The sequence below is a fragment of the Anarhichas minor genome, unplaced genomic scaffold (assembly GCF_050575085.1).
Source record: "Anarhichas minor isolate MPS153535 unplaced genomic scaffold, ASM5057508v1 ptg000011l, whole genome shotgun sequence".
NCBI classification, from domain to species: domain Eukaryota; kingdom Metazoa; phylum Chordata; class Actinopteri; order Perciformes; family Anarhichadidae; genus Anarhichas; species Anarhichas minor.
Genome location: NW_027466457.1, coordinates 7,766,798 through 7,834,717, shown reverse-complemented (window position 1 = coordinate 7,834,717; position 67,920 = coordinate 7,766,798). Strand labels below are relative to the sequence as shown.

Below are 67,920 nucleotides of genomic sequence, written 5' to 3'. Positions count from 1 at the left end.
AATCAACCAACATGCATTATGCGATTATTGCTAACATGGTACATCTAATGCATGTAGGATCTTTATTGCAATATTTTGAAACGTGTCTGGAAGCAGGTATGGTTAGTCCAGCATAATTCACGACAGTGTTTTTTGTTTTTCTTCTAATCGAACTTGTGTGCAAACATTGTCAGCATGATGCTTTTATATGATCTACTAATGACAAGATGATTGATGAAAACATTTTCCCAATGGTATCAGCCAGGCAACATAATATAGGGCATCTTGTCCAGTTCTCAGACAGCTCAGCCATCCTGTCACCATCATGAAACTTCGGCCTGTGGCGTCCTGTTCCCTACATTGGAGTCTGATTGAAGCTTGAGTGTGAAGGGCCTCTGTAACATCTAGCCAGAGGCAGGGAACAGGCCCAGGCCTAATACTACACATAGCACCGCAACGACAAAATGATTCATTACCATAGAAACCACTAATGTGAGTCATCTTTTGAGTAATCATCAATTATTCATGCAGCAAGACTCTTAAACAGTTTTGTCCACTTTGTAAACACTAACTAACTAAAAAACCCCCGCTTGGTTTCCAAAATTGAATCAAGTGGTTGGTTCTCATCCTCTCATATGTTTACTGACAGAGTTTGACTAAGGGCTTAATAAAAATATATGATCATGTGCTTTTTGTACATATTTACTTTACAGACCCTACGCCTTTTTTGGTATTTGTAAATAAATACACAACCCGCAAAACTAGTGGACAGAATGTCTCCTTGCTCCAGCATAGCCACAAGGATGACCCACGGTGTTTAATTAATAGCAATGCTGGAGCTGTGAGATCTGCGACACCTCCTGCAGTGACGAGGCTGACTGACATGGAAACACCAACCACTCCTCCAGGAATCCAAAACACGTGTTTCATCAAGTGGTGTTGATAAGTCAGCATATTCGGGCCACTGAGGATCCTGGGGGGTATCAGTGTCGAAGAACTCCCGCTGTGTTGGGTCTCGCAGCGGGCTATTGCGAGGAATCTTGCTGATCTTTCCTGTGGTGCGCGCTTGGGACAGGTCAGCGAAAATGGAGGGTGAGAACCACGTCAGAGTCTGGGCAATGTTAAGTCAACACCACAGTTTGCCCTGTTGAAAGGTCAGCCATCCTCACTTCCCTATGACCTCTGACTCCTGACTTCTTTCCTCCAGCAATGTGCTGTCTGCTCTGCTTACCTGTCAGTCTACCCGTCTCAGTCTTGAACAGCACCACGACTTAAACACTGTGACTGAAATGCCTTTCCCTGCTATGAACAATAATTTTAAAAGGCTAACACAGCTCATCTCGTGAAAAGTCAAAATGAAATGCAAACTGCTTGTATCATGCTTCATAGATAAATGACCTGCGACAGAGACCAAGACAGCATAAGCCACAATAAAGACATTGTCCTAAACATGCTCAGAGAAATTAGAAGGACTTTGTTAAAATACTTAAAGCCAAAAGTGTTTTGTTTTTGTATTTTCAACAAGGGCTTGTGTTTGACTGGTCTCAAGCTTAAATAGCCTTTCAAAATATGTTTTTCTCGTTTTTCCTAGCTCAGGGCCAGGATGTCTGAAACAGATTTCATTTCTTCATGAGGAGTGGGTGATTTCCTTGTGTATATAGAGACACGGCCCAGTTAGATAGCACTGTCTGCACAGGCTGGAGTCAGGGCTCCTCGGCCCGCAGATAAGAGTGGGACGGTTTTGTGTGTTTGTGTGTGAGAGAAGACTGTCAGAGAGTGCTTACAGATGCAGCATATCTGAGCAGCCCACTGGGCAGGCCCTAGACTCAGTGTACTGTGAGCCTAATGGTTACTGAAAAATCAGGATTAGAACTTCAGCATGTCTGCAGAGTACACCAGTTCACCTGATGTTACACTGGGTGCTGGGCCAGCTACAGGCCAGCACCTCTGCTACTGGTAGAGACACATTTCTACCATCACAGAATGGCAAATAATGTTTATGCCAGAGGTACTTGTTAGGGCAGAGCATCTGCAAAATAAATAGTTTAACTGAATTATGAATTTCCTTAAATCTAGGTTGTTTATGCTTTAACAAAGTCTGAAATTAATTGGTAGCCAGCGCAGCACATTAGCAATCAGAAATGATGCATTTAATATGGTTTTGATTACCAAGTGAGGTCTGAAAAAAATCATCTCAGGCCATGTTACACTATTTTCAAAGAAAGTGGACTATGGTACACCATTCAAATGACAGGTTGACTTCAATTCATTTTGATTAAAGGTTGAAACATTACCTGCTCAGCGTCGGATCAATGTGCCATGAAATTTGACATTTTGCTGAATCAGTAGCAATGAATAACCACGTTAATTGGAATTCTTAAGCAATGCACCACCAGATAGAAGTGGCGCAACATGTCTGCTTCAGAGAGACACATACATATGGCATACTGAATGTGGATAAGAGATGGTTTGGGGGAGGTCTGGGGGGGAGAGGTGGGGCTGTTGGTTCTGCAGCGTCGGACAGAGCTGGGATGTGTCGCCTATTGATCTGCACCCCTGGCACCTCGATGCAGACTGTTGTTGAAAGTAGGTCTGCCAGCCTTTTCTTTGCAGAGCCGGGCAGATTTGAGTGGTGCCGCAGCCCAGCAGCTGGGATGTGCAGTGAACACAGTCTGCACGGATAAACAGTGCCTTGTTTAGCTGTTTCTTTGCCGCTGCTGAGCCAGCTGATAACAGCGGCGGGAGGGCAGGCGGCCCTTGGCGGCAGTGGACAAGGCCTGGGGAGGCAGACACTCTGGCAGCAGCCAGCTCCCTTCCCTTCCCACATCCCTCACTCCCCCCAGCCTGGCTAATCTCACCTCTTTTCTTTTCTGCCTCTTTTCACAGAGGAGGACTGTGTCAGTTAATTGCCAAGCGAGAGTGAAAACTATCAGTTGGCATTGTGAGCAGAAAGAACAGAGAGGGAGAGAGATGATATCTAGCAGACAATCAGTGCTGTAGAAGTAAATACATACTGACACATTCGTGTGCACATGCCCACTTCACACGAAGCAAAGACATGCACGACATATTTCTCTCTGTCGCTCAACAAAAAACGTAGCAATGTAAGGCAATGTTTTATTGGGTTATGTTTTGAAACCAACTGATCTGAATACCAGATGGAATTTTGGACACAGCAGGCTGCCATGTAGAGGTCTGAGAAACAAAGTTACTGTGTGGATTGGTCTCCTGCAAGCCCACAGCACACAGAGGAGTGATGGGAGTTCAACTGCTCTCCCACTCAACACCACAAGCTGTCATCTCATTGTCTTGGCCCGGCACCAGGCGCTGGAGTAATTGCAGCAGTGTGGCATTGTGGGGAATACTTTGCATTCCTACTTTCACAAGGAAGTTTTTCTTCTTTCTCTGCCTCACACTGCAACCTGCCACAGATAAAACACGTCTCAAACAGTGTTGTTTCCACTGTTGCTCAGAGACAATGAGAGTATATGTGTCGGGGGCAGAAGAGTAACAAAGTATCCTCCTACAATAATGTATTCAATTATACAGTGTAATGAAAGGTGAAGGCCTCCATGAGAGTGTGTGTGTGCGTGTGGCTTTGGAGTGGCAAAGGCGGGATTAATAGTCACTAGCAATTCATTCAAAAAATACATGACATTATGGGGTGTGGGATATGAAATCTGTTGATGTTTGGATAGCCTGTTGTTAGCATTGGCTTGCCATTTAAATAGAGCTAGTTTGAAGTGGCAATCCACACGATTTCAGTTCTGGGTGATTTAGAATTTTTAAAACATAATTGTGCTTCGACTTAAGAAGTCTCGAGTCTTTTTGTTAATACATGAGCTTCAAGTTTTCAGAATTGTGTGCAGTTTAATTTTTTGTGTGTATTCAATGGAAAAAACTGTAATACAGATTGTTTTTTTCGGAAATGTCCCACAAACACTATATTGCAAATATATAACTGTTTCATCTGTGGGCCAGAGGCTCAATCACTATTGTGTTACCTCTTTTGGCGAGAGCGACTTAACAGACATCTATTTGAATGAAAATCTTGCCATAAGCCACGTTAATATCCAAAGCTATGAAAAAGTAGGAAGTTAAAAACAAGAAGGATGAACTCTTAACTTTCTATATCTTGTTAAGTATGACTTGAACACAATGGCGGTTTTCACCATTTCAATTTATCATCTTAGCCCTTGGAACCCTGCTGATAGCCCAAGCATACCAGAGGATCGGCAATCAATAATGTGGGAATGTTTTGCCCAGAACGCATGCCCCCTCCCCTCCCCATATAAGACCACTCCCTCTCCATATTCTCGACTTAGGAGGCCACATCTGTTTTTCATATCCTTGCCTCCATGCTGCAGAGTTACACAATCACGATCAAGTGTGCTTTCTGAGAGGCAGAAACACTCACAAATACAGACATGGACTCATGCCAATACCAACACAAACATACACCCTTTTATGGCCCACCAAAGGAATGAAGAACAAGATGTCACTGTGATTACTCGGCTTCGTGGATATGTTTAATAACGTGTAGCTGGGATGCATGCATATGCCCGGAGGATATTGTGAATCAATGATAAAGTTGAGAGAAAATGTGATTTTATGTGCAGACATGTTTCAAATGTTATAGCACTAGTGAATCACATCAACCACTGTTTTTACCCTGGACTTCAGATTTGGACTTTTCTGTATCATATGGTTGTAACGAGAACCAGACAAAATATTACAATATGGTCTGCCATATGCTTGTATTATAAACTATATAATTCAAAAGCCTATGTGCCTTAGAATAACATCTAAGTGGGCAACAGTGAGCTGAATGTTTAAGATCTCACAGATCACTTCTCAATGAAACTTATTATTCCCAAAAAATGCTTATGATGCTGTTCTATCATTGTCAAACTGGCCTAACATTTGTTTAATTGTTTAATAATCTGTACTTCTTGGATATCTAGTACTAATGCGACCAGAATGACTCAGTGATGTGATTTTTGCAAAGAAAAATAAGGGAACGATGACTTGTTTGGGAAGGAAAGAGTTCAGCTGCAGCCATTGAAACAGAGGCATCCTGTCGACCTTTGCTCCATGTATTATTGTCGCCACTTTATCTTTGTTGTTTGCAACAGTGACCACATTTTGAGCTAAATTGGAATGAATCTCCCACTGAGAATTGCCCAATGTTACAAAACTGGAAGGATGCCATTGGCTGGTTGGTCACAGCTCTAAGCTGCTCATGCAGAGTATGACAGCCGCTATGACACCAGATCACCTTACACTGCACTTCCCAAGTGGCTCTGGGATTCCTGCAGTTACGCTTACATGTCAAGTTATGAGCTCTGTGGAGTGACATTGGAATTTTTCAAGAACTTGCATAACTCACTAGGGGTTGATGGTATGCTTTAGATCACAACTGTAAAACTGTGAATGAAGATAGTTACAGTGTTTTATGGAAGCTCTGGATGTCTTTCTGAGCATATCAATTGCCTCCACACAGCTTTAAACATGGTTACGGCTGAGCCAGCGGCTCGCAGCTAACGATGCTAACAGCACTAACAGAGTGGAACCAATGGCAACAATGCTGACAGAGCTAACAGTGTTTACCTGAAAGGGGAACCGGATGGTGAAGCTTGGCTTCCGAGACGACGCCGTCGGTCGGGATGGCGTTACCAGCCGTAACTGTCGAGCGCTCACATGAACTAACATGCACTAAAAGGCAGGCGTGGTCACGTAAACAAAGCACAAATATAATTCCATTATAATTATCAGTGCAATTAGCTGATTCACACCATTTTAACACTGTGCCTGAACATACTCAGACATCTCATCAGTCACAGTTAAACGTCTGTCTCAGTGGGGAAGCTATTCCGCATACTTTGAAAGTGTCTCTTCTGTCCTATAGGCCGGTGTGGCTAAGACAATGTCACAATGTAGAAACTGACTGATGGAATGCATCACACCTTTCCATATTTCACCTGTCTAATTTCAGTGTGTATGTTCCACCCGCAGTAGCTTCCTTTGGTGAGAGACTAATGGAGGAAGAGATTAGCAAAATGTTAAAAGATTGAAAGGCAAAGTTCTTTTTGTCATTGGGCTACTTCAGTCTAAGAGAAAATTAGATATTACTGACAATTAAATATGACTGACTAATATAATAAGCATTGACAGAGGCTCATGTGGACTACTTCTGAAGAAAAAAAATAATTAGAGCACCTCATAAACAACTTCCTCATAAATATACCTTTGCCCGCAGGCTAAAGCTGATAGAAGCCATAAGCTTCATGCTCCACCCAAACCTGCTTGTCCACTACCAACAAGTAGGGCACTGGCCATGATTCAGCCCACACAACGCAAAACAATAACCTAACCTTGATGATGGAGACAGAGTTATAGCATGTCACCGGGGGCCGGGTGACAACATCGGTGACCTATGCCTGTGGCCAGCTTTGTGCCTGGCTGGCTCTTTGCTGGTGCCATACTGTCTTCTGCACATCAGCTGATAGAATATTTCTTGTCTGTTTCTCACAGCAGATTGCAAACTGTCTTGCCATACTTGAATACCCCCACCCCCTCCTCCCCCTCCCCTCAACTCCACCCATATTGCCACGCTCGACTGCACATAGCTCAGTGAGAGCTATCTGCTTCATCAAACCCTGATGATAACGTGGAGACTGGCGTCTGAGCTGCCCGATAGCCGTCAGGCGATCTCTGTTCAGAAATACAGATGTGCAAGAATGGATAAATATGAAGAAAGCAGCCTTCTTTCCTTTCCATCTTTAATGCTGGTGATGTTGCATCATCAGAGCTGTGTTAAACCATCTCCATCCCGGTTTGACTCACTTTTTTTATAAGGGAAAAGTGGTACAAAATTTTCAGCCGGCTTGCCTTTATATTATTGAGTTCAATAAAAAACATAGTGTGCACAGGGGAATGTGCCTCACTACATTTCTCGCTCTTTTTTGTCTCTTTAGGTAAAAGGTGGGGTGACTGCAGTTCAGAGGTTGAGTACTGGTCTGCTGTGCATGTGCGCTGCTGCTTCCTGTAGACTGCAAGTCTACTGGTAGTCTGGCGATGGGGTCACCACACAGGACTTTGTATTCAAAGAGGAGAACAAACAACGGAGACCTTGAACCTCCAGACCCTCCCCCCACTCCCCAATCTCCTTCCAAATATCAGCGTCTAAAGAGCCGGCGGCAAAGCTCGTGTTCACATCAACGATGTGTGTGGACAGTGAATGGGGAGAGATTTTCACTTAAGTTAAGGTTAAAGATCAAAGATTCAGAGAATTATCCCTCATTTCAATTGTTTCATCAGCTCATGAAAAAGAGAACAGGAGTTTGTTTTGAAATAAATCCACAGCAGCACTGCAGTGCAGTGAATACTTAGCTTTTCCAGCTGAGTGGCTGCTCTGATTGTAGCCATACTAAGCGGGGTCAGTGGAGACTCACAGTAAATGGCGATGTCGCCAGTGCTCTCTGCTGCCGAATTTGACTGACGAAATAATGAACCGCACAGGCCTGTTTGATTTCCTCTGGAGACAGCTGAGCGGGAGTCTGATCCACACACAGCCCTGGCTCCCACTAACCCAATCTGCTTCACCCCGCTCTTTCTCCCTGTCTCTAACCGAGAGACGGCATCTACGCAGGCCTTTTTAGGGTACATCTATTCACTGTGATTTATAGTAAATTAAAAAGCTGGGAGCTCAGTTGCACAGCTAAAATGCCCTCTCTGACTGCCTGGCCATTCTCCACACCGTCTGAGCTGGATCCCATTACCTCTCATGTCCACTTCGTTGCTATTGTAGCAGACCAATAACTCACATGAAATTGTGCGTTTCCAAGGAAAGTCTCATTCAGCTAAAATTAGACAGCTGGCATATATGAATATTTGATGTAACACAATATTATGTCGCTGTATATATAGACTCTGCTGTCAGGTATAAAACAGTGAAAATAGGGGGTTTGCATGGCCTGCACGCCACTATTGCAGTAACATAATTATGGTTCCATGATATTGCAGTGCAAAAGTCAGAAAGAGTGTAAAGGCACATTCATAGAGGAGCACACCAAATTCAGTATTTTTCTGGGAAACAAGGAGGTTGGCTGCATGCAGGCAGCCAGTGGTGATGTGTCTTGGCAGGCACACATAGGGGCACTGTAGTCATGGACCCAGTCATCATCATCTGGCCGCACATTCCTATCCCTATCTGTGCAGTAAACTGGATCTCCTTCTCCCTCTTATCAGCTGTCAGGAATTTTCTATCAGAGGCCCTCTTTCTCCCTCACTCCCTCACTATCTCTTTTGCTCTCTTATTCGGACTCCCTTGCTCTTTTTTTCTCTCTCTTCCTGTCCCTTCCTTTAAGCTGCAGAGCTGACACAGAGCAGAAACGGTTAATGGTCATTAAGATAAGGAAGCACGGAGACATCAGGCGGCTCCTAGGACGGGCTGGAACCCAAACAGCTCTGGTGCCCAATGCGTCACCACAGCTGGAGGCCCTCTGCCCCCCTGGAAGCCCCACTCACTTACAGACACATGAAACAAACACATTTAAGAATGACACATTTAATAGATCATAAATACCCAAGCAAACTGTTTTGGCCCATTTCTTTAAATTTGATGTTTTATGAACAAAAAAAACACCTTGTTTTTTGTTAATACTTCCACATAGCATTTAGCCAACAATCAGTCAGTTGTTACATTGCTGTGCATTTTCAGGTCAAGGTACTTATGCCATCAATATCCTTTCCTGAGACAAAGAAAACGGTCTCTGGAAATCAGAAACTGCTCCATACAACGGCATTCTCCATCGATGTTGTTTCACTTGTTGCATCACAACTATGTAACTATTTAGACCAGTGGGATCAGCTCTTCTTCACTTTCTTCTGCGATAAAATAATTTTAAATGACATGATTTAAGCCTGCATCGATGTTGATCTTCATTTCCAAACACTCTTTTGGTCCACCTCAAAAGATGTAAGACTCTATTGAACAGAATGAAACCGGTAAATGATAAAAAACTGTTGAACAAATGTGGATGAAACTCTAAAAAGATTAAATAAATAAATGTTGTGAAATGATCATATGAATTAATGCAGACTAATATATTACTAAATCAATTATTTATTGCAAAATTCAATTTTATAATTTGTATGAAATGATGAATTCTTTTAGTTTTACAGAATAGTTTCATTGAAGTTCATGTTTATTTTATAATAGCTATTTTATTTGTGTTTGAGGGGCATTTTCTCCAGTGACACTTTTATTTCATGTCATTATTTATGACAGTGGGTCGAGGTAAAAAACATTTAAATCACTTTGATTTATTTAAAGGCTTTCTTTAATTCATATAGTTAAGTCTTATTGAAGATATATTATTTTTCATATTGACATCAGTGATAATAGAGTCTCACTAATTTGTTACAAAAAACAAGAATAAAATGTATAAGGTTATGTCATAAATATTAACATTTCAAAAATGTCTAAAGGTTCCAAGATGTTTATTTCTACAAAACTAATTCCATCACATTTATTAGTTATAATATGGGAATTTTAGAGTAGGAGTCAAATAAGCACAGTCTGTTCCGTCCTTCCAAGAATAAATATACGACAGGTTTCTCAGTGCATTGGCATGTTGCTGTCTGTGCTACTATTACACACAGTTATTAGCTTTAGCAGTAGATAAACAGGTTTCTGAGCTCAAGTAAGTTTAAGTTTGACATTTAATTGATTTAAGTGGTTTCCAGTAACCACTGTAACAACCAGAGTCCTTTCTGAATAGAAACACAGTATAGGAGGTTTATGGCTTAGTTTGGACTCACTGCTGAGATAAGGATTATGCAGAGTGCCACTTCACTGCTTTCCTGTCCTTAACATCTGGTCTCCGCATTCTGCAAGAAATAATATGGCTACAATCCATGCCACTGTGCCCATATTCCTGCAGTATCAAAACCCAGGCAGAGGGGTCTCTCGTTCCTCTCTCTCTCCCTCCCATTCACCCCCGTGTGATGACAGACCCCTGAGAGGAGCCCTTTGTTGGTAATTGAGCTTACCTCATTTTCAAAATACCAGGAGCCCTGCTGGATAATAAAAATGTGACTATACTGAGGTACATATTTCTGGCAGAAGCCAAACAGTGCTATGCATAGAAAACAGAGCTGTACTTGTTGAATTAGACCAGAAAGAAGGAAAAGGTTGTTTTTTCAATTCCCCGATTCTTCTTTGGTTAAGATTTTTTCCCCTTGCTGCCTTAACTACAGTGGGAGAGTGGCCTTGCGTGGAGTCTGGATCGCTGGGACCTTAGTAATATCCACCAGGGAGCCTGTAATTACTCAGACAGCACTGCTGCCGTCAGGCCGCGCCTCCAGCACTCTGCAGGTTTGGCGGCCTGTAAACGTGTCAGTGGCAGGATGTCTCTACTCTCTCTTATACACTTACTTATACACAAGAGGAAGGTCAAATGCGCTCTCTCTATGAATACAAATAACAGGAGCAACCTTCAATGTCTACTTATTTGCATTGGATGATGGTAAATGACATGATGACTCTCTTGGCCCCTGAAACTGCAAAAACGTTTTGTATCTTAGTATGAATTCTCTCTGTGTAATAATGCTGGGTTTGTAGCTACAGGGTTAGATGAAAATGGGCGTGTAAACACATCTTTTGATAAATCAGGACATCATTTTAATCGAGAGGTTCATATGGTCCCCTCCAACAATGCAAATCAGAAGAGATGAAGCAGGAATGTTCAAGATTAACTTAGATAACAAGTACAATGTGTACAATATCGTCCATATTATTGGTAAAGCAAGTGACAAAGAGTTGCACAGGACCATAGACAGGCCAACAGGAATGCTTTTCTCCTCCTAACTTGTGCTCTAACTATTGGCTATCTTACCATTAGTGTAGAGGCTGGCAGACACGAGTCTTTGAAATGTGATCCCTGTCCCGGCCAAGTCCTGCCTCCCTCACCCTAATTGGATGATTATATCCAGAACAACATTATTTTAACTTGGAGCGAGACGGGGGAGTCCTTTAATGCTAAGTAAATTCCTCCTGACTTGCTATTTGTACCCGTGGCAAAGAGTTACCAACTTGAATCTGTCAGGACTGGGAACAAAGCAGGACTCGGCCTCGTCAGCTCTTTAGCTATTTCAGTGGTCATCCGTGTATCAAAAAAATCCTAAAAACAGACAAAGCCTTTTGAATATTTGCTTAAACTTTCAATGCCCCATAATCATGCCAGTAATGATAGTGCGTTTGCTTTGTCCAAACACCAGGGGCTCTGTTTTAAACACAGAAACACACACATACTCATAGGCATATACATGCACAGAGCACTGGGATGATGATGGATGTGAAGAAATTACAGGCCAAAGGTACTGAATGTACTTCTAGTCATTTAAATACATAAAGTACATAAACAGAGCAGAACTACACTAAAATCATACAATGAAACAAACTATTACTAAAATCATAATGTTCACAACATGGGCACCCAGTTGTTGGCAGCGGTGATACTCAAAGTCAACCAGACTCACAATATTTTCATCTTTATTAGTGCTGGATATTACTTAGCTTGTGTTTTCCTAAAAGTCATCAAATTACTTTATGCAAGTGTTTCGCATGCTTAGTAATGAGAAACACCCATATTTTAAATGGTCCAGAGATGCAAATGTATTCCTGAGTGATTTTGTTGGGAGACATTAAAAGCTTGAATAAAAATAAGTCAGAATATCAAAGGCTTTGGTTAAAAAAAACATCTACCCGGAGGGGAAAATTGTACAATTACAATGTGCCAGGCCACTTGCCAGTTGAAAACCAGGTAATGGAAAATGCATATCCAGCTACAGAGAAAAGGCTAAACCACACAGTTACATAAGGAGTGGGTCCAATAGCATTGTCATTCGTTTTTTTTCTTCAGTGCGTGATTTTTTACGTTTGTAAAGTCAGTTTCAATTCATGCACGGTCATTTCCTCTCTGTTGACTGAAGTGAGTCAGAATAAATTACATTAACACAAACCAATACTAAATCAAATCCTGATGTATGCATCACCCCCATCACCTCTGGCCTCTACACAGTATTAAAAGTCTAAAGTGTGCCGTGGCATAACAGCAGTCTAAGGCCATGTCCACACTACTCCGTTTTTACTCCGTATTTGCTACGTTTACACTGAGCAGCCACACTACGCCGGAGTTTTGGAGCACCCTAAACCGAGGGATCTGAAAACTCCGGCGAGGTTGGAGGTGTTTGAGAACTCCGGGGTTGTGTTTGCGTGTGGACGGTCGGATACGGATGTGCTTAGAAAAAATTACGCCCACACCCGTGTTCGCTACTGGATTGGTTCTTGGCAACCATGACGTCTCCGTCCCTGATTCGTCACACTCACTATCACATGACCCGTACCCGGAAGAAAACAAACTGGGCTACCAGCGATTCATTTCAACATGGATAACTAATTGCAAGCGTTGCTGCTAGCACAACAGCTAGCAGCAGCTATGCAGTAAAAGTCTGCATTTCTGTGGAGGAAGCAGCTGTTATTGGAGTGATTAGCGAGCGGCGTGACCGGCATCAGCCCTATGGAGCAGCTCGTTGTTTTTAGATTCTAATGAGAAGACATGCTGCTCTAACGTTTTACTTCTTCCGTTTGGTAGCCTTGAGAGACCTTAGTCTGTAAGTATGTATTTATGGAGCATGAAAATATGTACGTAGATATATTCTATTCGCGTGTTTAGTATAACATTTGTGTTGTATTAAATGCTAATCGCGGTTAGCATTTCTCCATTGGCGGTAATGTTAAAATTAGCTTCGAAGCTAGCAAGGCGGACATGTTACATGCTGGCTATATCATGGATTGTTGTTTTATATTCGTGTAATGTGTATAGGGACAGTTCGTAAAGCCATATTTCATATTGTGCTTCCACAGTTTTACAAATAAAGATTCACACTGAAGTCTTGAAACTCTTCTATGGATTCCATGGTCTTTATTTCACGGATCTACTGTTAGCAATCTGCTAAGCTTTCCTGCACGAAGGAAGAGCAGAATAGAGTGAGAGACGTGTGTTGACCACATGTATGGACCTATATTCTAGTAAACGTTTACGTGTAAGTGTTGATTTTAAAGTAAATTTGATGTGAGAGAGATAGACCCGCACCGCTGTAATGCTAATCGCGGTTAGCATTTCTCCATTGGCGGTAATGTTAAAATTAGCTTAGAAGCTAGCTAGGCGGACATGACGTTCAGAGCTACTAGTGAGAACAGACATCAACAACACGGAGGAAACGAGTGAGAGACCACATTGATGGACCCATAATCTAGTAAACGTTTATGTGTAAGTGTTGATGTTAAAGTAAATTTGAAGAGAGAGACAGAGCGAGTATTTTTTTTTTTTTTAAACTAAGCAAGCAATTCACTTCCTGTTTACACCGTCACGCGCATGCCCAGTGTAGTTAATGGTCACGTGCTGTCCGCCTTCGACGGCTGCCGTGTGGACGCAGATCAACTCGAGAATGATGCTGAAACTCCCGTGTGGACGGAGATCGTTTCTATTTGACAAATCTGCATCCAAGGAGAAACGGAGTAGTGTGGACAGGGCATAAATCCATGCTATTACATGGGTTTCTAAATAGAGAGCATCCTGTCGCGACACAGAGCGCATGTAAGTGAGAAAATGGGAACTGGTTTCCTGAACGCTCCGCTGAGGGAATTAGCATTAGCCTTGTCACAAGGTCAGGGTTCACATCAAGGGTATGGTGGCAGGAGAGAAATCACATGACCACCTCACTGGAAACTGATGGTGGAGGTTATTAGCTGCCAGGACTTCAGCAGGTGAACAAATACACTCTATATTCTGAACAACATGCAGCAGCGAATTCTGGGAAGCAGATGCTGTCATCACCTGGCACAAAGCTGGAAGTAATGCTGCTTTGAGTTTGATGTTCTCTCACATCCAAAACTGTCTTAGACGGTCTGTGTCCAATTAAGATTTCTATCCATGAGCCCCCGAAAGCATCTTAAAAAGCAAACTCTACAATATGTTAGCAAGATCCCGTTTAAGTGCGAATATTAGCTCCTGTTTTTGCCTCTCATATGTTATCATGACATTTGGGTTTGAGTTGAGCATCCATTTTTCTGAAAAAGAAATACCAGCCAATCTTTTAAAAACCCATAAGTTTGTTTAACAATAATTTAAAACAAAGAAGGCCGCCAGGAACGACATATGTCCGTGCTCAGTTTGCACAATATGATCCCAAATTCAAAAACTTATATTATATTACAATTGGTCTTACTTTCCATTATTTTAAATCTTCAAAATATTTAAATTGTTCTTGTACTGTACAAAACGAGCACTGAGACATGTTAATTGATGCTACCTGGATCGGAAACATAGTACCATCTTGGGGAAAAGGATTAAAAATGTTTTTTTAATGTTGGAGAAAACAGAATATTTTGTTTTCAGATTGCTGAACGAGTCTGTGAGGATTCTGGAAATGCCTTAAAAAACGACAATACGGTTTTTTTCAAAGACCATTTCTTTTTTGGATAAACAGATGCTTAACTATGACTTGAATGTAATGATAATATATGAGAAGCACAAGCTCGGTTTACTCTACTATAAGAGCTGGGATTCAAAGATATAAGTTATTCTATTAAGAATGCATAATGATGATGCTCCTTTCTCTGCAGCATAAAACAAACACACTTTCTACTTGTTGGTTTAGTAAGAATTGTATGAATGATGCAAAATGAGCCATGTTTGCCAGAGCTGGGTGGCATTTCCTCTGAATGCAGGAGACAAAAGCTAACCCAAGAAACACATGATGCAGGACAAAAAATAAATCATGAGTTAGGGCGTAGACTGAAGAAAGTGTCCGTCATCCAGGGCCTGGTCTGCTTGTATTCTTTCCCAGGCTCCCTGGATTCATTAACACGTAGCCCTTGGCAGCACCCATTGGCACAGGGTTGAGCTGGAGGACGACCACGGCTGTGCAGCCTCCGCACACCAGGAAATGAGGACATGTATTCTCCACTCATCCAAATGCAACCTTACCCCACCCTGCACAGCACCCTCCTCTGACACATATTTCTTCCCTCCACCCTCGCTCTAGTGTCATCTAAGGTTTGAGAGAAGTATGCAGATTTTAGATTGCAGAAACAATGAGCACAGTGGGTGCTGAGGGAGTGAATGGGTGGGAGTAGACAGCCATTTAAGACCAAGGAGGCCCCTCAGCTGGCCAGGTACACCCCCTCCCCTCCTCCTGACCCTCACTCTCACCCACATTGCACCTGGAGCAAGGCCAGGGCTGCTGTTAATTTGGCCTCATTATTAAGTTAAATGCAGCGCGGGCGGCGGTGCTAGAGCTAATGAGCAGTGCAGAGCTGGCTGTGCTGCTCCCAGCCTCATGTCCCAGCCATTAGAAAAATTAGAGAGTGGAAAATGAGTCAAGGGTTGTGGAGGCCTTAATTGAAGTCTTAAATGATACTGTCTCTGATCTGAGTAAACCCCACGCTGACTGGGAAGGTCTCAACCCTCACTTAGGAATCAGAATAGCTCCCGTTGGGGCCAGAATTTGTGTCAACAAAATCAACATGGTGCAGGACAAGGTGTTTCAGGTATAACCGATACGTGATCATCAAAATGCCTGGAAAATGTCAACCAAGACATTATCTTACAATATCTCTCAGCCACTGTATGTGCGTATGTATTTCTATGTATGTATATGTGTGTGAGAGAGACCCCTTTGGTTGTGTTTATGCACAAGATGGTATCGGAGCTGTGTGGGTGGCAGGGTCTCTGCTCAGGAGGAGCTGTGGCTTTAGAGGAGAAGCTCAGAGCACGGACACTACAAAAATACACATGTAAGAGAAAACAGGGCACTCAGCGTATCAAGAGACAACGTTACACTTAAGGCTTTTAAAGAGTGGAGAAAAAAAAGACTGATTTGTATGGCATAAACTGTTCACAGTTGTCCACTAGTCTGGAATAGTATCCGTCTTAAGTAGTCTCAGGGACGGTCTATCATAGCCACTCAGTCAAGACCGTGAGAGACTGGGAGGTTTAGGAGTCTCGATGTTTAGATGACTTTGAGGGTTTTTCGTCTGAAGCCTTGCTAAATTGTCCAAACACGACCACACTGGCATTCATTGCACTTCATCCCAACACAGCTTATCCTGACCACACATTGACAATGTTTTTCTGGGAGATACTGCAGAGACAGCCGGCCAAATCTTTGAAACCAAATCAGCAGCTTACAGAGATCAGCAAGAGGCTCCATTTCGATATTAAAAGAGAGAGAAAGACCAGTTCTATGTTTAGGTTCGGCTGAACTCTGCTCGGAGGAGATAATAGCCTGAGGTTGAAGGAACATGGGAGGCAGATGAAGATGTGTGTGTGTGTGTGTGTGTGTGTGTGTGTGTGTGCATTGTTTGTAGGTGTTTCCTAAAATCTGACAGATATCTCTGCTTAGATTTGTCTCAAGGGTCAGAGGTTGTAGTAACTGAGCTGTGTACAAGTGCCTCATCGAGGCTCTCGTCTCCCTCTCCTTTTTGCACCAGTGTGTGTGGCTGGAGACAGTGAACAGCGAATTCCTATCACAGTATTGTCCTCCTGCAAGCCCGCTTCTGATGGAGAGCACTTAGCCATGTTTATAGCTGTACAGGTTCAAAGAGAGGCCAGCAGCACAATGGAGCAGGACAAGTTGGCTGCAGCACCACTGTGTGGGAAACACCATCACACACCACGGAATCAAAACAAAGACACAGAAGGGGAAAAACTCCGCAAGGATTAAGGAAATTGACTTTGATTTTTTTCCCCCGTTCTATTCTGCCACGTTGAATTTGACTGAAAACATTTCCTCAACAGCGAAATTAGCCAAAAGGGCTCCAAGCACAATAATGAACTTTTAAGAAAACTGACAACAGACATTAAGGTCATTAGTGCATCAGTCAAAAACATTTTGGATTCAGTCAAAAATATTTTGCACGCATTGAAAAGCCTCACTTTTACAAACGCTGTTCTCAGATTGGAGAATGCCTCTTTCTGAGTGAGCCATTGGCTGTGTGAATGGGTGGGGGCTTTAAGGCCATCTGTAGGGCAGTGTTGTCAAAATGATTACATCAACGTGCATGACAGTGCTGACTGGTTGTAACAGCTCTCACTTTACGATGACTTCCCGTCATGAGAACAGAAATCTATGCATACTTGGCGTCAGCGTGGGTGAAGGGCAGACACAAACGCCACATTAAAGGGATAAAACTGGAGTTTGGGTTTTGAGTAAATGTTTGGCTAACTCAGCTACATCACATGTCCTGCATTTAACTAAATAGTGTGCTGACATTGACTATCACATACAATGAAGGCAGCCAGTCTTCTCGTGGTGGCCTTCTCACCCCAACCAGCCCCTGTGACCTGTCCTTCAGCCCCCCCCCCTTCCCAATGCTTTAATCCAGCTAACCTTGTCAAAACCACCAGACCTCATTCAGAACAAGCAGATGACTTTCTGCACGCCAGTGGCCTCTATAAATAGAAATTTCATTGAGGAGCAGCAGGCTGAATGGGAGGTATTGTAAACAGCGGGCCAGCCTAAAGCCTTACACAGGGCTAACCTGGGAAAGTGATGGAAAGTGACATGCTGCAGCCATGAGGCCTGCAGTACAATAACAAACTGACACCGATGTACCAATGTCCTTCACTTCACATGTAGAGGTTTTACCTCATGCTGGCAACTGGGCAAACTCTGCTTGCAAACAGCACACTAAGAACATTCTTTGGGTGAAGCGACAAAAGAATGATTTTTTTGTTTATTTTCTAAAGTCAGAACACTGCCTCTAAGAGGTTTTAACTTTCCAGACTTTCCTGTGAACCATTAAACAATTAGAGAAAATAATTTGATGTTTGTGGAAAGACGAGCAGGACTGCTCACGATGCATTTTAAAGAGCAGTATGCGACCGTCTGGACTGACCATGAAGCAGACAACTTTCTTAGTAACATAGTAAATCTGGTTATTCCCAAAAGATAATAAGTATACAGTAGTTTTAGTTACATCAGCCTGTGTGTTGGGCGCAGATTCAGCTGCTTGATTCATTGATCATTAATTCAGTTTACTTTCATACACAAGGCAGTGTAGCAAGCCCAGTCCAGCACGGGTTAAAAGGTTTGGCATGATAATTGTATCTTCCTCAGGGGACAGAAATATCTTGGAGTGATCAAAGGATTCTTTTTTTTTACGTAAATGTGCCATTCAGTGACATCAGAAACTGTCTCATTCAGTCAGTTTGGCTATTTGCAGTGTGATGGATGTATTTGGCAAGACAACTTGATTGGCAAGGCTAAACACACACATCTACTATGTAAGTATGGGCCTTGTTGCCTGTTGGTGCAGCAGAACATAAGGGGTCCGACTTAGACACACATCTGAGGAAGGAACAGAGATTTAGAAAAGTGAGGAAGCCTTTCTAGATTACAGGTGCTTCTATCCACATCTCGCTCTCTTCATTCTGAAATTCACACGGGACCAACTATAAAAGGGGTCGAAACGGTCACCTACCAAACCACACAAAGAGAGAGAGAAAGAGTGAGAGCGAGAGAGGCTGAACCATTTTTAAGCCACTCATTTGATTCGCAATTCACACGCAGATCCCAGCCAGGGGGTAGGGATTGTGAGGAGGAGAGATCAGTAGCCAGGCTTAACTTAAAATGTCAAATGCTTTACTTTGACTTCATGGAAAAAAAAGACAGTTCAGAGAACCCGACAGACCACATGCTACCAAGCATTTTTCTCTACCTACTTGAAAAAGAAGAAAAAAATCCCAGAAGCAACAGGTACAGACTGGCTCTTTCACTGAGCTGTAGTAAAACAACGAGGTGCTTCAGCCCTGAATGCCGGTGATACCTGATCATCAAACTGCCCCCAATTAGAGCATTAGGAGAAGTCATTTATTTTGCCTATGTTTAAGGAGGTGCTAAACTCCATGAACCATTCCCTCATACCCCTGCTGAAATTTCATCCAGAGCAGCCCTGGCCCCACAGAGAGAAAGAGGGATATTGAGGGGCTAAGTGAGACGAGGGCCCTGGAGATCAGACTCACCAACGTAGACCCTGCTGGTCCAGGGCCAGCCAGAGAAACGACAGACCCCCTCTACCATTCCTCCCCTCTTCACAGCCCGGCTGGGGAACTTGTTGCAACAAATTCGCTGTTCACGACAGAAAAAAATCGGCTTGCTCAGAACGATCAGTCATGGAAGGGCTACCAAGAGTGCAGGGGGTTTGAGGTGGTGACTGACGCCCTCCCTCCTTTTTCAGCCTATGACCTAATGCAGGTAAGGCTTGCCTCTCTTCAGCCCCACACTCAAATCTCCCCATTTAGGTATTTGTTGAACCTCCTGCACTGAAACCGCTGCCTATACAGGAACAGATTTGGTGTTGGTCAGCACACAAGTTTCCATGTGTGGTAAGCAATGAAAGAATAGCTCAATCCACTTTCAGCCCACCCAATTACACAACTTACTGGAAGCAACAAGTTTCTTGAATAACTAAAACAGCAAGAATAAGCAGCCTTTCATGTTATCTAATTCAGTAGATACGACTGAATCAACATTTTAAAATGGAAATTGCTATCAGTGAATAAAAGGAGGAAAAAAAGAAACGGTGGAAAGATGAACTCTGGAGTGTAGGCTGTCTTGTTGCGTGAACAGGAACTAGTGTGTTTGCATGGTGTCTTATCTGAGAAGCGTTTCCATGCGCTGCTCAAGTGGTTTATCTGATATTAACCCCTGAAGATTGTCAGCCAACACCTGAGCTGTCGTGGGTTTACCCGGCTCAAACTGATACATCCTCCATCCCAGTGAACGCCTTTAACCGAATGTCTGACACAGCAGCATGGTGATGGACGTATCTTGATTCTTCAATTATAAATACAGTGAAAAGCAATATTGAGGAAGAAATACTGGATGTGGTTGTTATGAAATACCATACAACAAAAGCCATTTTTTTGGAGGTGAAAACCAAAACATTTAAAAGAAATAAAATATTTCGAACATTAAAATATCAACAGATGTGCACTATTTGTATCTATTGCACTCAGTCTTCACAAACATGCTACGAAGGGTTCACCCCTTCTGATGAACAGCACCCTCTGCTGCTGAACCTCTGAACTATCCATCCATCTACTTCCTCTACAGCTGAAACTGTTGTAGGATCAAGGGGGTTGAAGTCAATCCCAGCATGCACTGTCTGGATGTGAACAGATCGCAGTGTCACGCACCATTGAATCAACTAACAAAGCAATAGTGAAAATATATTTTAGCAAGCTAACAAATATCATGTAGCAACATATCTATCGAGAAGATTGTCTGTAAGGTCTGACTAAATGAGCACAACAAATGCTTTAACTCTTTTCATTACAAACAATAAAGAACACATTATGTCCTCCACAATGAACGCCATTAATTACGTTTCTGGGAAAAGAACAGAAAACAACATCCAGAAAATACAGTCGGCCTATTCTTTTAATGGCAATCAAAAGTCTTTTGAAGTACCCAGATGATTCATACAGAGTGCAATACTGCATCATTATGAACAGATTGCAACATCCAGTTCCAAAAGCAGACATTTTTGGAAAACTGACTACTTATGACAGCCAACTTTTTCTCTCTTTAAAAGCCATAAAAGCCACATTACAGACATCATATGATGCATGGATGAAAAATAACATGTAGAGCGAATGTATTCAATAATCATACAGATGATCTCTTCCCTCAAATTTGTCATTCTAATGTAAACCAATCTATATTATTTTTGTCTGAATTGCTCGAGACAGATGATTAGGTATAATTCCCTACAATCAAGAGTGGCGGTCCTGTAAAACGAGTCAATCCCAAACTGAGGAAGAGGATATTTCATCCAGCAGGACTGCACAGGGCTCCAACAATAACACCTCCCCACTGAAAGGAAATTCCTCCACCTCCTCTGCTCTCGGCTGAAACACACAGCTCTCTTAATCCGGCTCTGGTAATGAGGTCATTCCACAATATAATTTCTCCCTTCCTTTTTTTTAATTTCAACAAAATAAAATATGGCATTTGCCAGTTACAGGAACAAAACTTTATGATTGATTTCTATCTTAAGATACCGTCTCTACAAAACTATAAATGATTAAATATAATCCGGAGAAAGGGTATATTTCCATATGAGAATCTTTGATCCTTTAAATGTTTACTAGTGTTTTTGCAGCTCAGATCAGAAGCCTTCAGTGAGGTGGGGGTGGAGGAAGAGGAGGTGGGAAGGCAGTAATGGAACAGACAGAGAGGTTGTTGAGAGCTACGTCCTGCCAAAACCAACTCTGATCACTGCTCTGAAACCATCTGATCGCAGGAGCAGCCAGCCTGGCCTTAAGTGGAGGTGACAGTGTGTCTAGGAGACACGTTACAAGTCAGAGGAAATTGGAGATAAACAGATAAAAGAATGCAATCTCTGCTGGAAGTAGCGAGGCACAGGGGGCAGGAAATAAACCTGTATTTAAGCTGATTACCCGAGCAGAGTCCCGGCCCCTTTCAGCAGCTCTGCACAGCCCGGGCCTCACCACTACCAACGTTGTTAATTAGAGATTTGCTAAGGGGAAAGAAGGCCGCCTTGTCAGACTTGCAGGAGTGTTAGTGATGGCTGGCTGGAGGGGGACATGCGGGGCTCTTAATTGGGTCTGTATGCTGTATCGGTGGCTGGCTGGAGCGCTGGTGATGATTGCTGTGAGCAGGTGGCCGTTGTGGCAGCTCCACGCAGGCCGTCCCAGGCCAGCCTGTCTGTTCTTGTCAGGACCTGGAACACTGAGCAGACAGCTCCTGAGCCCTGCGCTCATTACGCCAAGTTGCCCACCCTGTTGCCTAGTAACGTCCTCACAGCCCCTCCACAACACTTCCTCTATAGTCGCACAATGCAACCCGCAGTCGTGGAGGACTACTTCAACACAGGCCAGCCATAGGAAAAAAAGATAAATACACAGTCATGTAGTACATTGAGCCAGCCATAACGCATCATGTTTTCCCACCAACAATGTCCACCAAAAGGATTTATGTCAGTGGCAATCAATTCAAGCTCCAAAACGACTGATTCATCACTTTCTCCCCATTCAAGTGTTTTACGTGACTTAATCAGAGATTCGGCATTCCACTTTCAATCAAGCTGTGTGTCTGGATTTTAATCAGACAATGTCTCAGACACGCCACAGCTGGTCATACATGACATGTGCGATTACGATCTGCCCACTAACAGTACATCAAATGCAGACATGAACATGTGCAAGCTTTCACACACACACAGGAGTAGTTAAGATCTAAGAAGCATTCTTGTTAAATCTGCTGTCTCCATTTGCACCAGAGTGTAGCAAAAGCAGGAGCGGGGAAGGGGCAACTTCATGCAAATACTGCTTGTGACTTCAACTGCATCCAGCAACTGGACCAGTGACTGCAAAGAGACAATTAAGCCGTGAAGAAATCAGTGTTCATCTATATTCTTCTTCCATACAGTGCTGGCGCAAAAACAAGAATCTTTACAGTTTTGAGTGACACAAATGCCTAAAGCAAACTTTTACAGGGAAAACTCTGATTTTGTGACTGCACGAGGACAGAACATTTTTTAATGCAGGCCTTTTTCTCATGTAATACCAAATGTCATCAGTTCATTGGGGAAATCTATGTCCCAAGCGGTTATTTTGCTGCGGTTTGATTACTTTGGACAGTCAGCCAATGTTTCATCATTCAATGGAATTTTGATGAAAGCTACTAATGAAGTGTAAAAGAATCCATCATGTCGGGGTTCGACCGGACAGACTTTGGAGAAGGGCATGTAGAACAGAGCCGGATCTGAAAAATGACAGGAAACGGTACAATGACATCAGTCATGGCACAGTGCAAGGCCTGTTGAATGAAATGGAGAAGTCAATGAGCTTCTATAACGCCTTTTAAAACATGGAGCACAACTCTTGACTCCAGTTGTGAATTAAGGAAAGGACATATTTCATGCAACCACAGAAGAAATTGGAGCAGAGTTGGAATCCATTCAAGACCAACATCACCCCCTAATATGCTGTGACTAATCTGGCAGTAATAGATGTTGTTTTCACTTCTCTCTTCTCAAAGGGTTATGGTTTGAAACTAAACCGAAACCAACTTATTTTGTGCTGTGCCTATGATCTGTATTATTCAAGTTGATTTAATCCAGTCAACAGTCAACTGAATGACACACACTGTACCCGCAGTCCTGTCAGTGCTCTGAGTGCAGGCTGTCTGGTGTTGAAAAAAGGTCAATATTAAATCGTAGCCCCACCCTGAAGGCTCTCTCTAACATAACAATCCACACCAGGACTTTGTCCACATTCTGTGGTGCCGCTCCAGTTACCGAGGTTGTAGAGCGGGGGAAAAACTCTCAGGCCTAGACCCACCTCACCGTGCCAAGAAGCCCACAACATGTGAGAGCTGAAAACCCAAAGAGTGATCATTTGTCACGGGTTGTTCACACGTATGGAATGTCTCAGTTTGTGCAGTCAGAATATCAGACAAGATGGGTGGTGTTCCTTTAGCGATCAGGGGAGCTCTCGTGTCGGCCGATCAAAGTGAGCAGAGCTGGTGCTACAACGTTCACACGCAGCTGTGTCTTCCCTGGGGTTACACTTGGGCTGTGGGTGCTAGACCTCACGGTGGAAGTGCCTGTAAATAAATGGTTTTGTCACTGTGTTCACACATTCCTCCAACCAATGGGCCCGCTCCGCCTTATTCGCATAGGCTGCCATCCTCACAGCTGACGGCTGACATCACCTCATTACATTCATATGGACTTCACAAAAGGGAATGTAGCAATACTCACAATGTAATGCCACCATTTAGGTGACATGGAAATGGCCAACAGTTATCTATTCAAGTACAATTTTACTAATTTTTAGAAGGAACAGTTTGACATTTGGGGAATGCGATTATTTTCTTTCTTATCGTGAGTTAAATTAGAAGATTGATACCATTCTCATTTATCTGTCTGTCAAATATGAAGCTGAGTGAGCGTTAGAGTTGCTGGTAGGTGGATTTTGTTACATTTGTAGAGTCAAGCTACCAGTTTCCCATTTCCAGTTTTCATTTTAAGCTAAGCTAACTATGGCTATAGCTTCATATAAACAAATGTGAGAGTGGTATCAATTCTCATGTAACCCTCAGAAAGACAGAGAATACGCGTTCTCTTTAAACATCACTATGACCATGTGGAATGCGATAGGTCGCTGCGTGCCTCCGGCTGAAGTGGTAGAATAGGAGGAGAGGGCTTGGTTAATGAGAGTGAGGATATCAGGAGGAAAAGGCAGCCGTGCAGTACCTGTGCTATGGTCTTTCAATGAGGAATGTGAGGAATGCCCAAAGCTCTGAAGTCAATATTTGCTTTAGATGAAATGATAAGAACAGCTCAGTTCCTCACCAACTACAACTGGGATGCCTGCCAAAACATTGAGCCCAAAGGAACTAATTCTAACCTGCAAATTACCTTTAAAACATGACACACAGTCCCACACAGACAAACACTGATTACACTCTATTAGAGCCGTTGATCACAGCCGGTCCAATGGGCATAATCTGACCTTGTGTTGTCATTTGTCCTTCGTCCTTGGCTTCACTACCTCAGACTTTCATTTTCCCAGTGCAGTACTGAGCCTTATTTCACAACTTCTTCACTCTTTTTGGGTTGCGGTCAATAGGGTCAAAAGGATTTGTTTATTTTCGCCTTTCTCCAAAACATCTTTCACCACATTTTGTAACCTGGCAGTGGGATATTTGAGATTGAAAAGGCTCACTAGAAGAGAAAAATGAGCCTGCAGACTTAATAATAATGAATCATTATGAAAAGAAAAAAACGACAGCAAAAAGGAAAACAGTGGATTTCCTTTTGGCTGGTCTGACATTACAAGGATGTTTACCTTAGGGTACCAAGGGAGGTGAACTACGCAGACTAATACACCAGGATCAGGAGAGAGAGAGAGTGAGAGTGAGAGAGGAAAATGTAATTAATCACACAACTGTCAGTGGGCCTCGTCTGGTGGAGGTGTTCTTGAGTTCTTGGTTTGTTTGTCAGTCTTGAGAGAAAGGCCAGTGGAGCGGCAGTGCTGCGTATGGGTGGTCAATTAGTTTACAAACTTCAGCTGTGACAGAGACGTTCTCCTCAGCCCCAGCCCCAAACTCCCTCCTGCCATCCCTGACCAAACCACATCATATCAGGGCCCAAACCTCATGCCGTGATCTGAGGCATTCCCCGGGCTGCAACATAAAGAATCTCCCTCGATTTAGCTCAACCTAAGTCAACAGCCATTTGCTGTGGTTACATTGGATTGCCTTACATCCAGGATCTGCCAGTGCTTTTAGCCCCTTTTCAGTTTTCCTACGCGTCCGACTTATGTCTGAGAACCAGACCTCCACCACTGTCACTCTGCTCTTTCACTTCCCTGGAATTACAACATGTTGCACATCCTTTCCAGTTTGACTGAATGTACTTAAACCTCTATGGATGGATCAGTTTAAGGATAAAAGCCAAACAAGAAACCACAGAAGCAGACTGAAATCAAATCTGGAGATGGGATAAATATGCTTTCCTGAGCGTGTCATGAATAGGGCACAGAACCAAGAGTGTCTTCTGGTACGCAACTGCTTCAGATAATAAAATGCTGACGGCAACAATGAGCAGGTTTGCTTGGCTTTTACTACACTTGCTTGACAAATTACATAGGACAGCATCATAGCTGCATTGGGCACCCAGCCATACACTTACACACTCGTGTGGGTGTTGATAGACAAAACCCACACGATGGATCGTACCACACTGCTGTGGGTAATCTGGTGATTAACACTATTATCAATCATCTTCTGTGATGCAGTGACAGCATGCCCACTGGGATTAAGCAGCTAACATATTTAGTGTGAAAAGTTTCAATACACAAAGATCTTAGACAAACCGGACCGTTCCTTTACATCTTCCCTTAAATGTAGAGGACATTTACACACTGACACATCCACGTATTCTCCACCAAAGTATACCTTTCTGTCTCTGTGTACGTGCAGAAGATTGTGCTGATTACAATGAATGCGCTCTTAATACATTTGTGTCGCTGCGTGTACGTGACAATTTGCATGACTGTGTCTGTGTGGGAGTTGAGCACAGGAAATGTAAAGGTTAAGGTAGCTCCAATGAAACAAAGGCTCCTCCGCATCCCCGCGACTTCTTTCCTTTCATACTGTAGGCGCCTGAGGCTCCTGTCCACATCATTGTAACGTTTAAGAGGGAACATCCTGGAGCTGCCACCCCCACCTTTCCCTTCACCTCCTATAGACGGCGTGACCTATAGTGTATCACAGTCGTGTAAAACATCAGCTAAAATGCTCAACTTTGTTTGACACAAGCAAATTTCAGAGCAACGCTCTTTTAAGAGTGGGCGCCTTGTTCCTGAACCAGAGGCCAATGACAAGCAATGCTGGCCTTCGTCCAGTTCTCCTCAGCTGTGATTGCAAGAGAACCTATGATTCCCCGGTGGCTCACCGACTTCACAAACGCCTCACTGCTGTTTTACAATCTTATCTCTCTGGGAATCAGCTTACAATCTGTATCATCATCATCTTCCCTCCCTCTCTCCTTCTACATCTGTCATCCCTCCTCTTTTTCCATGCTTGTACTCTGTGTTTACTGCCACGATTGAAAATTGAGTCATAACTTCCTGACGGCACTGTTTAAAGGTCACCCCCCCCCCCCCCCCCCTTCTTCTCTCTCTTTCTCTCCGTGTTCCCAGCCTCCTTTCCTCCCCCTCTCCCTTTTGGGAGGCCCCTCATCCAACACGCCCAGCACAGCATTCCACAGACGGTGGGACCACCTTCAAACGCTGCACATGCACCACTGGCGGCGGCACGTAGGGCGACTGAGCCCAGGCCTCAGCTGCCACCAGGCCTCAGCACTGGGCTCAAGTCCCTGCCACGCAGCGCTTTGATTGGGGGAGAAATTGCAATGTAGCAGCAGCAGAGTCTCCGTGATGACAAGGAAAAACAACTGTAGCTCCGAAAAGAGCAGAATGATAACAACACAGTATTAGTCACTTTCATTCTGCTGAAACCAGCTCCAAGTAAAAAGCCTCATGCCAGAGTGGGGCCTCTCGTGTCTGTGCTGGGAGGATGGCAGCTGTGATCGTGGGGCGCAGGCCTCAGAGCACCTATTCGTCTGACCCCCAAATCCTTAAGGTCTCTAGTACACCGACACACGGCTCCAGTTTCACCCTCCCAAGGCTCACTATGAGCTTGGCTCGCAAAACAATAATGTTCTTGTACATGGTCACACACCACAACATGCAAAATGTACAGTGCTGTAATGAGCAGTCAATGAGTCCATAAGGTGACAGACACAAATTCAAAGGATTCCAATCTTGACTATTTCCCTGCTAAAGATTGACTTATATCTTTGCAAAGATCATGACGCTATTATATATTTAATTCCACTTCTGAATGCAGTGTACAATAGTACACAGTAGTCATTAAAAGGGCCACAACTTATTAATTTTTGATACAAGCTGCAACAAGTTTTAAAACGTATCGTTACGATAGAAATGAGTCCTCTAAAAATCAACGATGTACTGGATGTTTTAATTACAATTTACCCCTAAAAATTGCAACATTGTACGATGCAGTATAGTAGAATACGTGTATTAAAAAATAATTACACTACTGACTATAAAATCTATATATTTGAACACACCTGAGCACAATTCAGAGCAGTATTGACGAACTATACTTGATATCTGACCTGTATCAGAGACACGCGGACGTCCTCTTGTCAGCTCCCATAACCTGCTCTGCTGTGTTTGATCTGGGAGTGCTGCTGGGTCAGTGGTGGCACGGTGTTACTGCTTCTCACCTGAAGCACAGACAGACACCATACAGTTTTTATACCAAGTGAAATAATAGGCCCAATAAAGATCAAGATAGCAGTGCAGTCTACGTGTGAACTAAAAAAAAAAAAAGCATGCAGATTCACAGACACAAGAGCAATGAAGTGAGCTACTTCTCATCTTGATAAAATATAAATAGCACATGAGTACTGTACACCAACTCAATGTTTGTGAAAATAATCAAAGAATTTTGGTTCCAGTATATTTAGAATAAAGCAATAATATTATCAGTCAAGCAATATCTTTCACCACATTAAATTATTGTCTGTCTATCACACCAATAGAAGATCTTTGGTTTAGGAAATTTGAGGACCCTACATGCTACAGCTGTCCTGCTTTCATGTGTGTGTGATCAGAGGCAGGTAGGCTACGTCTCTCCTGTCGGCTGGGCTCCATTGTTAGTTTCCAGTCCTGCCTGCCTGCTGTGATTATCAACTCACACATCTGGATGGACTTAGTCAAGGAATCCTATAAAGAACCTAATGGGCTCTTCTAACATTTTTGAAGACATTTGTTAAAGTTTTCACTGAATTAGTTATCTACGTTAGGCCTACTTGCTCCCTGTCACCGTAATGAGGGTTTGGGGATTTAGGGGACACTTGCATGCTTTCTTAGTAGTATGCAAGGCGGCTGAATATTTGCTGATGGGGAGGGTCAGATACTTGAATAAACATGGAGGGTTGCTCCATCACTGTCACACTGAGCATACATGGAAAACAGTTGTTTCTGTACCATGAAAACGATCCCAGCTTCCTTAGCATACTTGAGGATGCTTAAAAACTCTGACAAATAGCTTGTTGTCTTAAGTCTTGTCTTCCAACAAAATGTATTCTCAAAACACGTTTGCAACCTTTTGTCATTATTAGGTGTCAGTCACTTTTAAGTAAATTCCACTATCTGGAGTCACGCCAGCTTGAAAGGCAAAATTTACACCTTGAGTATTATTAGCTCAGTTACAGCCAGCTCACAGTCTGGCGAAGTAGCAAGCAGGGCTCGCTTTTAAGGCCATTTTGGCTTCCAATAGTGTGACCCTTGTGTTTTATGGGGGAGGATAACACCATGAACTACATTTGTTACAAATTAGGCTTCCTAGTGCCGTAAAGTTGACACCTGCCACTTCAAACCTTTTCAAAAAGAGGACGGCCGTTGATAAACGGCTAGAAAGAAAAAGCTAAATTAATACACATTCATTAGCACGGCTGGCTAACTAGCATTAATGTCCACCTGCTCAAAACACTGCAGATTAACATTACTTAGCTACAGGCACTCAAGGTGAGCCATAGCTTTGCCTAATATTTAGGCTTGTGTGGCACAAACTATTCAGCTGGGACCAGCAACAGCGCAAATTGTCGTGCAGACTTCCTTTGTAACAACCCTAACAAGAATTGAACAACTCGTTAGCTGCTACAGGCATTCGTCAAGTATCAGTTATGACGTAACTATGAGGAAAGCGTCGAAAGTGCACCTTTGCGCCTCCCGCTGTGACGAAGAATCCGCGCAACCAATAGGAACGAGGCAGGCAGCCAGGCACGGAAGTAAAAATTGAGGAACATTGAATTGCATTGTTGTAAAATGTTGTCATTTTATTGACAGATCATCTGATTTACTTCAAGAATTTAATTTAATTCAACATTGTTTTATTTTTATTTGAATCAATGAGTACTTAAGGACAAGTGCAACAATATGTCTTCCCACAGTTACGGCCAGAATCTGTCTCCTCATGGATAGCTAATTTTAATGGTTGGTTAACCTTTAATTGGGGTAAATACATTTAGGTTTGGGTGTCTTATAGTTTAGGGCAAGGTTTTTGTCACTGACCATAACTATAGTGGCGTCTATATGTTTGGAAAACATTAGCTGCACAAAGCACCCAAAAAAGGACAATGACTACGGACCCGATCAATGGCAGATGAACTATACTTCATGCACAGACCCAGTGTGCTCTAGTGGTATTGTGCACATCTGTTTACCTCAGCATTTTAATCAGTTACCAAAAAAATAAACAATACAGTCAAGTTCATGAAGTGAGTCACAAAAACTATCAAGCATATTTACGACCGGGTAATGTTGATAGTGATATGACTAAACATTTATTTTGTTCATCACAATGTAACATAGCTTTGAACCTGCAATAACTAGTTTATTTTTGGCCACCTGTGGGCAGCAGATTCAGCTTGGTGATTCTCTGGAGGTTCATAACTGCAGAGACGTTGTCACATTGTTCTAATATTGCCATTTCACACATTGTAAATGGAGAAAATTCTAACTGTAACCGCATTAATGTATTCATTGCCAGTCATCAGAGATTAAAAGTAACTAGATTTACTCGAGTATAGTACTTTTACTTCACTACATTTATCTGACAGCTATAGATACTAGTTACTGGGCATGTTAAGACCATATATTTGCAAAAAAATAAGCTCACAAATATGTAGTATTAGTGTAAACTACCCAAGAGTGAATTGTCATAACTGTTAGCTCCATCTTAACTTCCACATTAAAATGCATCAGACACGTTAATGCATCAGAAATAATATAATAAATATAACACTTTTGATATCTGAGTACATTGTACTGGCAATACTTTTACTTCAGTAAGAATTTTAATTAAAGTAGGACTATTATTTGTGAAACAGTATTATTTTTGTTACATTGTTGTGGTGCATTTAAGTAAAGGATCTGATCATAGTACTTATTTCCCCACTGCCAGCCATTGATATAAAACAATTGTGTTAATTAGAGTATGGTATGAATCAATAAGGGACACGTCGCGCCCAGTCAGGGACAGTGCATTTTATTTTTCAATACGGGAGTGGTAACCCTACAGTGCCGGTAGGAGTCCCTCAAAGGGGAAGGCGGCCAATACCATCGTTTGACCACAAGGTGTCGACAAAGTCAACGTTGCATTACAGTTACCGTTGCCTTTAGGTGCTTCTCGTGATGTCGGATCTTTGGGTCTAAATGCTTGTGAGTTTTGGATTATCTTTAAAGGCATGTGTTGTGGATTATTTTCGAATGCAACTATTCATCAAAGTGAACAGGGGAACAAAACTATGATGAATAGATTTTGTTTTAAAAAACAAAGATACTGCTCACACCGTCCTATTTGATACACCCTTCGTTCCGACACCAATGTTTTAACTTTTCCGACAGTCTTTAAAGTAACAATAAATCCGGATATGACCGCATAACCACAGGAACCAAACTTCAGCTAGTAACGTTAGCTGTGTCCGTAGCATAACAGCTCCGCTATCGGAATTCAAAACAAAAGCTGTCGGAAGCACGTTATCTTGTTCATCACCGATTTCGACGTTAATATGGAGCTGTAGGCAGAATTTATAAATAAAGGTAAAAGTCTGAGTTTCATTCTTGTATATGTGGAGAAAGGATTATTTTGGGGGTAACGTTAAGGTTACCGCTAACGTTAAAGTTAACGTTATTTAGCCACATTGTTTTTCCTTAGCTAGCAGTAACAGTCTATAAACGGTTACTTTTTTCAATTTGACACAAACGTTGATCTTTGTATACTTCTATGATTGAAGAATTCTATATTTTACGATTAAGTACTTGAATTGTAGCCCACTAACGTTACAGTGGCAGGAGCAGAGTTGATGAATTGTCGTGTTGTCTGCAATCTATCGCTAGATAAGTGGGACATGAAGAGGATGAAACCGCAAACTAGCTAATGCTAACCTTCCCCGTCATATTCCACACTGTTTGGACTAGCATAGCGTTACTAGTTAGACTCCTCTAATGAGTTTCGTGAAGATTGAAGTGACTTGCTGTCCAACACACACATTTTGACAGGTTGAAAACGTTGCCATCCTCATCCCCTTTGTAATCAACATCAAATCTGGCATGACACTCTCTCCCTGACTATTGATCATTTGCCTTTCAGTGTTGAGGAATGGTCTGACTGCAGCAGCACCAGTAAAGATGCACAGCCGTCTGCAGGAGTTGAAGAAGGAAGAGGAGACTCTCCTCAAAATCAAAGTCATGCTACAAGACCAGCTGAACAGGTTGAAGGTGAGCGAGAGAGTTCACAGACTGAGGTTGTGTCAATGTTTGTGGTCCCTGTGGTTTACATATTGTGTATTCACTCTGTGTTTCAGTTTGAAGAAGGAGCCTTGAAATCGATCATTAGTGCTCAAACAGAAGAAGGAGACCCTCAACGATCTTCCCCAGAAACTGAGGTGAAGCACTGCCACAGAGAACATCAGGGACTACCCTGCTAAACACTCAGGAGTCCCCATCTGTCTTAAGATATTCTCAGTAATAGTTCTGCTTGTGTTTGTTGATTAATTCACACTTAAGCTGGCTTGTTGAAATTGAAGATCAGATGTAGTCACTACTACTAGTACTCTACACTAGTCTTGCATTTATATTTCTACACAAAGGCCAGGTAACGCAACATAATAACCTTAAGATAGGAGAATGGTAAGCATGCATTCATCTGATTATTATAAGGCCCCAGTTTACATACAGTAGGACCAAGGTCTACATAGTCATGTCACTTTTAATCCCTAAACTTAATCTGATTCTTCCGGTGCACGTAAAAGCACTGACTAAAACATTTTGGGACTGTTTTTGGTTTGATTGTTTTAGTCAGAAACGTATGAGCCTTCTAAGGAAGCTTGTTTGCGTCATTCAGCGATTGAGATATTGAATTACGTAAATAATAGGATTTTTACTTTGTTTACTACATTGATGATGTTATAAATGCAAAGACATACTACTCCAGCTAGACGTGCACTCACATTTTGACTTGAGCTTTGTTTTGTCATAAAAATACATTGGTTCCCAGATTAATGTTAAATAACATAATTATGTTTTATTAAGGATGTTTCCTGTTCTCATAACTGTTTCTGAAGTTTTGTCTTGCACACAGATTTCCTGCTTTTTTAAGATTTCATTTCAAACAGGTTCATGTTTATTATTTGCTTTCTTTGTTTCAGGTTCATATTAACCTTGACGATGAGAGCGAGATCAATCAAACCAAACTGCTACTGAACGCCGCTGTAGATTTTGATATGGAGGAGGAAGATGATGAGGAGGAGGATGAAGAGGATGAGGATGATGATGAAGAAGATGACAATGAGCTTGGGTTTGCGCCTGAGGACGATGAGGAGGAGGATGATTACTGAGATTCTCAATATTTGCACCACTGAAGAAGAACCACATGTAAACGGACATCTGTTGATTTGTTTACCCGTTTATCACTTATGGAGTTTAATTTATTTGGATGGAGTGAGTTACACTTACGGTTTAACATGTGCGAGATTCCAGGCTTGTCATCCACAACATGGTAGAATTCATGTGTCAAATTTTGTGAGAAATGTCTCACTAAAATGCAGTAAGACAGTGTTATTAGGTGCCTATAGTTTACTAGACATATTGCATTTCGAGGATTAGCATTAAAATGTATGGCTGGGCCATATAAGAAGATAGTGTGTATGTACGAGATGATAATTGTAAGCACAAAATAAAATGTTTTGCATAGGGTTCATCTGACTGATCTGACATCTTTTACAATGTACACTTGTTTTTCAGATGTGATGAATGTTTACTTATTAAGAGGACAAATCAGATTTTCGATAATGTAAAATTGTCCTAACCTGACCCAGGAGAATGGGTAATGCAGTGCAAACACTTTCTACCGGCAAACCATTCAGCATTTTCTAAACAGCTAAAACAATACAGTGAGCCTCACAATACGGCCAGCTTTTACAGTGACAGCAGGGACCGCTCTGGAGAAGGGTGGTGCTACAACAGGCAACATACAATAGAGATTGCACCAATAGATATATTCAGCTTTCTACATGCTGTGCTGTTCCAGGAGAGCTCCCATTCACCCGGGGACTTGAGCTCAGCACACGCACCTGCTGCAAATGAATTCTTCATAAGGCACACAGGTAATCGGACATCAAATACCGGACCTAGGGAATCAAATGTTATGGAGTGATGGTTATGGATTGTGCACGAGTAATTTAAAAGATAATTTGCAGTTGGAATACTTCAACGAAAATGCTTAAGTGAGAAATGATATATCTTGGAAAAAACTAAGGTTAACAGGAGTGTTTAACAATTAGTATTCATAATTCGTATGAATTCTTGAGACTTTTTAGGTTATATGTCTACCATATTTCTGATTTAAAATTCCCAAAATGTATCATAATGCAATGTCTTCAATTTAGCATTTCCTGATAAAGCATATGTATCACGCCGATTGCAGGATTATTAGACTATAAAACTGGCGTGTGATATGCTCCTGAGTGCCTGGAAGCAACCATGACAATGTAACAAATAGCATTAATTTCCTTAGAATTGTCAAATGATGAGGTAATAAAAGGTCCCATATTGACTTAAAGTCCGCATGTGTTGAAAGTTTCATCCAATGTCATGTGATTGTGCACTGTAAATATATCAACCTCTCTAACATTAACTTTGCTTACAGAGGTGAAACCGTAGTTTGTATGGGATCTGTCTGCCTCAGCAGGATGAGCTCACACTCCATTGAGTTCGAAAAGGGGTGTTTGGCTCTGCGTTAGGGATGCAGGCCCCCCCGTAGTCCATCATATTGGATGCTTTCACACCGTTTGATGACAGTGACTATATCCAAACTTAAAGGTGTAAGCATGTGTGTATAGGTGTCTTAGATACAACAATATGTTTTCTCCAGACCAAGCTTGTTATTGTGATAAAGAGGTGATGCTAAATGGTTCTCCTCTGTGTGCAAACGACAGTAACGGACTGGAGCAGAACCAGACAGTGACTGTGCTGCAGGCTCAGGAGTACCATGCTGCCCCGCTGTGCATTCAGTGTGTGTCATGTGTTTGTGTTGGTGCTGTGTCTGTCTTCGGCTGAGGACTTCGACTGGACAAAGAACAGCCACAGCTCCTTCTATTATGGCACTTTTCCAGCTGGTAAACAAAAATTGCTCTTTTGCTCAGTGGGATGGTGGCAGTACATTTTAAGAGCTGGTCATCTGGTTGTTGCCATGTATGTATTTATTAGGATTTTCGTGGGGTGCCGGCAGTTCAGCCTATCAAACAGAAGGAGCCTGGGACAAAGATGGAAAAGGACTGAGCATCTGGGACGTGTTCAGTCATAAGAAAGGCAATATCCAACAAAATGACACCGGGGATTCCTCCTGTGAGGGCTACCACAAAATCAAGGTGGGGTGATCAGGTGTGATGTGTCTGAGAGATATAGAGAACAGAGGGGGTCAAAAATAAATCTGAATATTTCACTCCATTGTCTGTGTGTTGTACAGGATGATGTTTCTCTGATAAAAGACCTGAAGCTTAACCACTATCGCTTCTCCATATCCTGGCCTAGACTCATCCCCACTGGCATAAAGTGTAAGTAACTGCTGGTAATTCAAGCTTTTTGGAACTGAACTGGCATATATGATTTAATTTGTTAACAGCTTAAACTATCGACACTTAAATACCATTTTCAGCTGACCATATAAATGAAAAAGGAATACAGTACTATGATGAGCTGATTGACCACCTGTTGGAGAGCAAGATCACTCCCGTTGTTACCCTGTATCACTCGGATCTTCCACAGGTTGGTATGCAAAACACTGATAATCCCTAATTTAAGACCTTTTGCATTACATGACTATTCTTCTTTACCGAGTTAATGTACTCTTTGCTTTTCTAGGTCTTACAAGAGAAATATGGTGGATGGCAGAATGTTAGCATGGTCAACCATTTCAATGAATTTGCAAACCTGTGCTTTGAAAGATTTGGCAAACGAGTCAAGTACTGGATGACTTTCAACAATCCATGGGTAGGTTGAAAATCAATGATTTGCAGGTTTTACATTCACACCTGCCTTGTAACATATGATTCGTCATCATTATAGAGCTTGGATTTATATGTTTATACCTGTTATAAGTACTCTTATCACACTAATACTCCATAATCTGCGAATCTGCGTCAGTCTGTAGCAGTTGAAGGCTATGAGACTGGTGAGCATGCTCCTGGACTGAGGCTGAGAGGGACAGGGGCATACAGAGCTGCCCATCACATAATCAAGGTAGGACAACGTAATAAAAAACAGGAATGTGCCACTTTGAACTGAAATGTAAATCATACTCATAATAGCAATCTTTTTCATAGGCACATGCAAAAGTTTGGCACACTTATGATACACAATGGAGGGGGAAACAAAAAGGTAAACAAGGTCAAACACTTGAAAGTAACTTAATTCAATATTTGCCTCTCAACAGTACTGTCTGTCTTAGTGTTGACAGCTCTTGTCCTCACCTGCAGGTCTGGTTGGCATCTCTCTGTCTGCGGATTGGGGAGAGCCGGTGGATATCAGCAACCAGAAAGACATTGAAGCAGCTGAGAGATATGTCCAATTCTACCTGGGCTGGTTTGCCACACCCATCTTTCATGGAGACTACCCTCAAGTGATGAAAGACTTCATCGGTAAGTTGAGTTGTAAACAGTTAATCTTGAAGTAATATTTGGTGTTTGGGGAATTAACTAATCACTACTTGTGTGTACAGGAAGGAAGAGTAACCAACAAGGCCTCGGGACGTCCCGCCTGCCCACATTTTCCTCCCAAGAGAAGAGCTACATCAAGGGGACGTGTGACTTCCTCGGCATCGGTCATTTCACCACCCGCTACATCACCCAAAAGAACAACCCATCAGTTCGTAGTAGCAGCACCTACTTCACTGACCGTGACCTGGCTGAGCTGGTTGACCCGCGATGGCCTGACCCCGGGTCAGAGTGGCTCTACTCTGTGCCGTGGGGTTTCAGACGTCTGCTCAATTTTGTCAAGGTGACTTATGGTGAATAGTGAATCATGCAGAACAGGCTTGTTGACGTTTGTGTGGAAGCTGAAATGATCTTAGCACACTGCCGCCCTACTTAAATGACATGAAGGCAACTCATTGCATATTGATTTGTTCCCCATCTAGTCTCAGTACAGAAACCCAATGATTTATGTGACAGAGAATGGAGTCTCTGAGAAGATGTTGTGCACAGAACTGTGTGATGACTGGAGGATACAGTATTTTAAAGACTACATCAATGAGATGCTGAAAGGTGAATGGGCTCATACATGTCTTGTTTGGTAATTTGGGGCAAATGTATTCAAAGTCCAATCCAATTTTTGCGGTTAACTCTTTCTCTGTGGTGCCACTCAGCTATCAAAGATGGAGTCAATGTGAAGGGCTACACCGCATGGTCCCTGCTGGACAAGTTTGAGTGGGATGAAGGGTACTCCGAGAGGTTTGGCTTGTACTATGTGGACTTCAGGAACAAAAACAAGCCCCGCTATCCCAAAGCTTCTGTCCAGTTTTATAAACACATCATCAGCTCCAATGGATTTCCCAATCAGAGAGAGGTAAGAGACATAACGTGGTCACTACAAAGTCCGGCCTCTCATCCTTTCCAGACACACTTTTGAGATAATTGTCTAAAAAAATTAAGATTAATTGGTTAATGCTCGATTGTGCTACAAAAAACTTGTTTTAGTGGTGATATGCGATTGTAAATCCTTGCAGGTTGAGAACTGGAGGAGGAAGGCGGTTGAGATGTGTTCCTCAAGCAACCAGCTCCTGGCTGCAGGTCAGTTTGTCTAGAGCATCCCTGTCCATGTTTATCAATGATCAGTGGTGAACAACTAGCTGGGGTAAACAAATAAAGATTCTATAAATAAAAAGAAATATCCAAAGCATTGCCAATATTTTTTAAATGCAAGTAAGATCAAGAATTGACTTGAATATGTGTTGCTGCACCTCAGAAAAACACATGAACAAATTATTAGCTAAAAAGAAAAATCTCTAACAGAATATCTGAGATTTCTTCTTTGTTTGCCCCCCCAGCTAGAAGAAAATCCAAGGAACATGCAGAAATGCCAAAGGTTTGGCCAGTGCATGATGAAGTTTAGAACTTGAGGGTACATGTCGTCCAATTAATGTCCGTTTTTGGTTGTTGTTGCTTTGTGATTGTGCTGTATTAAATTTGACTAACAGAATAAGCCTCTGCAGTTTAACACTAAGACATGCCTCTGAAACCAGCGTGTACTCCTTGCGTACAGTGTGCAACTATGTCTTCATTTATCTGAAGTTTTACTAGTGTGCTTGAATCTAATCTGCAAGCAGCTTTGACAAAAACTCAATAAGCATAAAGCTTATCTGTGGACTTGTGCCCACAGGGTGTTTCACAAAGCAGGATTATATATGAAACTGTCTGATGTATTAGAATTCAATTTAGAAATCAAAGATTCAACATGAGGTTACAGAACATGATTCAGCCATGCCGGTTGATGTCTGGCGATAATAAATACATTTTCGAAGATTTGATTTTAAAAAGTTGTCTGGCGGTGAAAATGCTGCTTTATGAAATATTCCCCAGTAGCTTCATGCAGTTCTCAAAGGGTTAAAGTGTCGTTAATCAACTGTGAGTACTTTCTCTTTTTTTTTATTAGAGGAACAGCGGAGTACTGCTGCCAATATTCTAAGACTTATACATGGTAAGGAATCACTCATGCTCACTATAAATGAGATAAAGGATGATTTGATTTAGGGGACAAATATTAACCCTTTGAGTGCTGTGCTTGAGCATCATCAGTCGCTTCGTGAGCAGTGTCTGAACTACGTAATAATGCTGGTGATTTGTTAATGTACGTGTGTGTGTGTGTGTTTGTGTGTGCATTGCAGACCCTTTGACCAGCCACATGGAGATGGTAACTGAAATTGTTGTTCCCACTGTTTGCACACTCTCTATTTTGCTCAGCGCCGTCTTCCTTATGTTCCTGCTGCGGAGGCGGAACTAGACAGTGTGCGTGTTTACAATCACAAACATCAATACACACACTTACTGCAAGTGCTTCATTTCTTTAATGGATCATGCGTGAACATAAATACATTATTTGAACTGAATTTCAAGAGAATTAGTGACTTCATTAATTTGATGTGCATATAGAACAACATTGGTTTAGCCTTTTATAATAAGTTTAGTACCACACACTCAAACAGTGTGGATAGCCCTGCAACATGTTGGATTTTCTTATTACAATATTGCTGTGGAATATTACCATCGCAAACAGCCCTTGTGATCTATTGTACTTTGTGTTTTGAGTTGTTCCGCAAAAACAGTCTTTCAACTGCTATATTGAACATAAAACAAATCAGCAAATGTGATAATAAAGATGCATTTAGAAAACCCATGGCAGCGTCACGGACTGGAAGTTTTTTTATTCAAGACATTTGACAAAATGACAGTATATCAACAGAAACATAGACTAAAGGTAATTTGGCTAGTTCTTCTAGCGTTTTTAAAACATGTTAGTCGCTGATGAGAACATCAAAAATAACTATTAACACCTCCTTTGTGTTTAAGTGGTGCTCTGTGTAAATTCAGGCAAAGTTGACGAGGCTACAGCACACCGTGGTGGAGAAGAAGGCAGGATTCTCACCGTCCTCATTCACGGTTTCATTCGGGTAATCTAAAGACAGAACAGTTAAAGAAGAAAAATGTTATCTGTACTTTACTGGGATAACAACCGCTTGTAACTATATGGCATGTACGATATTTTAGAGTGTCGCATTAAGGTCACCTGTTTCAAAGATAACATGATCCACCAGTGGTCTGTCACTGAGCTGAACGGATGTCCTGACCTCACGAGAACCGTGGCCACTGGACACCTCAGCCCCCCACAGGACTGGCTGCTCTCTGTGGAGCACACAAACACGAGGGATGAGACAATAGCCCCTGTTAAACCTTCACAGTTGGCACTTAGGTGATCAAACAATACACAGGATACAGTGGGTTTGAATCACAGGCAGACACGCATGACCACATAAGGAGAACTGTGTGGAAGCAAGTGTGTTTCTCAAAATAATAAAGGCCAGTTTTTTAATTCATCAGATCATACCCGACGCAAAGTGCAAATGGCTCGCACTACCTTTCTCCTACTTTCTGTTTCACTTTGTTGACACTTTTGTGGGTGAAACAAATGACTATTTTGTGTTAAAACATGAATGTAAAGACAAACATCTCAATTTAGTTTACCATTTTCTTCGGATGTAATGACGCAGTAAGTGTGCAAAGGGTTGTATTCCTTACTTCTGGTAGAAATGGCTGATCAGTGCGGGTTTGATTTGCAGTTTGAATTCATGCTCCTCATCGTATGGGTGTGTTTTGTAGTGCTGCAAACATGACCTAAGGGGAAAGAAAAAGTGTATACTTTAATGTCATCTTTGGGAAAGAACATTTTGCACCCTTATACATTATTGGCAAAAAAGGCAAATTAATTTACTGTGTGAGAAGGAAGAGCCGGTCGTAGGGCAAACTCAGGAAAGTAGTGCAGGTCACTATTATCTCCAGTAGATGGTGCAGTTTCCTGAGTCGGATCACTTGCTCCTGCAGATCAACCTCTGTGCTCAGGTAATAACACTATGGGGTCAAATATTTAAACTTAGAATATTTTGTTAACCGTCATCACAAAATAGTTGTCAGTAAAACCGTCTTACCAAGTGGTTAAGAGTTGTCAGTTCTTCACCTGAGGGGGAAAACGAAGAACAAATAGTTTCAACACCACTGTAAAACTTTGAAACATATAAAGGACAGAGTTATACGGAGCTTCAGAGTGATGTTTAAGAGGATACCGATGAGGTAGTTGATGTAGTCCTTTCTCATCTTGTCCAGACCCATCTCCAGCAGCATGTGGACAGGGGTGACACCCGTGAGAGACACATGGTCAATCTGCTGGTGGTAAGACTGCAGGATGAGCTTGCTGAGGGAGCTGCTGCTGTCTCTGTGAATCTAGAGGAAATCACACAAAACTAAATGTTTTTACACAAAACATCCCTCAATCTTTTCTCAGCAATAAACAGTTTTAAAGAGCTGCCTCATTTCATACCCAAGGTTTGATGTCACCGTATCTTAGAGCTTCCGTAACCAATTTCAGGCAGTCTCCAATGTCTTGATATGAAGTCACACCTGTAATGAAAAACAAAAAAATGGAGGAAAATGGTTGTCACTGTCCGTTTGTAATGCTAAATCAAGTGAATCCTAGTTTCCTTAATCGAGGAGCTGACTCACTCGTTCTCATCCGAACCCACAGCTGCTCCACAAAATCCAAATCGCCTCGTTCCAAGAAAGACTTGAAAATGTCGGTGGTCTCAGTTTTAGGCTTTGTGGTCTTTAAGAAAAGATGAAGAAGCAAGAAAGCTACCACATTTATTCTGAAATGAATGAATCTGTGAAAAGTCCTTTTCTTCTATCATACCTCAGCTTTTTTGGCAGCCTGGTCCTGTAGTGTATTTGCAGTGTCCTGAAGCTCTGAAAGACAAATGAAAAAAGCGAAATAATATTCTTAACCAACTGTTTGCATTAAATCGTAAGAAATGTGCATTGATTTAAAAAGAAGCAGATACCTTCTAGGAAGGCTTTGGTCAGATTTACAGCTGACAGGCTTTCCAAAGGCTCCACCCATTCAGTCTCACCAGTTCTCAAACCATCAGCAAGAGTCTGAAATAACAGGAATCGGAGATATTTTGATGCCTATTTGTGTGATGTTGCCCACGGTCATTCATGTCAGATCACTGTGGGCCACCAACCTGAAGAAACTCTAGCTCCCTGTACATCTCATTCATCGGGCTCTTCATGTCCCCGCTGGCAACTTTGATATTCTGCACATGAACAAAAATAATCAAGCCAAGTACACAAAATGCACCAATTTATTCTGTATTTTAAATGGTATTACAAAATGATATATACAAAGTAAGTATTTATGGTCGAGAAATAGTATCTTTAGAATGTGAATGACTGGTTCTTACCAGTGTTGCTGTAGAGGACAGGGGTGGGGTCTCAAGGATACTCTCCACATGGCTCCATTTGAAATCCACCGTCACACTACTCTGTGACTCAATGATGGTGTTTTCAACAACAGTGGAGCCAAACAAGTTGAACCTGGCACTACCTTTGATTGCCATCTGGAAGCATTGACGGATGTAAGTGAGTGAACATTCATCCACACCGACTTACAAGGAAGGATGTACACTCACCGAGGACGAGTGGTGCCTCTTCTTGTGCTCTTGTTTAAGCTCGTCTAAGGTTATGAGGGATCCTTTGTCCACAGTTGAGCCTAACACAATTTACGTTGGAATAAAGCAAATGGCAGAAACCTCAAAATCTCACAGGAGATAAATACAAAAAAATATTCACTATACTGATAATGTTTCAATAATGTTTCAGGCTATACCTTTGCAGGTAACAGAGTATAATTTGACACCAGACACTCGATTGCCCATGCAGACCGTTTCAGCTCCAAACCAGGTTGTTCCAGCTGGATCAGACATGTCACATCGCACCCATAGAGGGTGTAAGGCGGGGCTGTTGTCCACAGATGATATATTAGCATTTTGAGATAATGTGTACCAAGACAGCAACTGCCTGTAAAAATAAAAAGGAAAGGAAAAAAAGCATTTTGATTATCAACAGTGTATTAGTTACACTGCTTATGCAATCCTACTCTGTGCACTTTCGTCATTTGGATGAAGAGTTAAACTTCTTAGTTGGTCACCTTGCTTTCATGATCGTGAGCGGCTGTGGTCCCAATTCTGTCAGGAGAGCAATGGCATCAGCATTATCAGCATTATCATCGTTGTCAGCGCAGTTTGATGTCTCAGTCATTGGTTGATCATCAGGTTCATATATTTTTGGAACCTTGAGAAACCAAGAAATAAAAACAAAGTTAGTTAGTGAGGTGTTTTAATAAAATGTTATGATAAAAAGGATACCTGCGGGTATCTTGAGTTATATCCTTTGCTTTTACAATGATCTATGGTTGTAATAAACTATTACGCCATCCCAAACCAACATCAACATGTCAAAATAATCCTAGGGTAACTGGTACATACACCAAGAAATCATAGACTTCTGAAATGCAAGACAATGTCCATGTGTTTATTAAGTTATCATGTTACACAGTCATACTTGTGTAGGGCTTACAGACACCCTGAATATATTCAGGGAGTCACAGCATTAACTTTACTCACAGCTTTTTCACAGATGAAGACTGGCTGGTTGCCACAGTACATATTCAGCACAGGGACTCTGTCTCCATTCATCTGTAACATTTGGATGTCCTCCTAAAACCAATCAGATACAGAAACACCATTATTCATTACGGTGTAACATAAATACATATGCATACATACACCATATTACGACGGATTTTACTTAAGATAAAATCAAATTACCTCATATGTACATGAGTCGTTGCCTTCCTCATCTTGAAGAGACCTTCGATCAACACATAACACACACACATAAATAAACCGTACCCCGGCAAGATAAGTCGAATAACTAACACGTAAAGTTAAGCTAAAGGCTGACGACTCGTCCACTGTATAGCGTCCATTTGACTTTATCTAAAAAGCTAAACAATTGGTAACGTTCGTGACGTTAAGCATCCACAAGTAAACTCACCGAAGAACATTATAAAACTCCTTCGCACTAGATATCACCGTTGAGCCCATCACACAACCATACAACAGACCGCCTGTTAAAGAGAGATTCACGTGGATAAAATACAAAAGAAGTTAAGAGAGGAAAACGGGCTCCTACTGTTGATGTTTTGACTGTCGCGCGCTCACTCGGGCGGTGGCGTCATGGGGTCACAGGTCATCTTTTTTATCAGTTATACGTTTTTATATCAGAAAATAATTATTTAAGTCAGAAAAGTGTTTATATGATCTCAAAATACGTGAAATGTAAAATGTTTTGATTTAAATAAAATTATATTTTATAAAAGAAAGTGTTTCTTAGAAAATAGTTCCGCCTTTACGTTCATACTGCGCCAACATGGCGTAAAGAAATAGTCCCATTTGAAGCAACTCACTTTAATACGGTTTTGTTGAGAGCATTTGATTGACAATGCGAACGCAATTGTTTGATTCAATCCTATATGTTTTGTAATATACCTTTTGCCGTGGTAAGCAAAACAATAGTGAAAAACATCAGTCGGCGGAAGTGATATTCGTCGAGGCGGAGGCTTAAAGCATTCAGGGTAACGTACCAACTTCCTTTTTCACTGTGGCCGCTAAACCGTGAGCAGTGTGGTTCCCGGCGAGCCGAAAAATAATTACCGAAAATGGTGAGAAAATACACTCAGATCGTTATTAAGACGCTATATAATACGTAGGCTGTGTCTCGTGACTTGTACTTATCAAATAAACCTTGGTTCGTTGTCTATGCGAAGCTTGAATTTAGATGTATTAGAGCAGTGAGGTGGAATGCTCCCGGCTAACGACGCTAACACGAGGAGCCATTTTGGATATGTAGCGTTAGCTCAGTAATTCAACCCAGTTACACGTGTGGCTGTCGCCACAGCGTTAGATGAGGAACACGTAGCTTAGCATATGTGGCAAATTTACAGGGCATCTCATGTTACATTTTCTTGTCATAAATATCACTTGTGGTTTGTAAGTGTAGTTATGCTCTTTAACAGCGCTAACACCGTCTTTGATAAGACAACGCAACGTTTTAGACTAGCTTGCTAAAGTCAGTCACGTTAGCATAAACGAGCTAAGCTAGGAGCAGCAGATTTCTCTAACTGTAAATACGTAATGTTAATGAGCAGTCCCCGTTGATATTGTCAGTCAAATACTGGGTGCACCTGACTTGATGTACACGCTGCACCGAGTTATATCAAACTGTTTTTTAAGTTGGTTTAGTTTGTCGGCCTAGACACACCAGCAGGTCCGATTGCTTGTTCTAAGCCCACATTGTTTTAAATGATTGATATTCTCCCGACTAAAGCCACTGCATCTAATGGTATTCATTACCTTCTCTAATCCAACTTATATATTTACCTCTATTTTAAATGTTGCTTTTGTTTCCTAGGCCTGTGCCCGACCGCTGATCTCGGTTTACACCGAGAAAGGAGAAGCTGCTGGCAAGAATGTCGTCTTGCCTGCAGTGTTCAAGGCTCCAATTCGCCCTGATGTTGTGAATTTTGTGCACACCAACATGCGCAAGAACAGTCGCCAGCCTTATGCAGTCAGTGAACTGGCAGGTGAGTGTATCCGTCCTCATTGAACTGGCCTGTTGACCATGACTGGCCATCATAGTTAATACAAGATTTTTAGATGGCGACTGAGCTCGTCCATTCACAAATCTGACGTATTTTGTTTGTAATTTAGGTGTATGTTTCTCTTCTTACAGGCCACCAGACCAGTGCAGAGTCTTGGGGTACAGGAAGAGCTGTCGCCCGTATCCCCCGTGTGAGAGGAGGTGGTACTCACCGCTCTGGCCAGGGTGCTTTTGGAAATGTATCCTTGTGACCAAAATTACAGCTTTACATTTTTTTTTAATATTGTGAAAACTAGGACAGGCACAAGACTTGCAGTGATGGTGTAATTTGCGACTTACTCTGTGACCAGTGACGGTATGCCTGCTGTCATATGCTGGCACAGATGGCTGACGAACATTGAGTCTGAGCAGGTATTAGGTCAGTACTTATGATTTCATTCAGTATTAGAAGTAGTAAACCTCCTTGACTTTGGTCTAGATGTGTCGTGGAGGTCGCATGTTCGCCCCCACCAAAACCTGGCGTCGCTGGCACCGCAGAATCAATACAACCCAGAAGCGCTACGCCATCTGCTCCGCTGTGGCTGCCTCTGCTATTCCTGCTCTTGTGATGGCCAAAGGTAAGCTCTAACATTTGTCAAGAATGAGAAGCATAGTTTTTTAAAACGTATATATTCCTATAATTAAATACTTATAGTTGCATATTTACACGGCTACTATTTTTAAAGTAGGTAACATTTGTCTTGCCATGATGGTGTAATTTGCGTCTGATCCTGTGAACAGTGACGGTTGCCTGCCGTCTTTAAGCTGTCACGAGGTATTGATGTGTCTATAATTCTGAGCAAGCTCGGGCAACACTGTAGTCTGTGACGAGATGAGGGGAAGGTGGTTGACACGATTCTCTCGTCTGCTAGGACACCGCATTGAGGAAATCCCAGAGGTCCCGCTGGTGGTTGAAGACAAAGTTGAGAGCTACAAGAAAACTAAGGATGCAGTGCTCCTGCTGAAGAAGCTGAAAGCCTGGAATGACATCAAGAAGGTAATCTAAACTTTTCATTTTCTCTGTTGGCTTGACTCGGCACAAAGATCTTAGACTGTTTCCTTCAGTAGGATTAACTGGTAACATTTCAGCCTGTGATATTGCTAAACTTGAGTACATTAGGCTTTACTTGGTTTCTTTTTAATGGTGTATAGTAATGATGTAAACTTTCTATTCTCAGGTCTACGCCTCTCAGCGCATGCGTGCTGGTAAGGGTAAGATGAGGAATCGCAGACGGATCCAACGCAGAGGACCATGCATCATCTACAACCAGGACGCCGGGGTCACCAAAGCCTTCAGAAATATCCCAGGTAAATGGAGATAAGAGCTCTTAATATTTAATACCTAACAGCAATGTATAGTTCATGTGCAGAAGTTCTTGTAAACCTGAATGCCATAGCTAGAAACACTGTGCTTCCCCTTTAGTCCTGAATGTTTTGGCATCGGTGGTTATCAAAGTTAACTATTGAAAAATGTGCCATAAGCTAATTCAACCTGCGAGTGTTTAATTATTGTGCTTTATTATAAAGGCATCACTCTGCAGAACGTAAACAAACTGAACCTCCTGAGGCTCGCCCCTGGTGGTCACGTCGGACGCTTCTGCATCTGGACTGAGAGCGCTTTCCGTAAGCTGGATGAGCTGTACGGCACCTGGCGTAAACCTGCTTCCCTGAAGATTGGTTACAAGTGAGTGTTTAAGAAGCGACCTCATTGTTACACAAGTCAAACCTGTCGATCACATCAGTGATGAGCTTCCACTTCATGGTCCGTGTTTTTGAAACTCTGTGATATTTAAAGAAGTTCTGAGTTTGAGCATCATAAGACTTGTCAATTGGCTATTTTCATAGTTTCCAACATGATGAATTAAACTCGTAATGCCTCATTCATTTCAGCCTTCCCATGCACAAGATGACCAACACAGACCTGAGCAGGATTCTGAAGAGTGAGGAGATCCAGAAGGCTCTTCGTGCACCAACGTAAGCGCTGCTCACTTTAACTTCTTGAACATTTATTTTTACGCAGCTTGTCAACTATGATGATGTTCCCACTTCAGGTCCGTGTTTCTGAATCCTGATTATATGGAAGTCCTGAGCAACGCATAAAGTTTATGATGAATTTGTAGTTAAGCAGAAGTTCACAATTTTAAGATGTTTATTTTTCTGTCATTACAGCAAGACGATCAACCGCAGAGTACTGAAGAAGAATCCTCTGAAGAACTTGAGGATAATGCTCAAACTGAACCCGTACGCCAAGACTGCAAGACGTCATGCCATCCTCAAGCATGACCCTAAGGTAAGAACCAAAAACACTCATGCTGGAAGCAAAACTTGTTGTCTTAAATTGTTGATAATGACTTTGAAATCTTGCTTGTTGTCTCTATAGATCAAGGCCAAGATGCTGAAACCCAAGAAGAAGCCTGGGAAGAAGGGAGCACCTAAGAAGCCAGTGCCTGCCAAACCCACGGCATAAATCTCTATACTTGCAGAGAAGAGTTCAGTGATTTAATAAATCATTTGTTTCAAATCTAAGAGTCAGACGTGTAATTGCACATTTTAATTCACCAGACCGTTAATTTCAGATAAGACTTTAATCTGTTGGCGTTGAAGGACACAAGGCAAAGAGGAATATCAAGCACACAGGTTGAGCAGCATTTGTCATGATTAAACCATTCGATCATTAGAAAAAGATGGCTTTTCAGGCAGGCCTGCAATGTAGCCCGAAGACTTGTTCAATACATAGTTAATTTCACTTGGCATGTAGGTTTGTACACTAATACAACTATTGATTGCACAACTTTTAAACCCATTTAGTGATCAGTATAAACTGATCTATTACTCATACAACCCACTCATCAGAGGACCTTGGGATGTAGATTTGTAGTAAACTCAACAGGCCTCACATTGCTGTACCGTGGGTGGGTGTCACAGGCTGATTGAGTCCAATGGTGCTGCACAACCAGCCAGCAAAGTCGACCTGCTGTTCCTCAGTTCAATGACGGCATGAACCCAAAGAAAAAAAGTGCATGGTGGAAAGATCCCTTTGTGCTGGTAAAGGTAAGATGAGGAGTCTCAGGCAGATCGTAAGCAGAGGACCATCTACATCCAAGTCTTCTGGAATATCTCAGGTGTGTAATTTGTTCAAATGTAGAAGTCATCACTGTTTGCTAAATGAATATTGTACATTATCTTAATAGTCCTTAATACCAACAATGTATATTTTATATGCTGTAGGCATTACAAACTTAAATGACATTGATGGGCAGTAAAACTTGTCCTTTAGTTTCTGAATCTTCTAGCATCTAGATATGTTTTGAATGGACTACATCACATTTTAAATAACTAGATAATTCAACCCGTGAGTGTTTAATTGCTGTCCTGTCATGAAAGCATCAATGCAGAACAAACTGAACCTCCTGAGGCTCGCCCCTGGTGGTCACGTCGGACGCTTCTGCATCTGGACTGAGCGTGCTTTCCGTAAGCTGGATGAGCTGTACGGCACCTGGCGTAAACCTGCTTCCCTGAAGACTGGTTACAAGTGAGTGTTTAAGAAGCGACCTCATTGTTACGAGTCAAACCTGTCGATCACATCAGTGATGAGCTTCCACTTCATGGTCCGTGTTTTTGAAACTCTGTGATATTTAAAGAAGTTCTGAGTTTGAGCGTCATAAGACTTGTCATTTGACTATTTTCCAACATAATTAATTACATTTTTTAAATTAATTCTTAATTTCCATATTCATTTCAGCCTTCCCATGCACAAGATGACCAACACAGACCTGAGCAGGATTCTGAAGAGTGAGGAGATCCAGAAGGCTCTTCGTGCACCAACGTAAGCGCTGCTCACTTTAACTTCTTGAACATTTATCTTTACGCAGCTTGTCAACTATGATGATGTTCCCACTTCAGGTCCGTGTTTCTGAATCCTGATTATATGGAAGTCCTGAGCAACGCATACAGTGTGTGACTAATTTGTAGTTAAGCAGAAGTTCTCAATTTTAAGATGTTTTATTTTTCTGTCTTTACAGCAAGACGATCAACCGCAGAGTACTGAAGAAGAATCCTCTGAAGAACTTGAGGATAATGCTCAAAATGAACCCGTACGCCAAGACTGCAAGACGTCATGCCATCCTCAAGCATGACCCTAAGGTAAGAACCAAAAACACTCATGCTGGAAGCAAAACTTGTTGTCTTAAATTGTTGATAATGACTTTGAAATCTTGCTTGTTCTCTATAGATCAAGGCCAAGATGCTGAAACCCAAGAAGAAGCCTGGGATCTGCATCTGGACTGAGAGCGCTTTCCGTAAGCTGGATGAGCTGTACGGCACCTGGTGTAAACCTGCTTCCCTGAAGATTGGTTACAAGTGAGTGTTTAAGAAGCGACCTCATTGTTACACGAGTCAAACCTGTCGATCACATCAGTGATGAGCTTCCACTTCATGGTCCGTGTTTTTGAAACTCTGTGATATTTAAAGAAGTTCTGAGTTTGAGCATCATAAGACTTGTCAATTGGCTATTTTCATAGTTTCCAACATGATGAATTAAACTCGTAATGCCTCATTCATTTCAGCCTTCCCATGCACAAGATGACAACACAGACCTGAGCAGCATTCTGAAGAGTGAGGAGATCCAGAAGGCTCTTCGTGCACCAACGTAAGCGCTGCTCACTTTAACTTCTTGAACATTTATCTTTACGCAGCTTGTCACACTCACCATGACTGGCCATCATAGTTAAAAAATATAGATTTTCAGATGGCGACTGAGCTCGTGCATTCAAAAATCTGACTTATTTTTGTTTGTAATTTAGGTGTATGTTTCTCTTCTTACAGGCCACCAGACCAGTGCAGAGTCTTGGGGTACAGGAAGAGCTGTCGCCCGTATCCCCCGTGTGAGAGGAGGTGGTACTCACCGCTCTGGCCAGGGTGCTTTTGGAAATGTATCCTTGTGACCAAAATTACAGCTTTACATTTTTTTTTAATATTGTGAAAACTAGGACAGGCACAAGACTTGCAGTGATGGTGTAATTTGCGACTTACTCTGTGACCAGTGACGGTATGCCTGCTGTCATATGCTGGCACAGATGGCTGACGAACATTGAGTCTGAGCAGGTATTAGGTCAGTACTTATGATTTCATTCAGTATTAGAAGTAGTAAACCTCCTTGACTTTGGTCTAGATGTGTCGTGGAGGTCGCATGTTCGCCCCCACCAAAACCTGGCGTCGCTGGCACCGCAGAATCAATACAACCCAGAAGCGCTACGCCATCTGCTCCGCTGTGGCTGCCTCTGCTATTCCTGCTCTTGTGATGGCCAAAGGTAAGCTCTAACATTTGTCAAGAATGAGAAGCATAGTTTTTTAAAACGTATATATTCCTATAATTAAATACTTATAGTTGCATATTTACACGGCTACTATTTTTAAAGTAGGTAACATTTGTCTTGCCATGATGGTGTAATTTGCGTCTGATCCTGTGAACAGTGACGGTTGCCTGCCGTCTTTAAGCTGTCACGAGGTATTGATGTGTCTATAATTCTGAGCAAGCTCGGGCAACACTGTAGTCTGTGACGAGATGAGGGGAAGGTGGTTGACACGATTCTCTCGTCTGCTAGGACACCGCATTGAGGAAATCCCAGAGGTCAAGAGTGAGGAGATCCAGAAGGCTCTTCGTGCACCAACGTAAGCGCTGCTCACTTTAACTTCTTGAACATTTATCTTTACGCAGCTTGTCAACTATGATGATGTTCCCACTTCAGGTCCGTGTTTCTGAATCCTGATTATATGGAAGTCCTGAGCAACGCATACAGTGTGTGACTAATTTGTAGTTAAGCAGAAGTTCACAATTTTAAGATGTTTTATTTTTTTGTCATTACAGCAAGACGATCAACCGCAGAGTACTGAAGAAGAATCCTCTGAAGAACTTGAGGATAATGCTCAAACTGAACCCGTACGCCAAGACTGCAAGACGTCATGCCATCCTCAAGCATGACCCTAAGGTAAGAACCCAAAACACTCATGCTGGAAGCAAAACTTGTCTTAAATTGTTGATAATGACTTTGAAATCTTGCTTGTTCTCTATAGATCAAGGCCAAGATGCTGAAACCCAAGAAGAAGCCTGGGATCTGCATCTGGACTGAGAGCGCTTTCCGTAAGCTGGATGAGCTGTACGGCACCTGGCGTAAACCTGCTTCCCTGAAGATTGGTTACAAGTGAGTGTTTAAGAAGCGACCTCATTGTTACACGAGTCAAACCTGTCGATCACATCAGTGATGAGCTTCCACTTCATGGTCCGTGTTTTTGAAACTCTGTGATATTTAAAGAAGTTCTGAGTTTGAGCATCATAAGACTTGTCAATTGACTATTTTCATAGTTTCCAACATGATGAATTAAACTCGTAATGCCTCATTCATTTCAGCCTTCCCATGCACAAGATGACCAACACAGACCTGAGCAGGATTCTGAAGAGTGAGGAGATCCAGAAGGCTCTTCGTGCACCAACGTAAGCGCTGCTCACTTTAACTTCTTGAACCTTTATCTTTACGCAGCTTGTCAACTATGATGATGTTCCCACTTCAGGTCCGTGTTTCTGAATCCTGATTATATGGAAGTCCTGAGCAACGCATACAGTGTGTGACTAATTTGTAGTTAAGCAGAAGTTCACAATTTTAAGATGTTTATTTTTCTGTCATTACAGCAAGACGATCAACCGCAGAGTACTGAAGAAGAATCCTCTGAAGAACTTGAGGATAATGCTCAAACTGAACCCGTACGCCAAGACTGCAAGACGTCATGCCATCCTCAAGCATGACCCTAAGGTAAGAACCAAAAACACTCATGCTGGAAGCAAAACTTGTTGTCTTAAATTGTTGATAATGACTTTGAAATCTTGCTTGTTGTCTCTATAGATCAAGGCCAAGATGCTGAAACCCAAGAAGAAGCCTGGGAAGAAGGGAGCACCTAAGAAGCCAGTGCCTGCCAAACCCACGGCATAAATCTCTATACTTGCAGAGAAGAGTTCAGTGATTTAATAAATCATTTGTTTCAAATCTAAGAGTCAGACGTGTAATTCAAAATTTTAATTCACAAGACCATTTATTTCACATAAGCTAACAAAGACTTTAATCTGTTGGCGTTGAAGGACACAAGGCAAAGAGGAATATCAAGCACACAGGTTGAGCAGCATTTGTCATGATTAAACCATTCGATCATTAGAAAAAGATGGCTTTTCAGGCAGGCCTGCAATGTAGCCCGAAGACTTGTTCAATACATAGTTAATTTCACTTGGCATGTAGGTTTGTACACTAATACAACTATTGATTGCACAACTTTTAAACCCATTTAGTGATCAGTATAAACTGATCTATTACTCATACAACCCACTCATCAGAGGACCTTGGGATGTAGATTTGTAGTAAACTCAACAGGCCTCACATTGCTGTACCGTGGGTGGGCGTCACAGGCTGATTGAGTCCAATGGTGCTGCACAACCAGCCAGCAAAGTCGACCTGCTCTGCTTCAGACAGTTTGATGAAAGAATGCACCTGAAGAAAAAAAGGTGTAAGGTGGCTACAAAGGTGAAAATGACATTCAGGGAATGAGCATGCTGATAAGATTTAACACTCGCCATCTGCTGTTTCAGGTCTGCTCTCTCTGCAGGATTCTTGATCAAACTGCAATGGAGACACAGAGCGTAGTGCATTTTAAAACCACTAGGTGGCAGCAAGCCTGACGGGCAGACGTGGATATACAAATGGTGTTTGTGAATTTATTTCTCCTACATACCATTTGTTCACAAAGTCTTGAAATTCAGAGCTAAATATCCCAGGCAGCTTTGGTGGAGGCTGAAAATGTAAATATGAAGTCAGCACTGATTGGATCAAACTGGTGGCAAAGGTATGTTCATGTTAGGATGTGGTCGTATGAGGGGCACACTCACCTCATTGACGATGTAATCAAGCAGCTCAAATATAGCCATTGGTGGTCTGTCAGGTCCGTAAGCTGGAGGGGGAAATAATAATTTCAGCTTCTTTAATAATTTACTGCATCCTCTGCACTCATCACACAAGGTCACTAATAGATGTCACTTCATCACAATGCTGTCATTGATTTCTGCGTGAACTATTTCAACAGACCCTTTTTAAATATTTAGAAAAGGAAGGCCACTCTGCAGAATCGCAGGACAAACCAGCGTCGTGTCAGACTTACAGCTGCCTGGTCGCCCGGGGGGTTGTGGCATTGGGGAGGACTCGTTGCAGGCTGCCTCCCCTTCTACTGCGAAGCCAAAAATCTTTTCCAGTTCTCTAGCATCAGGCGGTGGGATAGGGAAGCGCCCAATTGCCATTTCAACCAGGGACAGACCCATGCTCCAGATGTCCGATTGAACAGAGTAATGGGTTCCCTGTAAACGCTCTGGCTGCACAACACACATGCAATTGTATCACTACTACAACCATGAGTGGATTGTATAATTAGAAAACATAGCAAAAGACGACAGGCTAAAAACAAATTCATTGCTAACAGTTTGTGATATTTTTGATTGTTGCATGTTCCAGTGCAGTGTGCAGGGCTAACTTTAAACACCGTCCATGCTGAAAAGATGTTTGGCCCACTTGACGTGAAGCCTGTGTATAAAGCTCGTCCTAGTTCATTTCTGAGTCATCAAAATTGGGAATTGGGGACTCTAGTTGCCAACCACATTAAATCTGACACTTTAATTGTAACCGGAATCGTAAAGGCTAATGTGTGAATGACAGCAGCAGGATCGTGTCATCCATTTGAACTCACCGACATGTAAGAGCGGGTGCCCACGAAGGAGTTGGCCATGGAGTCTATGAGCTGTCCGCTCACTCCGAAGTCGCACAGCTTGATCTCACCGCGGGAATTCACGAGGATGTTAGAAGGCTTGACGTCTGAAAGAGGGACATGCGGTATATTTAGGAGGACATGGCGGTGCAAATATTTAACACGGAACAGTAAGCACAAAAGAACAGGCTGCTGCAAAGGCCCGGTGCATGTCGTGCACTGTGTCTGTCACATTTCATTTCATCATTCATATGTGCAACACAGAGCAACAAAGATGTCAAATAGGGATTTCAATACTCTGAAGCACACAGTCTTCATTAATTAATGTAAAGTTCTTGTAAAAACCTTATAACATCTTTTAGTAAATTAAGTAGTTAATGACCTCTGTGCATGATCTTGTGTTTCTCCCTCAGGTAGGAGAGCCCTTTAATGACCTGGAAAGAGAAATATTGCTTATCAGCGTAGTATCATTTTAGAATATTTAAAAGACAGTGTGTATTAGCTCAGTGATGACCCAAGTTTTCTATCCAAAAACAAAACAAATATAGCTGTAGTGGGACGATCGGAGCACGGAACTGGCAGTCGAGGTGTTGGAGCTACCCACAGCGATGCTGACTTTGCCAAGGATCTGCTCTGGGATCTTGCCCGCCTTCTTCAGCGACTGGTCCAGGGAGCCACCGTCCTACAGCCAGCAGGGAAGGGAAATATGGAGAGCGTCTACTGAAAGCACTCATTTAAGTTTAAAATCATTTAAACAAAAGTGAGTTTCTTTCAATACTAATGAGTTACATGGAAGGAAAAAACATGGCAGACACCGCCGGCACCGTCTGTAAAGCAGCACTCAAAGTAAATGCTGTATAAACACACTGGGAGCCAGAACTTATTAAAGATGAGTACCATATGCTCCATGCAGATGCTGATTTCTCCGTCGCTGTAGAAAGCTCCGTAGAAGCCCACAATGTAGGGGGAATTACACTCGTGCAGCACCTGCAGCTCCCTAATGATCTGGTTCCTAATGGCTGGTTTGATCTCCAGGTGGATCAGCTGGAACACAGCAGACATCAGGTTGTATTTATCTTCTCATATCACATGGAGCATAAATACTGGGAGACTCAATCTCTACACAACATCATATACTACTTGTGTTAAAATCTAAAAATGATCATGAGGAAAGAAATCTTTAATATGACTGCATGTATCTTGTGTGATATTATACAGTGGCTCTTTGACGTTGTGACAGACTCGTTCCATTAATCCACATTTTACGTTCACAAAATACTGGAAAATGACAAATTTGACTCCACACTCCAAACATTGATGATGCCTGTAAAAAACATTGCCTGTCTGACATACTGAAGAAGAGAACTATGTTCATTATACATCATGTATGCAGTTCCTTTGTACACATCTCTACTAGATAAAGTTTAGGCAGAGTGGCTTTCTGAAAGCTTTTAAGCCCTTCCTACGACAAACCTTCAGGGCCACAGCTTACCTTCCTCGCCATAATCAGGCCAGAGGGTCGGTGGGAGACCTTGAAGACGACTCCTCCGTTGCCGGCACCCAGCTCACAGATCTTCTCAAAGTCATCGTCCTTCAGCTCTCCCACCTTCTGCTTCTGTGTCAGAAAGGCCTCCAGGCGTTTCCGCTGCTGCTCGTCCAACTCAAGCTCTTCTAGTTTCTTCTGCAGTGCCTCCAAATTAGTTCTGAGAAAGAAGATGGAGAGAAAGATGATATATTATTAATGTATTCTGGAAACAGAAAGGGCCATGAGCCCATTCAGACGGAACTTTTGCGGATGTTCTTTCCCGGAAGTACTCATGTTATTGAAACCTCGGAGAAAAGATGGAGCTTCGTATGACAGCTACTAGCGCACAATTACAATTAACCAGCAGGAAGACAGAAAGGGTCACAGGGTGTGTTTATTAAGTGTTTCTTCCCAGATCCGTGTGAGGAAGCTCAGAGATCCTTCCGAGCGCTGACGGCGCTCGCCTGGCGCTGTTGTCATGGCAATGCATTTCCTTGAGAAATCAATTGTGGAGCAAAAACGCTTCTGAAACGCTGCCGTTTGACCTCTTCTTCCCCTCCCACTCCACTGTCTCCAAACACTGCAGCACTGCAACTCAAAGCCAGTCAAAGCCTTTTTGCTTACCTTGAATAGAAGGTGATGTAAAGACCGATGAGTCACCATGTTAATTCAACTGGTTAGATGTAAACAGGGACAAAACCAACAACGAGTGGATTTCTGTTGATGCAGACTAACGGAAACGAGGCACAAATGAGTATTTCTGGGTTTCATAATGCAAAGCTAAAGAATAAAACAAAAGCATGCGAGGATATTTCATATGCCTGCAAGCTGTTCCATCTTTAGCTTTTAACAAAATCTGTAATTTAAGTGTCTTTCATATTTGCACCCTTATCTGATGGTAATACGATGGTTTTCTTCTTGCTCAGTGGTAATTACGCTTTTTTTTCATCTTTGAATATTAATCACGACTCAGTGGAGAGCAGCTATGGCAGGGAAGTGGGCTCTTCTCTCTGCTGCTCCACTACACAGCAACGAGAGGCTTTAAGTGCTTTTATTTTTGACAGAAGGCCTGCATATCCATGGAGACGAAGTGCTGATTTTGAGGTGGCTGTGGGCACCGTGGGCGCTTTGTCGACAAGAGGTGGAGGAGGCTGGAGATACTGAGAAGAGGAGCACAGCCTGAAACACACTCCACACAATACGTAAGTGTGAGGGACTACAACAGCTACACACTGCTCCCCCCCCCCCCCCCCCCCCGCTGGACGAAGTGAGCACGATGCCGGCCTTTTGTGCTCCATCCACATCCACACAATGCCCAAGGACACCTAGTGGAGTTTAAATGCAAAACACACAATATTCCCACAGTTTGCCACAAAGCGCCGGAAAGAAGATGGCATCGCTGTTTTAGCAGTGTGGCTTCTGAGACATTATTGGTTATTAAACGGGAAATAAATCAAACCAGATCAATTTAAGAGGCTGCAGTTGTGAGGCCTCCCTTTAAGGCTGCCGTGAATCTGCAAACAAACCTATAACATGGTTCACATGTTCACAAGGGAAATAGGTCATCGTTACACCCTTGCTTGTTTAATACAGAAGACTTTGATTGTAGCTTTTCCAACACTGACTTCATGAATAGTATAGTTTGATGTATCACAGGGAAGGCATCACTCACAGTGTTTAAAGTGAAGGGAATTAATGCTTTTACAACCAAGCGTGCATATCTCCGGAATTGCATTGCTACGCAACAGCTTTGGTCCATTTTTACCTCCTGACAGTTTATGTCATTCACATAATATTACTGCAACAGGAAATAACCTGGGACATATTTGGAATGTTTACGTTTATAGTGGTGAAATGGTCTAGAGTACATAAGTAGCGATTCCTTTGTGGTAGAACAGGATAAAGTAAGTCTCATCCAACCAGAGAGGAGCCAGCATCTCAAACTATGGTCAAATATGTGCTATGGGTTAATCATTCATTTTCTTTTTGCGCATTCAGTTCTCTAAACACAACACGCCTATGCAAAAGAATGAACCACAACATGTTTCTGAATAATGAAGCTATAAAGATGCAGGCCTATTCTGTACGTTTTCATTCAGGTGATATTAGGATCTCATCCAGGAGTTTAGCAAATGGCAAATTGCCTGAAGAGGTCTGTCCAGAACAGGTTGTTTTTTATTTGTTCTCAGATCTCCTCTGATAATATTACATGCTTGGCTGACATTATGTGGGCCACTCAGTACACTACTCCCATGGCTGCCAGCCATTTCACGCTGAGAGAGCATTTTGCAGGCTGTAATTCCTTTTCACCCGAGTGGAATAGTCTGGTTTCAATAAGAGGCTCATCGATTGCATTAAGCTCTTCTGCACCCAATATGCAACACCTGTGCTGCTATATGAGCATCAGATCCTCCTGTGTGCTGGTCCAAATTCCAAATAATGTGCTGATTTATGCATCTGTTCTGATCATTTTGTCCCCTCATTCTATTCACAACAGCGGCTGGGTTTTCTTTAGTTGAAGCTATAATATTGGTATTGTATTATGAGACTGGATGTGATCCGGGATCATTACGGTACGGTACGTTTTTTACAGAACACATGTCACAGCAGTAAAATCACAGGTGCAGATGTTTAAATGAATGCTGGTTAATTTCCATTTAGCGGTTTCACTCTAACGCTCCTGCCTGGTTTGCTTTCACGACTTACTGGGACACTTAAACGACTGTGGCTCAGTGGTAGAGCAGGGTCGTCCTTCAATCAGAGGATCGGCGGTTTGAACCCCGGCTCCCCTAGTCCATGTCGACGTGTCCTTGGACAAGACACTTCACCCCAAAAGGCTGTTCCTGATGTGCGGGTGGCACCTTGCATGGTAGCCCCTGCCATACGTGTATGAATGGGTGTGAATAGATGAATGATGACATGTAGATTTAAAGCACTTTGAATGGTCGGATGACTAGAAAAGCGCTATACAAGTACAGTCCGTTTACCATTTAAACAGAACATCTATAATGTTAAAAGTAACACCTGACAAATCAAAATGTCTGCTGTGAAAAGGGCCTTTTGGATGGAGTACACACTGATAATTAAATGAGGCCATTAAGCTCAGTGTACCAATAAGAATGATGAAGGTGTAAGCTGGGAATCAGCCAAAATACAAAACACCTGTCCTGACAAACTGCAGACACCATTGGACAGCTGCAGCCATTAGGGAGCATAATTTGTTGATTTTGTTGCCATTAAAAGTCTAGCTCCCAGACAAAGATACCCCCGCGTTTGACATTGTTGTAAAACGTATTTGGTTCCTGTGGTATCTGACATACAGTTTCATCATTATCTAAATAAAATTGAACTTGAAATGTAACTACATAACTATCACAAATCGAACCCCAGTTCCCTTTTCTTGCGGGTGCAGAGGAGTTTGGTTTTAATGCAATGTTAAGGAACAAAATGTGTTCAGAGTGTGAGAGACAAGTGTGTGCCTGCAGACCCGTCATCGACCGTCACTGGCCTGAAAAGGGATTTGTTTTCCCTCAGAGCCTCAGACAGCTGAGTGTGTGGACGCAGATAAAACTGTCTTTCCATGGAAAAGTGGTGCAGCATGGTTCTCTGTCAGCGGCGTGTCAGTCTGACAGGCACTGTGCACAATACAGCAGTATTACACACAGACATTGTGAGTTCCCTCAGAGACTTAAATAAATATGGGATCCAGAGTCCCTGATTGTTGCTTCATCCCGACATGCTGCTCTTCGCCCGTTACAGCTCAGCTCCAGCCAAACATTATGTCATATAAAAACAAAGCCAAGGCACAACTCCTGCTGTGAGGCTTCTCGCTTCTTCAATTGGAGAATTTGCCGTTTTTCTTTGTCTTGAACAATAATAAGCGGCACGTCTTTGTGTTTTGGTCGGTCAGTCAAAAAAAAAAAAGCAATTGGAAGACGTCACCAAGCTCTACGAATGTGTCCCTGTTTTCTGACGTTACATAGGCCAAACGAATACTCGACAAATCCAGAAAATAGTTGGCAGATTTATTGAAAGTAAATCTGCAGCTCTATGAATTTGAACTAAAATGCTGATCTTACGAAAGTGACAAATTATATTTGAGTCTATTACTTTTGAAGTAATTCATTGCAGAAGACATAAATGGCCTCCAGATGTATGATCTCATGATGAAACAATGAAATAGATTCCACCTCTACATCACATCAGAAAAGCAGCCATCGCGAGGGGATGACATGTTATGTAATTCTCATCCTGCAGCTTGTTGCTGGACCGCTTTTCTCTGTGAACTGAGAACAAGAGCACGGAGTCACAACAATTTAACATCTCCATCACTGTGTTCGTGTCTAACGGTGGTGGGAACAGGCCGACGCGGAACTTCTTCAGCACACAGAAATACTACTCTACACGCTGCCTCCCTGCAAAGGTCAATCTCTGACTAACCACTGTCCACACAGAGTGGACACCATGACACCATGAGGATGTGACCTGAGAGCTGCGCACACTTTAGAGCCGTTTCATGGCGGACACACAGGTGATACTAATTTCGTTAACGATGGCTCAGTTCCATCAAGTGTCACGCCAGCAGCGCGCAGGATCGAGCTCAGCTAGATGGAATGCAGTCATAAAGTTAATAATTACAGATGTGCTTTTCCTGCTATGACATGCCAAAATGTCTGCTGTGGCTATGATGTCGTCTGAATGTGTTCATGAAAGCAAGCAAAACAATAATTTGTTCATGACACATTTCTTTGAAAGTTTTCGCAGCTGCAATATTTAGTGTAAGCCAGTACGATTAGTTGATCAACAAAAAAACCTTGATAATTGATTACTTGTTGGCATTGATCGACAGAAATTGAATCTGCAAATATTATGATAATTGTTTAATCGTGTGTGTCATTTGTCAAGCAGCAATGCTTTGTGTTTTTGGACATCTAGTCTGACTGACAGTGCTGTTTGAAGATGTCAATTGAAGCTAGAGGTTGTGGTCTTTAATTAAATAAGATATATTTAAAGATTACACTATTTGGGAACTTATAATGAATTATTCGTTTTATGAAAAACATCTCAATATATGAATGATTACAATGAAAGTGTAAACCAGTGCGTGGGTGCGCGCAGGCACACACACCTACACACACACACACACACGCACGCACGCACGCACACACACACACACACACACACACACACACACACACACACACACACACACACACACACACACACACACACACACACACACACACACACACACACACCTGTGTCTCATATTAAACAGAAGACAAAAGCTTACACACACAGTAAATTAGTTATTTAGTTATCTCGATGTTACTGCAGTTCTCACGAGCCTTTATAGCATATTTATTGAACGTAAATCCGACATAAACGATCGATCAGAGAGCTCTTATCAACATTACCCATTCACTAGTCTGCACATCAGCAGCAGATGCATATTGACACTCACTCTGTGGCTCCGGTACCGTTGATAGTGTTTCCATCGGGGATCGGGTTGAGTTGGATCGGCTCCGGCTTCCTTCTCTTCTGCATGTTGGAGACAACAAGAAGCCGCTGCAGAAAGACACGAGCTCCAGCAGAATGAATGGAAACCCCGGAGAAGAAGAGCTCTGGCGTCAACAGGACTCAGTCAGGTTACTCGACAGAGACTGACAGAATAAGACGCACAGCTGTGCAGCCATGAGCTGGAAGCGCTGATGTTCCTGTTAATGGGTGGATGTGAAGGATACGGGGGGAGATGCAGCGTCACAAAAATATTTACATTCGTCTTCCGGACAGCATGGCTGTGGTTGGGACAGCGCCCCCTCTGCTGGTGATGGGTGGTATTACCAGCAGCGGTGGAGATGAAAGTAACAATACCCCAGTGTAGAAATACTACGTTACAAGTAAAAAGTATTAGCATCAAAATATACTAAGTACAAAAATTTAAAATACTCACTATGCAGAATGGGCCGTTACAGAATAATGCAAATTATATAATTACATTGTAATTGTTAATTCACTGATATAAAAAAAAAAAACGTGAATGTTTTATGCCTATACTTTACTATACATACTGCTGGGTAAGTTGCAAATTGTATCAAAGCATCAATAATGTCTTATATTTATCCAAAATAATAGCCTACATCATAATTTATTTGTGGATAATATTTTGTATTATCAATCTGAACCTGCAAAGTAACGTGACACACAGATGTAGTGGAGTAAAGTTGGAGTATGAATGCTCAACGGTGTGTTAACTTTGCTTTCCTCATTCTAAAAGCTACGAGATTGTCTTGACAGAGTCAATAACGTTAGGCCAAAACTGTATGTTTTCATGTGGATCAAAAGAAATTAGATGCACATTTGGATGTTTTGAATAACAATGAGGAAAATCAAAGCAATATAAAAAAAAGCTGAAAACTGTATATTTCTCATAGAATCTAATATTTTATTCAGGATCTCTCATCCCACCATTATATTCCCTTAAATGTTTAATTATCCAAAATCCAGAATAACATCAAACGCCAAAAAGAATGTCCTAGTAAAATTAAATGTGAAGGGCATCAAATCTGAGTTTACTTTCATGAGTTGTGTGTAATTTGTATGCGAATAGTGTAACTCTTTTTAATGAAGGAGACTCATGTGAACACATTTGAAGGCCACTTTACGTGATTGACTTTATGTAATTTGTATATAATTATGATGGAATCCATTTATGATCCATGGACAATAAACATACACCATTTAAGTCACCATTTTATGCAAAACAACTTCAAATGAAACAATAAATCCTGTGAGGAGTTTCTGTGCAGGCTCTGTATTTCAGTCCCAAATCACAAAGGATCCAGTGTCTGATTTCACCCGCAGCAATTCCCTCCCTTCTTTAATACTTCCCTTCACACATTTAGTATCTTTTATTATTGTTGACACTCTCTGTGGCTGTTGAGAGGATTAAAAGAAGCTGTTGATGATTCTTTTTTTATATTATGAACACGGTTTGATTTTTACAGGAACTCAGACTTATGCTCAACAATCCAAACTTCCTTCTCCTTTTCCATCAATGCCCCGCTGACCATTTATACACTTTCAGTTCTATTAGGATTAATCTCTGATGTTCAACGATTTGAACAGAATGTATGAATTTATTAGACTTCCTGATCTCTTTAATGTAGGACACATACTGTATCAGTCAGGCTGTTCGACCTCTGTGTAAAAGATGAATCAGAACCACCTATGAATGGTTTCACACGTTGGACAGGAGCCCATCACCGTCCGTCCTTTTTAGTGAATGATGTGTCAGCTGTCAGCCTAACCGTACCCTGCAGATTAGTCATCAAGCCCAACTTGAAACTGGCTGCCATTTTCACAATCTGCTCTGAAGTCTCTACACATTGTCCTGACAGACACAAGGCCACTGAGCCGTGCCTGGTTTACCAAAGGCATCTTACTGCCAAAATCATCTTTTTCTCCATAAACCAAGACTGACAGAGAGGAAAGATTGGTCATGTCCTGTCTCGAGCCCATGAACAGGAACCGTGTGAATTCTAAGTTGCTTTTGACAAATTGGGTTGTGGGCACTCAAGCATATGAGACCTGACTACAATCCCGGTCCCCCCAATGGACCATAAAACATTTACACCAGTGGTTTTCCTTCCTGGGGGTCTAGGAGCTGCAAGAACTGTAGATATTGTATAAAAGCTGACATGGTTGGGAACCACTGATCTATACTCTCAAAAAGAATGTTTTTTCCACCATATTTGATCTGTAAGCAAGGGGTCTCACATGCTCGATGGTGTTCCAGTTATTCATTCCTTTATTTTACACATTTGTAGAAGCAGGCTACATCATATTGGAGTTTAAAATAATATCATCAAAAACCATATACTGTATATGTATATAAAATACAGAGACGACGACAGACAGTACAAAAGAGTGAATCAGCATTACAGTTCATTCAACTTGGAATCTGTATTATATTATGTAAACAACACCCTTCCCTTCCCTTCCCGCCCCTCCAACTAACTCCAAGTTGGGTAAATGTAAAATGTTAATGAATCTTTACTTACACAATATGACGCCAGACATTTAAAGTGGTTATGGAAGTAATGTTTATGCTGTCTCAAATGCTCCCTTGCAGGCTCCCTGCACCTTTGAGCCCATTGATTTTTGCCACAAATAACATTATCAATGCATATGCACCGCACCATTAATAAAGCAAAAGTTTATGGAGGCGTCGATTTAACTGCTGGCATCCTTTTTGCATCCTAATGTTCTCCGAGACATGTTTGAGTTAAAGTTAGAGCCATCACTTAATAACATCTCTTGTCGGGAGCACGAAAAAAGCGATCAAATCAGGAAACTGCTATATTTGATGTTATTTGTTTACTTCTATCGATCGGTTTCATTTACCCATGAGGCTTTGAGATAAATCCGTCACTGAGAATTCTCCTACATCACAAAACACATGAGATCAATGCAATTTAACTTGTGTTGAGCTAAACTTTGGAAAATTACACTTATACTTCTCCTCCAATCAAAAATGAGTATTGATTATATTTCTTCAGTTGGAGTTCCACCAAGTTTGTTTACACATTCATGTGCTGAAGGGGGAAAGCGTCTCTGTGCTCACCTTTAATCTGATGCGTACGAACAAGCACGCTTTTGTGATGTCTCGTTTTGTAAGTCCTGGTCCAGCAGCTTTTATGAGTGTCATGTGGAAACTTGAAACCTGCAGTGCACACACTGAAATATTGGGTCCAATAGTCTTTTGATATGAATAATAGAGATTCTGGATTTTTCGATGAGAGTGGAGGAGCAAATTAAATTTGAAGATTTTTTTAACAAAGCGATTGAGTCTTTTATGTGGACAAAACTTATCAGACTCAAATTATTATTCAAAGCAGGGTCTTTTTCTTGTATTTGTTCCTTATATCTTATCATGTCTGGGATCTCCGCAGCAACAGTTCTTTCCAGAGTCAGTGTCTCTGGGGATGATCCACCTTGTTGTCAACATATTTGAATGAAAACTGTGGACTGTGAGGTCTGTGGATTATCCACAGATGTAGCTCCAAAATGTCAGTTTTCAAAGCCACAAAAGAAATTACAATCATCTCCATTTTAATGTATAGTGGCAGCAGAAATCAAATATTCTTTTCTCTCTGCTTCGAACTCAGTTGATGAGCAATCACACTTCTCACACCTACCAATCAGATTTTGCCTCAATTCATCTTTGCTGTCAAACTTGAAATAAACAAATACCCCACAGCCTTATATTATGGTGTTTTCTGGTTTCCCGCTTCTACATTTGTTAATGTTAAACATAATTAAAACTAATTACACAGTTTTAGCACCTGGTTGCTGTATTGCAATATTGCGATGCTTATGGTCCACACTTATGTAACTCTCAAACAATAGTTTAAGTGGTCTGTGCCTACACACAGTGTGTGTGTGTGTGTGCCACTTACACACACACACACACACACACACACACACACTGTGTGTAGCCGGTGCAGTATCCTTATCTGAATCCATGGTTGTATACATAATGATTATTTAGCTGATCAGCTGTAAATTCAATGTTTGTGAATGCTATGTCTTCAACATTTCCTATTGTGCACATGAAAATATCTCAATTTCTTTTCAAGCCATTCTTTCAATTAGTGTCTACTGTTTGAAAGGATTTGGATGGACTGATCCTTTAACTGCCAGAAGAGGAAAGGCAAAAGGGTCAGAAATCACTGAGAATTACAACAACCATCACTCAGAGTTTCACTCCACCACTTGTTACTCCCCAGATGTTGCTGGGTCATGAGGAGACAGCAGATGAGACTTAAAAGGAACAAACTCAGATGCACTGATCGAGGACAAGCAGCAGTGCAGTAAAAACAGAATACGCCATGTCTCGTTTGATGCTGCGGATTTGTTGCCTCATCCACCACCACTTTGTTTGGGGAGTCAGGGATTTGTGGCCGGGGATTACAGCAGGCCACGAAGGCAGCTTCTGAAGCAGACGATAACAGCAGGCAGTTGCGCCGGCTGACGAGAGAGGCCAACAGTTGGGGTCCCAAACATGCAAATCTGTGCAAGACACAAATTTTGCCACAGGATGGGACAGCTATTGTAGACAAGTGGACACTCTGTTGCACGTCATTGCTTGGAGTAACTGTTTTACATAATAGTTCCTTTGTATTCAGTGGTTGAATCTCATTTGTTTGATATCCCCTTCTTTATCTCAAAGTAATCATATGCAACACACAGACTTCCTCTTCAAGTGTTGGTCAATTTAATCTTTTTTACAGAATGAAATTCACATCACTGAGTGGCCCCCTCCTGTTCAGAATGGAGTCTACTCAGGTGCAGACTAAAGACTTCTTAAAGATAGCTGTCAAAGAAAACATTCATGAAAATTAGGGAGAAATCAAGAAGGGAAAATACAAATAACTTAAAGAGACGATTTTACCAAAATAAAATAAATAATAATTTGTTTGCAGATTCTTGGGCGGTGTAATAGATTTTCATGTTTCATTCATACGGAACATAATGTCCCTTAGCCAGTGGCGACGGGAAGGTGGAGCCGGGCCCTTCTGTTTGGGTAAGATAACTCAGCGAGCTAATAAAGAAGCAAAGGCAACTGTGTCTTCTTTTGCTTCAGGGCATATGTAGTTCATCTGGAGCCGTGCCAAAGACAGCACACAGAGGACCGCCGAATGTGGCTGCAAACACATTTCTGATAAAGCCCGAAAAACAAAAGTCCAACGTTCAGCTGTTGTGAGGCAGAACAAATACTTGTAACTGATTGAGACATGAGCACAGAGACACAAGTGGGGTACACCAGGTTTGGTTTAGCAGCATGGACTACGTTGAATTTGCCCAAAGCAAACAGACACAGACAGCATCCACCTGAGAGCTACTCATATGTAGTGCTGTAAAGTTATTAAGTACATAACTAATGTACTTACTGTAAGTACACATCTGAGCTGTACTTGCACTTTACTTGAGTACTTCCATTTCATGCCTCTTTAGTTCATTTCAGTGTCAATTTTGCAGGAATAGTTACTGGTTAGGCTACTTTACAAATTAAGATTCAACACACAAAACACACGGAGCGCTTATACGATGATGATGTATTGTTAGAATTTAAAACAATATTCAAAATCAGAGCTGAAACAATTTGTGGATTATCTCAGTAGTGGATCGACAGACGCTCCAGTGAGGATTTGCTACTTGTCATGAATCACAGTAAACTGAATAACCATGTGGTTTTGAACTATCAGGTGAACAAAACAAGCAATTTCAACATAGCATTAGAGGTCTCTGGGAAGGTTTGGTGGGTATTTCTCACTATTTTCTGATATCTACCGACCAAACAATCAATTAATTCAGGAAATAATCACAAAGAATCAATAACTAAGATAATCATTACTTAAGAGCCCTATATAAAAACCGGAAAGGTATTATTGTATACATTAAGTAGCCTACATTTGGCTAATAGTTTATACATAATACATGCTTGAAATGTTTTTACAGTTTTACTTCCTCTTCCACTATCTTTGTCATGTTCTAATGCTGTTTTAATTGCAATGAAATGCAGATCAGACTATATTTAGAGTATAATGTGTGAAAGATTTTTAGGATTTGGGGTGTTTGACACTACACATAATCACTGAGCAACATGTGAAAAAGTGGTACATCTTGGAAAGTAATAGGTTAAGAAAACATTTTTAAAATTACATTTGAATACAGATTTGTGGCTCAGCAGAGTTGGGCTGGGGCCAATAAGAAGATTTGAGTTGCTGCAGAGTTGTTAATTGGTGTTGCAGAAGACTTCAGATCTGTTCAGTGTCAAGAGCTATCCTGGATGTGTGCTTTTCTTAGATCTTGAACATTTATCAATTAAGCTGTGGACAATACCGTCATGAAATGTTTTGCTTTACCCATAATACATGGTGAACAAAACCCAAACAACAAACCAAGAAATCATGCAATAAATGTCACTCAATTATACTCAGGCAAACACACACACACACACACACACACACACACACACACACACACACACACACACACACACACATACACACACACACACACACACGCAAGTCTAGCGATAAAACATCAGCATAGTTACTAACATTCCTTTTGTCAATGGGCTAATCCAAGAAAGAAATTGGCCTAATCAATACAAGACAGAATAAAAGAACAGTCAATACATTAAAATGCATGCGCCCAATTAAAAGGGAAGCTAGATTGCCTATAGGCAGAAGAGTTTAAAACACTGCACAAAACTCTTACACCTGTGTTGTACTATATGTTTCCTCTTATTAATAAATTACATGAAAAGTCCAAAACCCAAAATATCTCAGTCCGTCTCTCAGTTCTTTCTGACTTCCTACTTTGTGTGCAGCACATTTGTCCTTTGTTTTTCCTGCTGCAGATATGTATCTTCAAAAGGTTCACTTACATAGTTTAATCTTTTATAAAAAGGCTTACTTTGCTAAAACAGGTGGATATGTTAGTTTTCAGCCAATCAAACAAGAGTAAAAGGTGCATGTGTTGGATACTA

The 67,920-nt window shown here is 41.8% G+C and overlaps 6 protein-coding genes and 12 non-coding genes across 21 annotated transcripts; 16 read left to right on the top strand and 2 right to left on the bottom strand.

The window, feature by feature from the left end:
- Window positions 1-31,135: 31,135 nt before the first annotated feature.
- On the top strand, window positions 31,136-33,439 carry snapc5 (small nuclear RNA activating complex, polypeptide 5). The gene is made up of 4 exons (XM_076089176.1): window positions 31,136-31,283; window positions 31,834-31,961; window positions 32,048-32,128; window positions 32,891-33,439. Exons 2-4 carry the CDS (start codon window positions 31,872-31,874, stop codon window positions 33,077-33,079), a joined length of 360 nt encoding a protein of 119 aa, XP_075945291.1. The 5' UTR covers window positions 31,136-31,283; window positions 31,834-31,871; the 3' UTR covers window positions 33,080-33,439.
- A 1,248-nt stretch (window positions 33,440-34,687) lies between these two features.
- lctlb (lactase-like b) lies at window positions 34,688-39,046 on the top strand. 2 transcript variants are annotated; one of them, XM_076089174.1, is made up of 14 exons: window positions 34,688-34,858; window positions 34,950-35,110; window positions 35,209-35,296; window positions 35,398-35,507; window positions 35,604-35,732; window positions 35,886-35,981; window positions 36,065-36,119; window positions 36,218-36,379; window positions 36,460-36,737; window positions 36,877-37,003; window positions 37,105-37,304; window positions 37,465-37,528; window positions 38,391-38,435; window positions 38,623-39,046. In XM_076089174.1, exons 1-14 carry the CDS (start codon window positions 34,732-34,734, stop codon window positions 38,736-38,738), a joined length of 1,758 nt encoding a protein of 585 aa, XP_075945289.1. In that variant the 5' UTR covers window positions 34,688-34,731; the 3' UTR covers window positions 38,739-39,046. The 2 variants fall into 2 exon arrangements, with proteins under 2 accessions (XP_075945289.1, XP_075945290.1); XM_076089175.1 differs by lacking the exon at window positions 38,391-38,435.
- Window positions 39,047-39,134: 88 nt separating this feature from the next.
- Window positions 39,135-43,596, bottom strand: zwilch (zwilch kinetochore protein). Of its 2 annotated transcripts, none has more exons than XM_076089173.1 (18): window positions 43,538-43,596; window positions 43,171-43,213; window positions 42,967-43,059; window positions 42,492-42,634; window positions 42,171-42,361; window positions 41,974-42,053; window positions 41,746-41,901; window positions 41,527-41,598; window positions 41,344-41,437; window positions 41,196-41,248; window positions 41,009-41,108; window positions 40,827-40,906; window positions 40,573-40,729; window positions 40,438-40,466; window positions 40,224-40,360; window positions 40,031-40,126; window positions 39,522-39,637; window positions 39,135-39,410 (listed from the first exon to the last, which is right to left on the bottom strand). In XM_076089173.1, exons 3-18 carry the CDS (start codon window positions 43,045-43,047, stop codon window positions 39,322-39,324), a joined length of 1,674 nt encoding a protein of 557 aa, XP_075945288.1. In that variant the 5' UTR covers window positions 43,048-43,059; window positions 43,171-43,213; window positions 43,538-43,596; the 3' UTR covers window positions 39,135-39,321. The 2 variants fall into 2 exon arrangements, with proteins under 2 accessions (XP_075945288.1, XP_075945287.1); XM_076089172.1 differs by having other exon boundaries at window positions 43,400-43,562.
- Window positions 43,597-43,917: 321 nt separating this feature from the next.
- Window positions 43,918-47,564, top strand: LOC142947521 (large ribosomal subunit protein uL4B-like). Of its 2 annotated transcripts, none has more exons than XM_076089171.1 (10): window positions 43,918-44,066; window positions 44,816-44,987; window positions 45,137-45,243; window positions 45,483-45,621; window positions 45,916-46,040; window positions 46,222-46,351; window positions 46,571-46,727; window positions 46,934-47,017; window positions 47,213-47,333; window positions 47,424-47,564. In XM_076089171.1, exons 1-10 carry the CDS (start codon window positions 44,064-44,066, stop codon window positions 47,508-47,510), a joined length of 1,125 nt encoding a protein of 374 aa, XP_075945286.1. In that variant the 5' UTR covers window positions 43,918-44,063; the 3' UTR covers window positions 47,511-47,564. The 2 variants fall into 2 exon arrangements, with proteins under 2 accessions (XP_075945286.1, XP_075945285.1); XM_076089170.1 differs by lacking the exon at window positions 43,918-44,066 and adding an exon at window positions 44,317-44,394.
- Window positions 45,316-45,414, top strand: LOC142948163 (small nucleolar RNA SNORD16). Its single transcript, XR_012953448.1, has one exon. It is a non-coding gene; the product is annotated as a small nucleolar RNA SNORD16 (small nucleolar RNA).
- Window positions 45,746-45,845, top strand: LOC142948167 (small nucleolar RNA SNORD16). The gene has a single exon (XR_012953451.1). It is a non-coding gene; the product is annotated as a small nucleolar RNA SNORD16 (small nucleolar RNA).
- On the top strand, window positions 46,780-46,851 carry LOC142948157 (small nucleolar RNA SNORD18). The gene has a single exon (XR_012953442.1). It is a non-coding gene; the product is annotated as a small nucleolar RNA SNORD18 (small nucleolar RNA).
- On the top strand, window positions 47,069-47,136 carry LOC142948161 (small nucleolar RNA SNORD18). Its single transcript, XR_012953446.1, has one exon. It is a non-coding gene; the product is annotated as a small nucleolar RNA SNORD18 (small nucleolar RNA).
- A 1,061-nt stretch (window positions 47,565-48,625) lies between the features above and the next one.
- On the top strand, window positions 48,626-48,697 carry LOC142948156 (small nucleolar RNA SNORD18). Its single transcript, XR_012953441.1, has one exon. It is a non-coding gene; the product is annotated as a small nucleolar RNA SNORD18 (small nucleolar RNA).
- Window positions 48,698-48,801: 104 nt separating this feature from the next.
- On the top strand, window positions 48,802-52,080 carry LOC142947892 (large ribosomal subunit protein uL4A-like). Its single transcript, XM_076089764.1, has 12 exons — window positions 48,802-48,869; window positions 49,066-49,186; window positions 49,275-49,402; window positions 49,657-49,691; window positions 49,868-49,974; window positions 50,214-50,352; window positions 50,647-50,713; window positions 50,910-51,030; window positions 51,116-51,243; window positions 51,450-51,533; window positions 51,729-51,849; window positions 51,940-52,080. The coding sequence occupies exons 1-12, from the start codon at window positions 48,802-48,804 to the stop codon at window positions 52,024-52,026; spliced, it is 1,206 nt and encodes a 401-aa protein (XP_075945879.1). The 3' UTR covers window positions 52,027-52,080.
- LOC142948160 (small nucleolar RNA SNORD18) lies at window positions 48,921-48,988 on the top strand. Its single transcript, XR_012953445.1, has one exon. It is a non-coding gene; the product is annotated as a small nucleolar RNA SNORD18 (small nucleolar RNA).
- Window positions 49,455-49,526, top strand: LOC142948155 (small nucleolar RNA SNORD18). The gene has a single exon (XR_012953440.1). It is a non-coding gene; the product is annotated as a small nucleolar RNA SNORD18 (small nucleolar RNA).
- Window positions 50,047-50,145, top strand: LOC142948162 (small nucleolar RNA SNORD16). Its single transcript, XR_012953447.1, has one exon. It is a non-coding gene; the product is annotated as a small nucleolar RNA SNORD16 (small nucleolar RNA).
- LOC142948165 (small nucleolar RNA SNORD16) lies at window positions 50,477-50,576 on the top strand. The gene has a single exon (XR_012953449.1). It is a non-coding gene; the product is annotated as a small nucleolar RNA SNORD16 (small nucleolar RNA).
- Window positions 50,765-50,832, top strand: LOC142948159 (small nucleolar RNA SNORD18). The gene has a single exon (XR_012953444.1). It is a non-coding gene; the product is annotated as a small nucleolar RNA SNORD18 (small nucleolar RNA).
- On the top strand, window positions 51,296-51,367 carry LOC142948176 (small nucleolar RNA SNORD18). Its single transcript, XR_012953460.1, has one exon. It is a non-coding gene; the product is annotated as a small nucleolar RNA SNORD18 (small nucleolar RNA).
- LOC142948158 (small nucleolar RNA SNORD18) lies at window positions 51,585-51,652 on the top strand. Its single transcript, XR_012953443.1, has one exon. It is a non-coding gene; the product is annotated as a small nucleolar RNA SNORD18 (small nucleolar RNA).
- Window positions 52,081-52,165: 85 nt separating the features above from the next.
- map2k1 (mitogen-activated protein kinase kinase 1) lies at window positions 52,166-60,908 on the bottom strand. The gene is made up of 11 exons (XM_076089915.1): window positions 60,826-60,908; window positions 55,329-55,539; window positions 54,734-54,880; window positions 54,441-54,518; window positions 54,219-54,270; window positions 53,819-53,943; window positions 53,240-53,447; window positions 52,971-53,032; window positions 52,817-52,875; window positions 52,659-52,704; window positions 52,166-52,575 (listed from the first exon to the last, which is right to left on the bottom strand). Exons 1-11 carry the CDS (start codon window positions 60,906-60,908, stop codon window positions 52,462-52,464), a joined length of 1,185 nt encoding a protein of 394 aa, XP_075946030.1. The 3' UTR covers window positions 52,166-52,461.
- Between the last annotated feature and the right edge of the window lie 7,012 nt (window positions 60,909-67,920).

Excerpts from the sequence above, each read along its gene's own strand:
- snapc5 (XM_076089176.1), top strand. The coding sequence starts at position 31,872 with ATGCACAGCCGTCTGCAGGAGTTGAAGAAGGAAGAGGAGACTCTCCTC. Across the intron at positions 31,962-32,047 it reads ACCAGCTGAACAGGTTGAAG|TTTGAAGAAGGAGCCTTGAA; the intron begins GTGAGCGAGAGA and ends TCTGTGTTTCAG. Across the intron at positions 32,129-32,890 it reads GATCTTCCCCAGAAACTGAG|GTTCATATTAACCTTGACGA; the intron begins GTGAAGCACTGC and ends TCTTTGTTTCAG.
- lctlb (XM_076089174.1), top strand. The coding sequence starts at position 34,732 with ATGCTGCCCCGCTGTGCATTCAGTGTGTGTCATGTGTTTGTGTTGGTG. Across the intron at positions 35,982-36,064 it reads CTGCCCATCACATAATCAAG|GCACATGCAAAAGTTTGGCA; the intron begins GTAGGACAACGT and ends TCTTTTTCATAG. Across the intron at positions 37,004-37,104 it reads CATCAATGAGATGCTGAAAG|CTATCAAAGATGGAGTCAAT; the intron begins GTGAATGGGCTC and ends GGTGCCACTCAG.
- zwilch (XM_076089172.1), bottom strand. The coding sequence starts at position 43,449 with ATGGGCTCAACGGTGATATCTAGTGCGAAGGAGTTTTATAATGTTCTT. Across the intron at positions 43,214-43,399 it reads GAGTTTTATAATGTTCTTCG|GTCTCTTCAAGATGAGGAAG; the intron begins GTGAGTTTACTT and ends TGTTGATCGAAG. Across the intron at positions 41,438-41,526 it reads GGGAGCTAGAGTTTCTTCAG|ACTCTTGCTGATGGTTTGAG; the intron begins GTTGGTGGCCCA and ends CTGTTATTTCAG.
- LOC142947521 (XM_076089170.1), top strand. The coding sequence starts at position 44,332 with ATGTGGCAAATTTACAGGGCATCTCATGTTACATTTTCTTGTCATAAA. Across the intron at positions 45,622-45,915 it reads TGCTCTTGTGATGGCCAAAG|GACACCGCATTGAGGAAATC; the intron begins GTAAGCTCTAAC and ends CTCGTCTGCTAG. Across the intron at positions 46,728-46,933 it reads TCCCTGAAGATTGGTTACAA|CCTTCCCATGCACAAGATGA; the intron begins GTGAGTGTTTAA and ends CATTCATTTCAG.
- LOC142947892 (XM_076089764.1), top strand. The coding sequence starts at position 48,802 with ATGACCAACACAGACCTGAGCAGGATTCTGAAGAGTGAGGAGATCCAG. Across the intron at positions 49,187-49,274 it reads TCCTCAAGCATGACCCTAAG|ATCAAGGCCAAGATGCTGAA; the intron begins GTAAGAACCAAA and ends TGTTCTCTATAG. Across the intron at positions 51,244-51,449 it reads TCCCTGAAGATTGGTTACAA|CCTTCCCATGCACAAGATGA; the intron begins GTGAGTGTTTAA and ends CATTCATTTCAG.
- map2k1 (XM_076089915.1), bottom strand. The coding sequence starts at position 60,908 with ATGCAGAAGAGAAGGAAGCCGGAGCCGATCCAACTCAACCCGATCCCC. Across the intron at positions 52,876-52,970 it reads TTGATTACATCGTCAATGAG|CCTCCACCAAAGCTGCCTGG; the intron begins GTGAGTGTGCCC and ends TTACATTTTCAG. Across the intron at positions 52,576-52,658 it reads CAGACCTGAAACAGCAGATG|GTGCATTCTTTCATCAAACT; the intron begins GCGAGTGTTAAA and ends TTTTTTCTTCAG.